The sequence below is a fragment of the Cynocephalus volans genome, chromosome 3 (assembly GCF_027409185.1).
Source record: "Cynocephalus volans isolate mCynVol1 chromosome 3, mCynVol1.pri, whole genome shotgun sequence".
Taxonomy (NCBI): Eukaryota; Metazoa; Chordata; class Mammalia; order Dermoptera; family Cynocephalidae; genus Cynocephalus; species Cynocephalus volans.
The window spans coordinates 4238337-4310425 of NC_084462.1; the positions used below are offsets into that span (position 1 = coordinate 4238337).

Consider the following 72089-nt stretch of genomic DNA (forward strand, 5'->3'; position numbering starts at 1 on the left):
TTAAGACCGCTTTCTCACAATCTGAGCAATCATATGGTTTCTCCCGTGTGTTTTCTGATGTACAATGAGATGCGCTCTGACCATGAAGGCTTTATCACATACTCTGCACTTGAAGCCTGTCTCCTGAATGAAATCTCTGATGTAGAATGAGTTTTGACTTCCAGGGGAAAACTTTCCCACATTTATTGCATGCATATACTTTCCCTTCTCTATGATGAGTTTTCTGATGATAGACAAGCCTTGACTTTGTAAGAGAGACTTTTTTGACATTGATTGCACACATGTGGTCCCACTCCTATGTTAGTTTGCTGTTGAGTAATGAGCTATAACTCACTAGGAAAGGTTCTGCTACAATCATAGCATTTATAGGATTTTTTCCACAGTGAGTTCTCTGAGGTAGAGTCATGAGTGGCTTACAAGCATTTATTGCAAATCCACTGCATCCATATGATTTCTTTCCTAAAAGAGCTGGGTCATAATTAGTGAGCTTTGAATTCTGGATGAAAGCCATTGTATCCACAACAGTATAAGGTAGATAATGGTAAGTGGTCTAGAAAAAAATTTTTTCATTAATACAAAAACCATTAGTGAGGCAATCAGTTAAATTTGAGTATGTTCTGTAGACTGAATACTATTACTGTACCACTGTCAATATTCTGATATTCTTAACTGTTTTCTGGTTACACAAAAGAATGCCCTTGTTTCTAGGAAACACATGTAATTACTTACAGGTAAATAGTTCAGAAAAATCATATGTATCTCTGTGTGGTATATGTGTATGTAGACAGAAAAATAGAATATAATGGAGTAAATGTGTTAACATATTATGTTTAGAAAAATTTGGAAAAAGAATACAAGAAGTTTGTGTACCATTTTGGAACCTCTCACTAAATCTAAACTATTTGGAAATAAGCATTCCAAAAGGAGAAAAAGAAAAAATAAAGGCAGATGTTCATAAAAACATATGTAGGAACACCATTCATAATGGCCTGAATGTAGAACAGATAAATCAATTGTGCTATATCCACACAATGCCATCCTGCACATTACTTTGACTCTGGATCTAGGTGCTGGCAGCAATGTGCTGACTATAAAAACTCACCAAGCTATACACTTATATCTGTATACTTTCCTATATGTATATCAAAACATTTTCCACAAATAAGTAACCAAAAATACTTAGGCAGGCGTTAGGAAATGCTGTACTGTAGAAGGCTACTGGAAATAATTTGGATCTTGTGCTAACAGGATTCTATTCACATGACAATGAAGAGGAGAATGGCATGTCCTGATTTCCAATTTAAACACCCACTCTGTGTGTACATATATCAGTTATCCAACTCAGTGTCTTAAACACTGTGATATGGAATATTATTTTTAGGCTGTGGACAGTGTATGTGGAAATAATAAAGATCTGTGTGTCATATAGCATTTTTCTTAATTCGTAATTTAGATCTTTCTCTCCATCTTCCAACTCAGAAGACTGATCTTTCTCTATGATGCTTAACACTTTTTGAAACATTTTTTTTAAAAAAAACAGATGTTTCTACTGTTTATGTTTAGAAATTTTGGTGGCAAGGGGCTAGAAACACTGACTCTCATAATTTACTTTTTATAAATAAAAATAGTAAATTTTTTTAAAAAATCCTTCTGGCTATTATGTGGAGAGCATCAGCAAAAGTAACAAAGTGAGAGAATATTAGAGAAAATTGTCACAATTTTCAGGAGATAATAAACGTTGAGGCTTGAGTAAAAACAAGTTACAGAAAGCAGAGAACCTAAGAATATGATGAGACAGTAAAGACTAGAACTTGTGGGGCTGGCTGGTTAGCTCAGTTGGTTAGAATGTGGTACTGGTAACACCAAGGTCAAGGGTTCAGATGCCCCCACCGCCCAGCCAAGAAAAAAAGACTAGAAATTGCAAATGGACTCTATCTGTGGGATGAGTGAAAAAGAAAAGCCAAGGGAGCCTTGAATTTTGAGTTGGCTATTAGATCTCCAAGTGCAGAAATAAAATATCCAGACTAATGTATAGTAAGACCATGAAACTGATTAAGACCACACTGGGAACAAATGCAAAACAGCAAAACAAACCTTTTTGCTCTCTGCCTCTGAAGACTTTAGGAGAAGGAGATGCCCAGAGAATGAGGAAAGTCCACCCATCAGACACAAACAATGACTACCAAGGAAAGATGCCAACTTAATCTTAGAAACAAGTATCTGGGGACACAGGTTATAATGAAGGATCCTCAGCTGCTTGTTGGGTGAAAGTAATTGCAGTTATCCTGCCTTACTGATTCTTTTTTTAATCCTGCATGAAACAGACAATGGACTTTCCCAAAGCTTTCTAATACCATATTTACAGGAATAGCACTGTGGTCAATATTCCCATCTTCTAGCTTGCTTTGATACATTCTCACATGGTCCACTGAGGTCCACCTGGAGTATAAAAACAAGGCAGCAGGCCAAATATACCCCTACTCCAGGATAAAAGGTACTGCTGTGTTGATTGAAAGAGCTGTGAAATTTTAGATCAGGGTGAAAGGGGTAAAGAGATGTGGAGAAAACAGGAAGTGAGATTGCCAGAGAGATAGAAGAAAAAGAGGAAGTCAGGGAAATGATGCAAAGAAAACAACATTATTCTGAATATTGAATCAATCTGGGAGAGAGGAAAAAAGGCACATCTTCCTTGAAACACCAAGCAAAAAAGACTCATCGATGATTTAGGTATGTGCAGTCACATTCAAAATTTGGAAAGGGTCAACACTCATGGCCATCTACTTTTCAGTCTCCACCTTGCTGGTTCTCAGTTTCTCACTCACCTGAAAAGCATGGATCTTGCATTTCATCCACTACTCACCAAAGCTCTTCTCCAGATTTGAAATTATGGATCCTATCTGGTTTGGTAGCATGATAGCCCGTTCATGGGAAACGACAAACACTTGGACACTTATAACTGGATTTAATGAGGAATGTCTATATGGAGCACAGAATGCTTCAGGAACTGATACACTTTCCCCTTGGCAGATTAAAGATCTATCAATTTCTTCAAAGGTGACAGCATGTTAAGTTCTATTTGGAAACAGAAGAGGGACTAAAAATCTATTGCCTATAAACTCAAAGTCACTATCTTGAAGCTCTTTGGAAGACATGGCAACTGAGAAAGAACAGGTAATTTGCTATTCTCACTCTAAATGACACAGGGCAACCACTGTTACCTGGTTTCAGAAGATTGATATGATTATCCAACATCACATACTGGTAGAGGTTCTTCTGGGCAGGACCAGCATTAACTCATGTAATAACACATTCCTCTTCAATTCAAAGTGATCATTACTAATGTAAAAAAGACATAAAGGTATACGTTCTGGCTGTTTTTACCATAAGTTACAAAAGCTATATAACTTTGTAACAGTTTTCACTATTCATTATGAAAAGAACTAAAATGTCATTAAATACATTTTTTCACTGTACACTGATCAATGAATTAGAAGTTTTTGAAAAATGTACTCATTAAATCCTATAAGTAAAATATCTCTAAAATTGAAACCTCTCAAAAACATTTTTAACATTTAAAAGGTAGAGAACGAAGTGCTAATATATAAGTATAGCACATTATCTGTCCTAGGGAGCTTTTAACTTGATTATGCTTCAACAGAAAGAACAAACAATATAATCAGACAGGAAATAGCTATACACGCAATACTAAATGAAGACAATGTATTGAGAAACAATATACAAAAAAGGAAATATGAAAATGACCAGATACATGAGCCAGCAGAAAATTCAAAAATAAAATAGTTGATCCTCATCATTCAGAATTCTTAGTTGTGAATTCACCTACTTGCTAAAATTTATAATCTCCAAGTCAATAACAGCACTCTTGTGATCATTTGCAGACATATGCAGAATGTTGAAAAATTTGAGTTGCCCAACGTACGTACTCCCAGCTGAGTACAAACAACACAGTTCTCTGCCTTCTTGTTTCAGCTCTCATAGTGCTGGAGACTATGAGTTCACTGTTGATGAATCAATGATACACACTAAATAAGGTGCCCTTAAACAGAAAAACAGATAAAACAAAATTACGCATGGAAGGTTATGCAAGGGATTCAAAGGAACTTAACCCGGTATTTTGCCTAGGAACAATGGTTCAGTATTTGCTAATTCGGTGTTTGTGGTGAATTTATAAAATGAGACTACTGTGAATAACAAGAACCAACTGTATATAGTAACCTAAATTAGAGACCCAACTGACAAATCAACAGCCAAATAGACACAGCTGAAGAATTAGTATAAGGGACTAGAGATCTAAAAAAAAAAAAACCCAAAGAATGCAACAAAGAAACAAAGAGATGGACTGTAAGAAAATTTGTTTAGCTGTCCTTTCTACCTAAATAGATTTAATGCAATTACTATCAAAGTTACAGAAAGCATTGTTAAAAGACATAAGCTTATTCTCACATGTATATGGATAAGCAAAGGATGTAGAAAAGCCAAAAAGGTTGGAGGACTCAATTATCTGATTTCAGGACTTACTTTAAAGCTATAAGAATCAAGGCAAGTGTAGTATTACTGTAAAGACAGAAATACAGGTAAATGGAAGAGATAAGAGTGTCCAGAACTAGGCCTATACTAATACACTCAACTGGTTTTAAGATCAGTGTAAGTGAGCCCACTGGCTAAAATATGCTTAACCAGTGTTGCTGGAGCAACTGGATCCATATAGGAAAACAGAAACTTCAAATCCTACCTCACTTCATGTACTTACGTTCCACAAAATAACAACTTCCTCTAAGGAACTAATTTAATTTCTCTTTATGAACAACACATATGTAACTTCCAGTGTTTCTCACCTTGTCATTTTTGTTAAGCAGAAGTCTGAAAATGTCCCCTCAAGATTCCTGTCCTTTAGTTGTTCAAGCAATCACTTAGGTACTGCTGTGAAAGGAGATTGGAGATGTCATTAAGGTTACTAGCTGACCTTAAGATAGTAGACTATCCTGAACTATTTGGCTAGGCTCAATGTAATCACATAAGCTATTTAGGAAAAGAAGAAGGCAGAAGAGTCATTCAGAGAGGTCAAACAAAAAAGGAACTTGAAGAGATCTGAAGCATGAGAGAAACTCAATCCACTATTTGAAGAGAACCACATGGAAAGCATCAGAAGGAACACGGGCAGCCTCTAGGAGCCTCTACGATCGACCTCCCAGCTGAAAGCCAGCAAAGAAACAAGGATCTTGGTTTTATAGTCTGCAAACAAGCTGAATAAACTTGGAAGTGGATCCTTCCCAGACTGTTCCAATAAGAGCCCAGTTGGCACACACCTTGACTTTGGTCTTATAAAACCCAAAGCAGAGAAACCAGCCTAGCCAAGCTAAACCAGACTTCTGACCTAAGAACTGTTAGATAATAAATCTGCATTGTTTTAAGTTGCTAAATGTTGGTAAGAATTTGGCACCAACAGAAAATTGATATATTATTGACAACAGAAACATTAGAAACAGATTATAATTCAACTTTACACCATACATTCTTACCTACTTATTTGCCTGTATTCAAATTTAAGGCACTTTGTATAAAACCTATGGCCTACATTTCTCTATTCTACCTTTGTCTGAATCTTGATTTTATCGTCCATGTTTCTTTTTTCTCAAATTTTGAATTTAGGAATGTGTATATTTCCACTTAATAGTTATTTTTATTAAACCTCTGCAAATGCATCAAGAAGAAAGGCAAAATAGAAAAAAAACAAAAACAAAAAAAAAAGCACCAGAACCTTGGTTATCTTCTTAGGAAAATGCCAGCATGTCTAAAGAATGGTCTACGCTGCTGTCTTTTGATTCCGAACATCTGACAAGAAATCTCTGACCAAGGGTAGAAGAGACATTTCAGAGACAGGTTAAGCTTTTAAAACTGTGACACTCATTTCCCCCACTCTTGATGAACAAGGCTAAGGTTGAAAAAAGAAGCCCTGAGAGATGAGACTTATCGGCACATATATTTGCCAGGAATTTCTAGTCCTCTACCCCCACAACTAAACATAGATGCAGAGAAAGTCAATGGGGACCTGGAGTATTTTCCCCCCTGTACAGGATGAGAGAGCCAGGCAATTTCTGGTGGGATGGCTAACACTGGACTTCTCTGAAGTCTGGCAGGTTCTAGAATCTAGAGATCCAAGTTCTAGATAAGAAACCAAGACAATGTGAGTGGAATCTATAAATCTCAGCACCAGTGGTTATAGGTTCTAAAGTATGTATATCAAATTTCTTTATGCTTAAATCATCTTTTCATTTGTAACAATAGTACTGTTTACAATTTGCTCACTTAGTTCTCAAGGCATTGCACGGCAGATATTGTCCTGGAAGTCTTCTGTTTATGGAGAGGCAGTTGGTAAGAAGAGGCCAGTCCAGACACCCCATAGGACAGACACCGAAAGAAGTTTCTTCTAGGGCCATGGAGGAGAGGCTCAGCAGAGCCAGGTTCAGTAAGACCCACACCCAAAATCCCCTCACAAACCCCTAACACAGGATTCATCTAACCTGGTAAAGCAGGAGGAACCAGGGAAAACATGTCCTGTGTGCCAACAGGATTCTGTGGAGCTGCTTCTCAACCTAGTCACACAGCAGGACAAACCCACAAAGAACCAATTGGGCCCACTTGCCAGAGTCTTCCCTGGCAATGCAAACCACCAGAAGAGCTTGGAACTTCACCCAATTAAGGCCAGTTCCCTCACACGCTGCTTACAGAAGCTCCAGAGGCCACTGGTTGGGGTTCTAGCTGGCACCCTCTTCAACAGTCACAAACACCCAGGGAGAATCCACTCCCATGATGAAAAATGCCCAAAAGCAGATGAACTTTGTCTTCCAGAAACCCTTGCAGGGACTAAACAGTCAAGACACACCAGCTCCCAAAAAGAAAGACAGTGGTTAGGCCTCCAGACTGCACTACCCCAAAACATTAGCAGCCCAGCACAGGTGTCTCAGGCGCTGCCCCGGACCAAACTACACTTCCCAAAAACCTCACCAGCCCCTGCACAGGAGCCTCAGATCCCAGAAAAGGTGAAGTGGAACTAGACACAAGGCAGCCTACACTCCCCCAATTTAGCTGAGCTCAGTTATCTTCTCCTCAGGATACCTGGTCCCCAATTCCTGGCAATTGCCTCCTTTGGGCCCCTTCCTGGGAGGCTGAACATCTGGGGACATGGGCGCCAGTGCCTAGAATGAGAGCCTCATCTGCCTCTTGTTCAGGTAGAAGAAATGCCACAGCAAAACATAACTTTTATAATCCACTTGATACAATCTTCTTGAAATATATGAAATATTTATAACAGCTGTTTTTAACATCTTTTCCTGCTAATTCTATCACCAATTCCACTTCTGGGTCTCTTTCTATTGACTTTTCTTCATGTTATGGTTTGTATTTTCCTGCTTCTTTGCATACATGAATAATTTTTTTTTTTTTTTTTGTGAGTGGCCGGTAAGGGGGTCCAAACCTTTGACCTTGGTGTTATAACACCGCACTCTAACCAACTGAGCTAACCAGCCAGCCCCTCTGAGTAAGTTCTGACTATATGCCAGACATTGTGAACTTTGCACTATTGGCTGATGGATTTGCTTAACAGAAAGCAACCGATCTTTAATAAAGCAACGGATCTTTAATTATTGAGCTCTCTTCTGGGAAGCTGTTACATTACTTAGAAAGTCTGGTCCTTTCATTGTATGCAAATGCTTTTGAAGGAGGGTTCAAAACAGCCTTTAGTCTAGAGTTAATTTGAGTCACCCACTGAGGCAATACTCTTCTGAAAATCCACTACAATTCTCCAAACGTTAGGAGGTGTTTCCATTTCAGCTGTTGGAAATACAAATTATTCCCAACCTCGTGTCTGTTCCAAAGATTGTTCTGCTTATTCATATGTAGTGGTTCTTTCTCAGGCCAGGGGAGTTTCCTCACATACATGTGCTGATTATGACTTAAAAGCCTGTGGGGGAACTCTCTAGAGAACTCTGGAACTCTCTGAATACAGATCTCTCTTCTCCAGTAATCTAACCCATGAACTTGAGCCACCTTGAATTCCCTGCACTCTAAACTCGGTCTCAATTCAGAGAGACAGCTGGGATCTGTTTGGGTTCCTCCTTTCAATGTTACACTGGAATTCCCCAGTCAGTAAGGTGGGGAAACCATAAGGCTCACTCCATTTGCTTCCTTTCTCTTTGAGAAAGTGATCCTGAGCTCGCTATTCCCCACTGTCATTCATTCATATATTTTGTCTATGTTTTTAGTAATTTAAGATGCGAAGGTATATATATTTAGACATTTACTGGTTTAAAAAAAAGAGGTTGTTGGAAATGGCTATAAAAATATTGGTCAGTACTCAAGTGCATTAATGGCATATGCATTCCATACTCAGAATAGGATATGTTTATTAACACAATTTCAGAAAAGATATAAATTTGTTTGGCAACATTTCAAGCAGCATAAATCTCATGTTATTTTAGGACCTTTAAGAGTTCTTTTCCAGTGCAGATAATTTTACTTACACATCTCAAAAGAATTCCATGATGTTTGTATCTAACAATCACAATGTAAGATTATCTGATTATAAAAAACAAAATCATTATTCTTGGACCATAATTACTATAAATAATTAATTCTCTGGGAACATGCTTTTCCAAATTTATTTAATGGCTAGATGGGAATTTACTGCAGTGTGGATTCTCTGAAATCTAATGATGTAGTAGGCAGAATAATGGCAGCCCAAAGATGTCTACATCCTGATCCCCAGAACACGTAAATATGTTACATTGTGTGACAAGGGAGAATTAAGGTAACAGACAGTTAAGATTATTAATCGGATAATTTTAAGAGAGGGAGATGATCCTGGTTTATCTAGGTGTAACTAATGTAATTCACAAAGATCCTTAAACATGGAAGGAGGAGGCAGAAGAATCTGTTAAAGTGATGAAAGAGCTGACTGGCTATTGCTGGCTTTCAAGATGGAAGGGGTCCACAAGACACAGAATCTGAGCAGCTCCTAGAAGCTGGAAGTGCAAGAAAACATTCACCCCTAAAGCCTCAAGGAAAAAAAAAAAAAAGAGCAGCCCTGCCAACAGCTCAATTTTAGCACAGTGAGACACATCCTGGACTTTGAGCCTCCAGAACTATAAGATAATAAATTTGAGTTGTTTTAAGCCACAAAATTTGTGGCAGATTGGTACTGCAGCCATAAGAAACTAATACAGTTGTACTTCCACATTAATTAAATTAGGTTTTCATTACATAACACAATTCCTGGTATTCAAGATTTCATTTATTAGAGAAGTATTTGCAAGACTCCCAAGGTATGAAAGTGTGGCACATGAGTAAGTTTGGTGAATTTCCACCTTTTCTTGCTTTCAGGGTTTTCTCTTTTCTGTAAGTTCTACCACATTTTACTAAAAATGTTTTCCACATTCAGTGACTCTACAATTGTCCACGTTTCTTTGACACATGATGACATACAATTCATCACTAAAAACACCATCCCAATCTTTTCTGAAGATTTCTGTGAAGATTCTTTGATACCAATTAGATATCACTTCCAGGCAAAAGCTTCCCCATAATAGCTGCATTTCTACCCAATATGATCTCACTAATATTTAGTAAGTCTAACTTCCCATAGAAGTGTCCTCCCCAACCACTGCATCCTTATTGTTTCTGCCCTAAATGAGCTCTCTGACATGTAATGGTTGTAGGATTCTTGCTAAAGGCTTTTCCACATGTCTACAATCAAAGAATTTTTTCCTACACAATATCTGTAACATATACGACATAATTTATTCCTGAAGGTGTTGTCACATTCACTGCATTTGCAAGGCTTATTCCCTGTGCAAATACCCAACTACCTACTGGGGCTTGACTTCTTGGAAAAGGCTGTTCCACAATCATGACATTTCTACTCTCTAGGAGCTCTCTGATGTTTAATAAGGACCGGGTTCCTGAGGAAGGCATTTCAACAGACACTGTATTGATAGGATTTTGTTCCTGTATGAGTTTACTCACATATAAAGAGGTAAGACTCACTGAGGAAGGTTTCTCCATCTTCAAAGAATTTACAGCTTTCTCTCTTGTATGAATTTTCTTATGTTTAATGAGGACTGACATGTGGGCAAAGGCTTTGCCACATTCACTGCATGCATATGGTCTCTCTCCAGTATGAGTTCGCTGATGTTGAATGAGCTTTGATTTGCTTCTAAAGGCTTTTTCACACTCACTACATTCATAAGGTTTCTCTCCTGTATGAATTCTCTGATGTTTCGTCAGGTCTGACTTAAAAAAGAAGGTTCTTCCACATTCACTGCATTCATAAGGCTTCTCTCCTGTGTGAAGTCTCTGGTGTGCAATGAGGTATGCCTTCTGGGAAAATGACTTCCCACATACACTGCATCCATAGAGTTTCTCTCCAGTATGAGATCGCTGATGTCTACTGAGCCGGCACTTCCGGCTGAAGGCTTTTCCACATTCACTGCATCCATAAGGTTTCTCTCCCGTATGAGTCCTCTGATGTACCATGAGCTGTGACTTTCTGGAGAAGGCTTTTCCACATTCGTTACATTCATGGGGTTTCTCTCCTGTGTGAATTCGCTGATGTTCAGTGAGCTGAATCTTCCTCATAAATGTTTTCCCACATTCATTGCATCCATAAGGTTTCTCTCCTCTTTCAATTCTCTGATGTCTAATGAACTGTGCTTTCTTGGAAAAGGCTTTCCCACACTCACTGCATTCATATGGTTTCTTTCCTGTGTAAGTTTTTTGATGCTCACTGAGCTGTAATTTAGTGTTGCTACTGAGCAGTGATTTAGTGTTGGTACTATGTTTAACATACTCATGGAATTTAACTCCAGTAAGAGTTTTATCATGCTTGATGTGGAGACATGATTTTCCATATCCACCAAACTCATCAGAATCCTTTCCTGCATATCTTCTATTCTGGATAACAAAACCTAAATGAGATTTCAGACGTTTACAATGTGAGACAAACTTACTGTGTCTTAAAGGAACAAGACCTTTGCACAAATCAAAATTACTTCCAAGAACATAACTTTGCTGACATCTTTCCAAACTTTTAAGCTTGTTTTGGTTTTCTGGGTGCCACTGCATGTGGTCAATCTCCCATATTTCTTCTAGGAAAAAGAACAATAAAAATATCCATAATAATTTTGGGGAGAACAACAGATAAAAAAATGCCATAGTTTTGGTAAGCCTTTATAAGATCCCAAACTAAGAGGAATGTACCTCATGCTCTGTGAAAAAGGACAACATTATAAAACAGAAAAGGAAATACAGCCACTTTAGCAACAATGATGGATAGTCCATAATGAATAAATATAATCTGGGCTGTTTTCCAAATAGGACCCTGAAAAATGGGGACAGAAGTAGAAATAGAAACACAACGCAACTGTAATAGAACAAAAGAAAATAAAGCAGAAGAATCCATTCGTTCAACAAACATTGAACTGGTTGGTATTTGGAACACTAACGTGACTAATAATATAACTCTGTCTCCATGAAGCTGTCATTCTGAGAGAGAATCAACAGGTAAGCAAAGAAATAAGAAAATTATAGAATGTGAAAAATGGTATAAAGGAGGTGATAGTCAATCTTTAGATAAAGTAGGCATCAACAAGAAAAGTTGAGCTAACATCCTAGGATAAGGAATGAGCTCCATTATGCAGAGAAATAAACGAAGATCATTCCAAGAATAGGAAAACCTGTGAGAAAACCCAGAGGCAGAAAAAACTTAGGCAAGACCAAGAAACATAAGAGAGGCTGGTGTACCTAGAATATCCTGAGCTTGAGTAAGGTAGAAATAGATAAGTTTGGAAAGGCTGGCAGAATTGAAAACATATAGATCTTATATAGAAAGATTGTTAGAAATTGAGTTTTATGAATATTTTTTGGCAAGAAAACAGCCTGTTTTACATTGATAGTTCCAAAAAGTAATATGACTTTTCTAGGGAGAAAGAATTGGACAGATGAAATTGTAGAAGAGAATAAGCAGGAGGCTGTGGTAGAGTTCAGGGAGTTTGAGCATGGATGACTACCGTGGAGATGGAGAAATGGGCAAAATCAAAGGGCATACAGGTTGAGCATCCCTAATCTAAAAATTGAAACTTTTTGAGCACCGACATGACACCACAAGTGTACAGTAACCTTATACTCAAAGCACAGCATAGATGGTGGAGACTGAAAGACTGCTGTTGTTTCTTGTTGTTTAACAGCTGATACAGGCCATTCTGGTAATATCACGGTTGTTTATTAACCCCGAACACGTTCTTTCTTCACTGTATTATCAGTATGTCATATCTTCCACTGTTAAGTACTTACGTGTGAATAAGTCTAAGAAAATGATTGCTTGCGGGTAGCATATAAATTCAAAGTCAGGAACAAACGACAAACAGCCCCAGACTGTCCATATGGTGACTAATGACAACTTTGCTTTCTGAAAGTTCAATTTACACAAACCTTGTTCTGTGCAAAAAATTATAAAAAATATTGAACTAAATTACCTTCAGGATATGTGTATAAAGTGCATATGAAACGTAAATGACTTTCGTGTTCAGACTGGGGTCCCATTCCCAAGATGTCTCCTTATGTATGAGGGCACTTCAAAAAGTTCATGGAAAAATGTAATTAGAAGATAATACACCAGAAAGAGAAATATCACATGTTCTCACTTATTTGTGGGAACTAAAAATAAATAAATAAATACACACCAAAAAGGGGGGGAGGGAAGAATACACAACAATTACAATTCCTTGAAGTTGATACAAGAAGCAAACAGAAAGGACATTGTTGGGAGGGAGGGGGAGATGGAGGAGTGAGGGGGATTTCGGTAACTGGCCACAATAACCAACTACATTGTATATTGACAAAATAAAATAAAATCTGGAAGAAAAAAAAAAAAAAGACACCCCACCAAAAAAAAAAAGGATAATATAAATCTTTCCATAAACTTTTTGAAGACTCCTCATATATGCAAGTATTCCAAAATCTGAAGAAATCTGAAATCCAAAACACTTCTGGACCCAAGGATACTCAACCTGTAGTATGGAAGACAAAACACATGTATGGAGGAAGAAAAGATAAGACATACTGTTTTAACAAATGTTGAAGGTAGAAAAGAAAAAAATCAAGGACAGCTCCTTGATATGTGGCTTAAGCATCTATGTAGGTGCTGATGCCTTTAATAAAATTAAAAAGATTAGGGGCACAGATTTTGCATTTGGGGGTAATTAAGTGCTCCATTTAGAGGCACACCAAGTTTGAGATGATTAACACATATCCAAGAGAAAATATCAAGTACCGAGTTAGATCTACAAATGTGAAGACAGTTCTAGACTAAAGATAACACTTTTAAGTCATACATATATAAACATTATTCAAGTATTTGGAAACACATGGGACTAGATGAGACTTAGGAAGAAGGAATAGAGAAAGAGGACAAGAGCTTTAAACTCGGGCTGAGCCCGTGGCGCACTCGGTAGCGTGCTGCGCTAGCAGCGCGGCAACGCTCCTGCCGCGGGTTCGGATCCTATATAGGAATGACCCATGCAGTCCCTGGCTGAGCGCCGGTCACGGAAAAAAAAAAAAAAAAGTAAATAAAAATAAAAAATAAAAATAAAAAAAAGAGCTTTAAACTCTCCAAGTTTTAGAGTTCTGGGAGAGGCATATGCAGAGAGAAATTGAAAAGCCCATCCACAGACATCAAACCACACCTCTGCCAATCAGTAAACAAGCAGCATCAGTTTAAGTAACAAAGGTTTGGAATCAGACAATCAGAATGTAGGAACCACAGCATCTCATTCCAAAATTACTATGGTAAAATATTAAATTATCACCCTGTTACTATATCTTTCACCTCTTGTTCCAACTGCATACCAAAACTAAACTTTCCTAAAACACCAATTTAGAGAAATACTGTAGTCAATACTACAACTTTCTATGTAGATGTTGTGAAAAACTGCGATATAATAAAAGGGTTTGGGCCATAATCCTGAAAGATACAATCCCAAATGTTAAAATCCTGAAAGATCAAAAAAAAAAAAAAAAAAAAAAATCCTGAAAGATCAAAATCCCTAAAGTCTAAAATCCCAAAAATCACAATCCTGACGGATCAAAATCCTGAAAATACAATTCTGAAAAAAATAATTTTAAGAATTCTTTAAAGGCTTATTTACATTTTTATAAGGGGATTTACTTGAGAAATATAAAAATATGACAGAACACCTCACAGGCCACTTTACACAATAAAACAGGCAATAACTTAAAAGGGGTCTTCAAAAAGTTTGTGAAAAGATTGGTATTTTTTAATTTTACTTTTCCACGAACTTTTTGAAGTATCCTCGTACATATTTTTGCAAGCATAAACAGTTACACTCATACTAACGATAGTCGCATGGGTATAACAGTTATGAAGAGATAAACCGTATTCATAAGCAGGTCAAAAAGCAAAATGTATAAATACATATCACTATGGTTAGTAATTGTGTGCACACAGCTTTATAACTGCAGTCATCTGAAATGCTGCAATGAACCACTGAAGTCTTTTGATCAAAACCCACGATGGATCACCACTGCATATGCAGTAGCCCAAAGAGCCAAGATCTCAAGAAATTTTATCTTCCACAAACACAGATGTACAAAAAGGACATCTCTTCATCCACTTAGGAAGTTTCAACATTTTCACATCCAAGCACAATGCTTAAAGTCAATGTTGTAATAACGCACTTTCGTGTTTGCAAAAAATACGTAGAACAAATTAGAACTCCCTAAAAGCCTTTACAAAATTTATACCTCTAGTATTGGAAATTATGCAAAGATGAGATACATAGCATAGTCCATTGTAAAACATAATGCTGACAATTTAAAATAGTGGGAAAAAAACAAAAAAAAAAAAAGAAAACAAAAAAACGTATAAGTTTATTACAGGGATAGATTAGGGGCAACTGCACAATGTAGTCCATAAGAGCTGGCCAAAGTTCATGATCGTTAACTATGTTTTGAAGTCTTGCCTCCTAATGAATAGCTGCTTTTTCTCTTATTTACTTATAAATTATTCATTATGCATATTCATGGAGTACAAAGCTTACCGTCACCAATTGTGCCCAAGGTGTGATGGCCAGGTCTGTACTATCAGAATGTCCATTACCACAAATCACGATTATTCATTCCCCGTGTCCACCACCCAATTAATCACCGATCTCCCTCTCCCTCCCATCCACCTCCCACCCCACTCTGCAACCCTAGGTATGCTCTCTGCTGCTTTTTCTCTTTCAGGGCAGTTCTCCTCAGAAAATATGTTCACATCCATTTTCTACCTGGTGCTGTGCCTTTTGAAATTCTTCCATGATTCAATAAACACTGTCATGAGCATTCCCTATTAATTTTCCAATCTCCTGTGCCATTCTTCTATGTTGTTTTGTGTACTGTAATATTGTGAAATACATATTTGGTCTTTCTCTTTCCCTTGGCATACAACTCCTAAAATTCTTGGAATTTCTAAAATGGTGTCTTTTTGTATGCTAATGAGTTGACTGATGGCTGGCAGCCCCTAGCAGTTTCAGGATAGGCACTGGTCACCTGGTCACCAGAAAGACCAGGGTAGTCACACCCCCCAACCTCTGGGAAGTGGAGAGAAGCTGAAGGTTAAGTTGATTGCCAATGGCCAATGATTTAACCAATCGTGCCTATGTAATGAAGTTTCCATAAAAACCCAGAGGAACAGGGTTTGGAGAGCTTCTGGAGAGCTGAGCACATGGAGGTTCCCAGAGGATGGTTTGCCCAGGGAGGGCATGGAAACTCTGTGCCTCCTTTTCCCATACCTCACCTTATATATCTCTTTATCTGTGTCCTTTGTAATATTGTTTATAATGAGTGGGTCAACATAAGTGTTTCCCTGAGTTCCATGAGCTGCTCAGCAAATTAATCCAACCCAAGGAAGGGGCTGTGGGAACCCCAATTTACAGCCAGCCAGTCTTAAGCAAAGTTAAAACAACCTGTAGCTTGCAACTGGCATCAGAAGTTGGTGTGGGGGGGCCATTTGGGGATGTGACCCTCTCTCCAGATAGTGTCGGAATTAAATTGGAGGACACCCAGCTAGTGTTCGCTGCAGAATTGGTTACTTGCTTGCTGGTGGGGAGAAATCCTCACACATTTCATCATAGAAGTCTGTCATCTGTGTCAATTGTTGCTGAGTGAGAATATAGGAAAAGGTGTTTTTCCTCACATCGGTACACAAAAATCTGTTCCACATGCACTCATATAGAGACCATGAATCTGGCAGAAACAATACTATTTATCGAACAGCAACACCGTTGAGTGTCTTCTTATCCTACCATGCATGTAATTATTTGCGAACCAGTAAGTAACACTGCTGGCTTCTTCAGGCAAATGCAACTTTAATTCATTAAAAGCTCCTGGAATATAATCAGCTGAAAGGAATACCAATGCAGACAAATAACACATTCTTAAACTGAAGTTTTCGTCATCGCTGTATCACATGGCCAATCCACTCATCTGAATTTTCCACCAAATGCATTGCGCTGACTGAAGAAAACAAACTTTATCTGTAACACCTTGAAACTTACTTTTATAAGCCTTGATAGCACCTAATTTCAAATCTGTCATTATGATTTGGGAATGCAACTGAAATCCATCTTCTTTTGCAATGCCCATCAAATCTTCAAATAAGCATTTATAAAGTGCTTTACTTTTTCCAGTTACTAACACATAAACAAATGGGTAAGTTCTAGAATTTTCAAATCCAATAAGTGCATGAATAGTTGATAACAAAAACTGGGGTCAGTTTTGAAAGTGTCGTCCATTAGCCAAAGTGAAGCATATGCTAGTTTTTCTCTTAGACTTAGTGGTAAATATTAGAAGTTTATCTTTTTTGACAGTCAAATTCCTAACCAAGAATAGGTCTCCATTTAATGTGTTTTGTAACATGGAGGAACCTATATAGCAGTGAGTGTCTTTGGTTCGGAAGGTTGCTGAGCTTGTCGAATTTTTTGTTCTCTGAGGAAGACTTTTGACGGCAAGCGTGGCACTATGTGTGAAGGAGCATGAATGTCACACGTGATTGAAAAATTTGGCAGGGGAGATATCTTGAATTTTTCATTGCATTTTCAATTCTATGATTTTTGAAACACTTGCTACACTTGTATTTGGACAATGGCTGTCGTCTACAAATTTTGTAAGTATATACTGTCCATTGAGAAATCTGACTATTGCTCAGCCACTGCAATTAAACGATTTTCTGCTTTCACATCACCAGTAATAATTAGCTTTTAAACTTTTATCTTCCACCATTAAGTAGCCTTGTAAACTTATCACAGCTTTTTTGCAAGGGAATAATTTCATAATCTTTTCCACTGTGTTGTGTAAAATACATCAACAAGGAATGATATTCAGCTTCCCCAAATTGACACCTAAAATTAAGTCCACCCATTGTTAACGTGGCACCCTTATGCATCTCCTTAAACCATACTTAAACCATACATTTCCAGATAAAGACAGTAACAGGTAATAGTTCTACCTAACATGATGCAAATAACCTGATGCCACTACCCTGCATACAACCGAAAATGCACAAATCCTTTCCCCAGAATTTGCCTTTCAGGATTTCAAAATTTGAAATTTTAATCTTTCAGGATTTTAGACTTCGGGGATTTGGTCTTTTGGGATTTCAACATTCAGGATTATAGCATTCACAACTGTGCCTCTCAGGATTATGATTGGCAATGGGCTCTTGGACAGCTTCAGGATGGGGGCTGGTCAGCATCCTCCAGGAAGGGGAGAAGGGCTGGAGATTATACTAATAAACATGTCTATGTGATGAAACCTCCATAAAAAACCCTGAAAGAAGGGGTTCAGAGAACTGCCAGGTTGGTGAACACGTCTACATGCTGGGAGGGTAGTGGCCCCCAACTCTACATCCAGTGCTCAAGACCCTCCACATTTTGCTCTATGTACTTCTTCACCTGGCTATTCATCTGTATCCTTTATCATAAACAAGTAAATGTGTTTCTCCGAATTCTGTAAGCTGTCATAGCAAATTATCAAACCTGAGGAGGGGGTCAAGTGTACCCCTGATTTGTACCCTAATCAGAAGTGTGGGTAACCTGGGGACCTACTACTTATGAACAGCATCTGAAGTGAGGAGGGTGGTCTTGTGAGACTGAGACCTTAACCTGTGGGGTCTGTACTAACTCCAGGTAGTTAATGTCACAATTGAATTGAAGGACACGTAATTGGTGTCCAGAGAGTTGAAGAACTGGTTGGTGTGGGAAAAACCCACACATACTTGGTGTCAAAGTGTTCTGTGAGAGTAGAGAGAAGCAGAGTTTGTTTTTCCTTTACAGGCATGATACAACCTCACAAGGTTCAATATATCCAGATACATGTACATCCATCTGGAATTTAAAGGTCCGAGGATCACCTGCCCTTGTCCCAGAAAAGTTATAATTGTATTGACTGGTGGAAATATCAGCTTCTCCAATAAATTCAGTAATATTGTAACTGTGTCTAACACAGATCAACAGAACTTTCTGCTCAGATGGAAGTGGTCTGTATCTGTGTTTAGCCACTAGCCATGTGTGGCTATTGAGCATTTGAATGTGACTAGGGTAACTACAGAACTGAATTTTTTATTTCATTTTACTTAAATTTAAATAGCTACATGTGGCCAGTGCCCAACGCACTGGCCAGCACTGATATAGACCATCATATCCTATATTTGACATTATAATCTCCTTGATACAGTCATCCCCAAGTTTTCTTTCAATTAATACCACATTCTTCCTCGAGCTCTGTTCCTACATCATCTCTGGCACCCATCGATTAAGAGGTGCTGAGGAATCATTCCCCATCCAGGAACAAAACATTTCTCTGCCTTATCTTCCATTTATCCTAGAACCCCGAGCTATACCTTCCTATTATCACAATGTTATATTACCCAGCTATCAAACAAGACCGTCTAGAACTAGCAAAAAAAAAAAAAAAAAAAAAAAGACATAACAAAACCAAATTCACACTAAGCCAGTTGCTAACATAAAATCCAATCGTCTCCTTCCTCATAGTCTCCTACTCACCAATCTAATAAGCATCTCCCACATCACCTTCCTTATTTCCTACTCCAATCTTCTTTTTATATTATTACCGACCCACATCAAGGCCTTTCATCATCATTTTTATTCAAAACCCAGCTATTCTTGTAGAAATTATTTTCTCATGCTTACAAAAGCAGCACTTTATTCTCTCTGTAACACTTTATTACATAGTCCCTGTCTGTTTGACAATTTGCTTTGCACAGCCTTGCATTACACAAAAATGCCTCAGTCACATGATCAAAATTTTTAAATTTTATGCACCTATGTCCTTCATTACATTGGAATTTCTCCTGGAGCATATTAGAGTGCTGAATTTTTAACTATAGGCATCAAAGCAGAATCACCTGCCAAAGCATTTCAAACTTTACATGCTCAGGTCACTTCCTTTATCTAGCAAATCAGAAACAGAATCCCAACAGATATAACCCATAGTTTGAAAACTCACACTCCCACATGGTCTACACACATCCATGATTAAAATACAAAACTAAAACAAAATGAAACAAAACAAAACCTGCATCAAGGAAGATGTGATGAATGCATGCAAGTCATGCTGTTAGTGAATCACTAAGTAGTCCACACTAAGGAAGGAAGAATAAGACACAAACCCTTTTCTCTATATGAAAAAAGAGGTCTCATACCAACCACTGAAACATCACACATACAAAACAATACATGACCATTACTGAGTTAGTACAATACAGACACAAAGCAGACACAAGTCAGGAAAAAGGGAGTTTCAAGTGTGCTTGGTGCATTCGAAAACTACCTCATACATTTCAAGTAATAAGGGAAAAAAGAGAAAGAAAAAAAAAAAACCTGCTTCAAGAAGGTAAAAAGAGAGCTCACAGTGAAAGGGAGTACCTGGAAGTAAAAATGCAACGTGACCAAACACGTAGATACCAGTCCTCATATTGTTTGACACTGTCTGCAGCATTCAACAAAATATATCACTCACTCCTCCTTGGACTAATTTTGTCACTTGTTTTTGGAATATCTTCTCGCTCTCCTCCTATCACAGCCCTGATACTTATTCTACCTGGCTGGGTTCTTCTGTTCTCAATCCCTAAATATATGTGGACCTCTTGCTTTTCTACCAACACTGCTCATGTTTTCTTATCAAGTTCCACTTCTTAAATGTCCCCTACCCACAGAGGAATGCAGCCACAACATCAAAAGGAACAGAAAAACTGAAGTCAGTGAATGTATGTAGCAACTGGGACAATGCCAGCCTAAATTATCATGAACTACTTTGAGATGGGAATTGAGAGTGGAATTTTCAAACAGCTTTTTCAAATCAATAAAAATTAAAATTAAAAAAATTAATAGGAACAGCCAAGACTTTCAGAAATAAAAGAACACAGTAAATATGGAAGTCTCAAGGCAATTCAAAGGAGACCAGGCACCAGAGTGTAAAGAGTATAGCAGAAACAAAACAAAACGCACAAGTGACAGGATTTGCTGGGAGAAAAAATGATTCCAGTTTCTGACACTGAAGCTGAGAGAAGAAGGATTTCACAGGATGCCTATCCTCACTGCAGATAAAACAGAGAATTAAGAGGGCAGGTTAGACTGCAAAAAGGAAGACGTCAACTTGAGAATACCTATCAGAATAAGAGCTCAAATCTTTAGTATATGTGAATATATTCTATGATGATGAAAATACTACCTGGGAGAAAGGATGATTCTGGTTTCACACACAGGAAGAAATCATTGAATAGCTGTCCTGTGGCTAGCAACATACAGGGGATTAGAGTGCAGATTAGAAATTAGTAGCAAAGATATCAATTTGGGAGTCTCCAGCAGAGAACAGAGAGCTTAGACCTTGAGAATGAATTAAACTTTTAATATGAGAATCAAGAAGAAGATAAAAAAAAACAAACAGAAGCTGGGAAGCAGGGGATGAATAAGTAGACAGAATTGCCATGAGAGATGAGGTGGGGGGGCCTTCAATGAAGTAAGGTAAGGTATCAGAAAAGGAAATCAGCCATTTCAGAAGGGACAGGAATGTGCCTACATAGACAGCCATGCTAAGTACAAAGCAATCCGATGGGTAATGAGGGGAATTTCAAAGCAAATAGGATAGAGAAGAGGAAGTGAGACCACCACTGAAAAGAAATGGAGAAGACATGAGCAGGCTGAATGAAACCAGATAAGAAATCAAGATCCTAGATGAGATGGATTAAATTTAGAAAATAGAAAAAAAGGAAGACATCATCCTTTAATACCAGGCAAAGAAGAACAACTCTTTGGTAATGAACAAAGTTGCAGAAAGGTGTTGATTAAATGTCTGGGTCACCAACTGCTCATTTCAAAAGCATCAACCCTTCACCAATCAACTGGGGTTTTCATGTCATTTCTCCCCATTTTCTTAGTTTTTACTCATTTACCTGGACAGGTTTGACTATGGGCTGCTCCCTCTGCTACCCACGGTGGTTCTCCTTGCTCCAACTTGAAGAGTGAATCTGGTTTGGTACCTTGATATCCTGTAAATGGGAAATCAATGAACACCTGGCACCAAGTATCTATGCTTGGGGAATCTAAGAAAAATGAAGTTATATTTCAGGAACCATATCATTTATACTTTGATAAAGCAAAAACCTTTTATTCAGGAAGGGAGTACATATACTGTGAGACTAAAGAGAAGAATAAAAGTCTATGACACACCTCATAACCATTAGGATGGCTACTATCAAAAAAAAAGGAAGGAAAAACAGAAAATAAGTATTGGCGAAGATGTGGAGAAACTGAAACCCTTGTGTACTGTTAGTGGGAATGTAAAACAATATAGCTGCTGTAGAAAACAAAAAGGCAGTTCCTCAAAAAATTTAAAACAGAATTACCATATGATCCAGCAATTCTACTTCTGGTTATATACCTAAAAGAATGGAAAGCAGGGTCTTGAAGAGATATCTGTACACCTACGTTCACAGCAGCATTATTCACAACAGCTAACATGTGGAAGCAACCCAAGTGTCCACAGACAGATGAAAAAATAAGCAAAATGTAGTATATATATACAATAGAATATTATTTGGCCGTAAAAAGGAAGGAAATTCTGACGTATGCTACAACATGGATGAACCTTGAGCACACTACGCTAAGTGAAATAAGCCAGTCACAAAAAGACAAATTCTGTATAATTACACTTATATTAAGTACTTAGAGTATTCCAAATCATAGAGATAGAAAGCAGAATGATGACTACTAGGGGCTAGAGGGAAGTGAGGGAAGAACAGGAAGTTCTTGTTTCACGGGTACAGAGTAGAGATAAACAGTGGTGTTGGTTGCACAACACTGTGAGTATACTTAATACCACTAAACTACAGACAAAAAAGTGGCAAAGAAGGTAAATTTTATGTATATTTTACAACAATAAAAAAAGTCTATGACATACAGTGCTTTAGTGGACTGAATTATGTACCCCCAAAACTCACTGAAGCTTGAATTGTGTCCCCAAGTTTTATGTACTAGAAACTTGGTCCCCACCGTGACTGTTAAGAGGGTGGGAAATCCTCTTACGGTAACTGAAAGGTGGAGCCTTGAAGAAGTGATTAGACCATGCCATAGTGAATGGATTAACAATGGTGGTAAGAGACGTGGTTCTGAGGGCTTTAAAAGAGGAGAGAAGAGAGTCTGTCTCTCTCTCTCTCTGCTCCACCATTTTTGCAATGTGATACTCTGCTGTCACTGTTACCACCACCAACACCCTCACCAGAAGTGGTCCCTGGACTGTGGACTTCCCAGCCTCAGAAAACTTAGAAATAAATTTCATTTTCTTACAAAATGCCCAGTTCCAGATATTTTGTTATAAGCAACAGAAATGGGCTCATATAAATGCTTTAGTCCAAACCATTAAATAATTAAGGGACCGTACAAATTTCACTGAACACGAAAGAAAAGGCAACAGACTGTGATGCTGTCCTTACCTACTGACACTAGGTTACTGTAGTTCTCCAACATTACTTCCTTATACAGGTCCTTTTGAGATGGGTCCAAAAACCACCACTCCTCTCTGGTGAAGTCCACAGCCACATCCTCAAATGATAACGATCCCTGTAATAAACCATTCCAATGCAATCTAAGGTGGATATCAATAAATGATGTGGAAAAAAAGAGACAGGGATACGTTCTGATCATTTTCCCCATAATAAATTATGCACACCATGACTATTTCACATACCATAGAACTATGGAATTCCACTAACTTTTCCTACCACAAGAAAGTACTAACATAGGCTGGCCAGTTAGCTCAGTGGGTTAGAGCGTGGTGTTGCAACACTGAGGTCAAGGGTTCAGATCCCTACACTGGCCAGCTGCCAAAAAAAAAAAAAAAAAAACTAAAATAACATTTGCATAGATATAAAACAATGTGTACTAAGAATGTTCTTTATTTCTTTGTTTTTAATAGTGAACAACTTTCCATAATCTAAATATCCATCCACAGCAGACAGGGTTAAATTACAGCATCTCCACGTTACAATGTACTATACAAACATTAAAATCCCAGCCAGTCACAAAAATTAATTAATAATAAATTTTAAAAACTCAGAAAAAAAAAATCAATGAGGTAGATTTACACATACAAATATCAATGATCTTCTAGGCATTCTCTTAAATAAAAAAAAAAGTCAAGGTCCCAAATAGTATATATAATATGATCCAAGACATTTAAAATTTGTTAATAATATATACAATTGCATAAGTACACATGTATGTAGACAGAAATGTATATAAATACAGATATATTCCACCATATGTCAGTCATATGAAGGGACCGGATGGAGACCCAAACTATGAATATTTGTTACCCTTTAGGTTGGGGTTTGGGCAGGAAAAGGGTGAAAGGGGATATTGTCTTTTGATACAAATATTTCTGTTTGCTTGAATCTCTTGCATGCAAATGTAGCCATGCATCATTTGGGCAATTAAAAATACAAAGACCAAAACAAGAATTGGCACTGATTTCTTTTTTTGAACCTGGGATAAGGAAGGTATGAAAGGAGCCCTGTCAATATCTATACTTTAAGTTGTTACCAAAGGATGGAACTTTCAGCTTCTCCTGCCAAACCAAGAACAGTAATCTGGGTGAGAGAATTCTTCATGGAAGACCACTCAAAGGTCAAGCAGTCCATTCATTCTATTGGATAGATAATCCAAGCTTTATTCCAGGGTAAAGTCAGACTACCAGAAGGCTCTGTTTTCAAGGCACACTGTTTTTCAAGAATTTTGTCCAACTGAGTCCTGTTATGGCATTACCCACTTAGCCAACTCCAAGGAACAAAACAAGAAAAAGCCAAAGGAAGCATCCTATGCTTTTGTTACAATGCTGATACTGGGAACACTGTCTACCAAAAAACCACTCTGAAGAAAAGAAATTTCTTAAGATCCAAGAGCAATGAAATGTTTACTTCCCCCTGAAAAACAACTGCCTTGCCTTCTCCTCATAAACATTGCAAATCATTTAACGTTTCATATTTTTCTTGTTATTACAGCTGCCGAGGGGTCACGGTTCAAAGCTAAGGCAACTGTTTCATTTAATTGTATTGCCTTTTATAAGCTTCCACAGATCCGTTGGGAAACAAAAAATAAAATAGGTAAAACAAACCTCACCTGGGCCTTGGCCATTTTTTCCTGTTCTTAAGAAAAGGCTAGGGACTATGGTGTGCTCTGTCTTCTGTCTGTTCTGGACCTGCCAGGAAGTTACTGGGTCAAGTTACTATCAGAAACGATGATTTCCCAACCCTGGAACCTCCTTCTTCTTCTGTTAATGAAACATCTTGTTCCTGTAGATTAGAACCTGTGGATTCAAGACCAAATTAAATTCAAATTCAATTACAAGAAGACATACACCTGGGACCACACTTTCTAAATGCCATTTGGACTCACGCTGACATAAGGTCCTACTATTTCATCTGTCTCCTTAACACCCTGGAAACTTTTACATCATGGGGCAGTTCTCCATAGGAAGATGAGGAATGCCTCTTTATGGTAAAGTCGGAATAGAGGAGACGTGAAAGAGGAAATGGTAAACAAAAACTGCCTCGTGGTCTTGTTCACAGCTAAGTTCTCACATAGATCAATTTTAGGAAAGACAACATAAAGAAGTGGCTCTGGAAACTAACTTAAAAACCACCTGTGCCCACATGCTCCTAAATTATTTGTTTTCTGCACTGGGGCAATTGCCCTAGTTTGAAGACCAAGGTACTAAACAAATCATAAGCATTATCTTATTTAATCCTCATTAGTATTCTAAGTACTCCTACTTTAAATATTTCATTATAAATATAAAGTATTTCCATTTTAAACATGAGTAAACTGAGGCTCAGTGAGGTTAATGTGTTGTGCAGGTTAACATCCTTAATTGTAGTGTGGAAGTTTAAATTTCCACCTGCCTCTCTCCATTGTGACATTTCCTTCTTGCAACAATCTCACAATATGAATTTGTTCTCTTTCCTACTCACTTTTAGAATTTCGCTTTCTGGTGCCTCACACTGTGGGGTGGCCATACAGTCACAGTTGCAAAAACAGAGCCCTTGCAGTCCCCTTATGTAATATTCACTGTGCACTCTCAGCCAGCTCTTTCCATACAGGCAGGAATGCAATGGTACCCCTATCCATGCCCCAAAAGCAGCAGATCAGAGACCAATCTCCCCAAGAGCCAAGCTCTGGAGTCACAGTAGAAACTCACAATCTGAGGACACCAACACTGTGAGATCAACTTGAATTTTGCTTTCACTCCAGGAAGTTATTCTCAAAGACTCTCTGGCTCTTCTGAGAGCTCATCTCCAACGCATTCCCTGACCCACTGGTAAACACACAAGTGAACACGTGTGCCATCCCCATCATCAATCCTAAGACTGCTTTGTCCCAGGCTCAGCCCTTCAATCTAGTCTCCCTGCAGTACCAGTCCAAAAAGAATGATACAAAACCCACATGCAGAACTCCATATGGGGGGCTGAGAGATAGAAGAGGCAGTTATGCATAAATGGGTTGGAGCTGAGATCTCTAGGACTGAAGGATCCAGGACCCAACCATTTCCCAGAAGCTTATGGCAGACTTTCCCTAACACCCACTAGATCAGAGTTGCACCAAATGCTCATGCCTGGAATACAGCAATGAAACTGAGAGTGGCAATAAAACCACCCTGATTGGTAAGACTAATCTAGATTTCCTACAGTACTGAGGTGAAGGTCAAAATCCCAAATGGATGGCTATCTAAATAAAATAGGAACTTTCCTAACAAACAAAGGGAGAATGGACATCAGGTTGGAAGCCAACAGTATCCAATAAAATAAAATAGGGCAAAGGAGAAAAGCCATATGATCATCTAAATAGATACTAAGAAAAAATTTCATAAAATTCGGTATTGCTTTTGCTACAAATCCACAATAGACTAAGAATAAAGTGGTTACTTCCTTAGACTGATTTAAAAAGCAAACAAACACACAAAATCCATTATATATCTCTTGTAAAAGGACCATTCACATAAACTTTTAAACACACACATATTACATGTTGTTTGCAGATGCACACACACTTAAACATCCAAAAATGTGTATAATGTAAAATTTGAAGTTAGTGATTGCTTTTGGGGAGGAAGAGGAAGGAATTAAGTTGAGACCTGAAGTTGGGATCTGTATTAGTCCATTTTTGTTGCTTATAACAAAATACCTAAAACTGGGTGATTTATAAAGAAAAACGACATTTACTGCTTACAGTTTCTGAGGCTGAGAAGTCCAAAGTCCATCTGGTGGTGGTGACAGTGACTCAGGGGTCTCACATGGCATGACAGTGTGAGCAGAGAGAGCAGAGAGAGCAAGACAGACTCTCCTCTTCTTTTAAAGCCCTCAGAACCACACCCCTGAGGACCATGTTTAATCCATTCACTACTGCATGGTCCTACAATCCAATCACCTCTTCAAGGCTCCACCTTTCAATTACCATAATAGGATTTTCCACCCTCTTAACAGTCACAGTGGGGGCTAAGTTTCTAATACATAAGACATGGGGGATACAATTCAAGCTTCAATGAGTTTTGGGGGGACATAATTCAATCCACTACAGGACCTTACTTGTACGTGCAACACTTTATTGCCTTCCAAAAGAAAAGAAAAAAGGAAAAAGATCTAAACAAACAAAATAAAACAGCCCCAAAACTAAACACTACATGAAAGCCAGTGACACATCATAAACATTTCTACAAAGTATGGAAAGAGTGCACGCAATCACCGTTTTCATTCATTGCTGGTCTAACCATGCTTCCCGATATAATTAGAACAAACAATCAAATAGCAATGTTATCAATATTAAACAAAAGGAGGCAAATTATTAGTTTGCCCAATATTCGTGTAGACTCAGAAAATCCAAGCAATTAAAATGGAGAATAAAAAAAGAGTTTTGTCAGTGGTTAAAAGTGACATATATTAAAAATGGCAACATTCCCTTAACATAAACTCTGTGTCAATATTACATGGCAGAACTTTACTGGAAAATACTTTCACAGTATAAAAACAGCTGAAGGTCCCCTCCACCCCTAAAAAAGAAAGAAAATATTTTCAGTTTATATCCCAATGTTCTGTTGGGAATTTGTGCAGAGGAAATAGTGGCAAAGTGAACATGAATATACGTAAAGGAACTGCTTAGGTCTGCTGATATAGAATTAAACAAATAATTTTAATCCACCTAAGGGAATCTATGTAATTACTTAACATGCTAATACGTACTTACTGAAATAAACAGATGTCCATAACATATAGCTCAATGAAAAAAGCATCTTGACTGCTTCTTATGTATAATATGATCCTGTAATTCTGCAAAAGTAAAGCAAAATATCTACATCTGCATAGGTATGTATGCGAGTGCGTGTGTGTATACGCACCCTCACAGAACGTTATTATGACTTGTCCAATAGATGGGAAAGTGAATTTTAGTACAGGATATTTTTTAAATTAAAAATATTAAAATAAAAAAAATTTAATAAAAAAACTGAAATGAAAAAAGACTTCCACTTGAAATAAAAGAATGTTGCCAAATTATTACAAATCCATAGCCTTCCATGTTTTTAAAAGGAATGAAGGGAAGAAGGAAGAGAACAGGTAATTTGTCCCATAGGATGTCCTACCTTCTGGATTTGGCTGATTGCTTTATCACGGTATAGTTTAACTTGTTCTTCCCTATCTATTCAACTCCCAATTTTTCCTTTTAATTAAGTGGGTGGTTGCACTTAGAGGTTTGATGAGTTGCATGTTCAATTTTTTTAGGTAAGAATCTTCATAGATGGTGCTATGTACTTCTTATTGCAACCTATTAAGAGGCATGAGGACCAAAAAAAAAAAAAATGGAAGGGGATTGTTATAGAATAAGAGATTAAGAACTATAATTGGCAAATACAATGTACGCACATTATTTGGATCACGATCCAAACAATTCAAGGTAAAAGACAACTTTGAGACAATTAGAAAAAAACTGAACATGAACTAGGTATTCAATGAAATAAGGAATTATTATTAACTTTGATGCATTTGAAAATGGCCTAGAGTTATAAATTTTTTAACTGACCCTACCAGTTAGATTCATATTGGACTATTTACAAATTTAAAGACATGCTCGGATTTTTGGAGAAATTCTCCAGAGAAAAGCAAAAGTGGAAGAGGCATAGATGAATATGATTGGCTATGAGTTGATAATTGTCAAAACTGGGTGACAGGCACATATTATACTATTCTCTCTATTCTCCATTTCCATGGAAAAAAGTTAAAGAGGAAAAAGTCATCAGGACCTGATGAGTTCTATCTAATCTCTGCAGTACAGATGATTCCAATATCATGTAAACTCTCGCAGACCACAGAAAATGAAGAAAAGTTGCTCTACAAATTATATAAAGCCATTATTTCCAAATACTAATCAACAGAACAGAAAAAAGAATTAGAGACAGATGTTTATTCACTGACTTTCATCCTTTCTTCCTTTCTAATATGTGCATTTAAGGCTATAAATTAACTCCACTAACTGTTTTAGCAGAATTCAACAAGAGTTTCCATGTAGGATTATTATTAAAATGTAATTCAAAGTATTTCCACTGTGATTGTTTTGGGCAGCTGCATGGATTATTTAGAAGTGTATGGCATTACTGCTTTTTATTTTGATAGTGATTTATAGCTTAAGTCCACTGTACCTAAAGAAAATATTCTGTATGATTTTAATTCTTTGAAATTTACTCAGACTTGCTTTATGGTCGACTGTAATATCATGACACACACACACACACACACACACACACACATATATATATATAGGTTTTCGTTCAAGGTTCCTGGCTCATAACTCCAATAATCCTTGTTCTTTCATTATAATGTTGAGGTACTTTAGGCCTCAGGAGCAGGCCTCAGAAAACTGAGCCCTTCTCTCTGACCTTCTCCTGCCCTCCTTTCACCTGCTCTTTTGTCTGCCTGCAGCAAGCCACAGAAATTGGAATCCCCCATCCCCAAGGCAAGTCACAGAAATCAGCACCAAAGCCAGCCATAAAGCCCTAAATTTTCTGTCTTGGAGTTGGCCCTAGGGAAATTCTCTGACCCATGTTGTCTGATTATAGGTCATAAGACCCCCATTCCAGAAGGGATTCTGCCTCTTGCCTGGGAAGAAAGAATGCTGCACAGAGAGGTCAAGAAGAACCTGAACAAATAGGCCTTGCTAGGTTCCCCACACAGTCTGTTAGCATTAGATCACACCCTTTTTGTCCAATCACATTTGTACATGGTTGTCCATGCTTCAATCATGTCTGTCCAATGAAGTCTCCATAAAAGACCCAAGAAGATGAGGTATGGAGAGCGTCTAGAGAGCTAAACTCATCCACATGCTGAAAGGGTGGCGCACCCCAACTTCACGGGAACAGAAGCCCCTGCACTCAGGACCCTTCCAGACTTTGACCTATGTATCTCTTCATCTGGCTGTTTCTCTGTATTCTCTAAAATATCCTTTGTAATACAAGGGTAAACATTAAGTACATAGTTCCCTGAGTTCTAGAAGCTGCTCTAGCAAACTAACGGAACCCAAGGTTCAGTTGTGGGAAGCCCAATTTACAGCTGGTCGGTCAGAAGTTCCAGAGGCCTGAGCTTGCAACTGGCATCCGGGGCAAGGTGAGGGGGGGCAGTCTTGGGGACTGAGCCCTCAACCTGTGGGATCTGACACTATCTCCAGGTAGACAGTGTCAGAATTGAATTGGAGGACACCCAGCTGGTATCCACTAGAGAACTGGTTACTTGCTTGCTGGTGGGGAGAAAATTCCCACATTTGGACATAGAAGTCAGTCTTCTGTGATTGTGACTGTTGCTGAGTAAGAGGATAGGGGAAAGCAACTTGGTGTGTGTTTTTTTCCTCATTCACCAACCAAATGGTGACTTTTTATAAATGTCCTATGTGGGGCCGAGCCCGTGGCGCACTCGGGAGAGTGCGGCGCTGGGAGCGCGGCGACGCTCCCGCCGCGGGTTCAGATCCTATATGGGAATGGCCGGTGCACTCACTGGCTGAGTGCCGGTCACAAAAAAAGACAAATAAAATAAAATAAAATAAATGTCCTATGTGCATTTGAGAAAGATTGCTGGCTGAAGTGTTTTAGATCAGTCAAGTCTGTTCATCATGTTATGCTAATCTTTCAGGAGTTAGCACTATGGTGGACTGGCAATCTGTTTTCGTAAATAATGTTTTATTAGAGCACAGCCATGCTCGTTTGTTTATGTACTGTATTCTTTAAGTTACTTTTACTCTACAGTAGCAGAAATGAGTAGCTGCAGACACCGACCATCTGGTCTGCAGAGACTAAAATGTTTATCTGTGCCTTTACAGAAAGTCTGCTGACCCCTGTTAGTCTATAGTCTTTTAGCTTTTTGTCTATATGTTCCCAGTTACTGACAGAGGTATGTTAAGAATCTCCCGTTATGACTGGGCATCTGTCATTTCTCCTTCTCTCTAGCATACCAAGCACCTCAGGAATTCTACTAAGTATATACCCAACAGAACTTTTATCCACCAAAAGGCACACACAAAAATGTTCATATCATATCAGCAATTCTCATAATAGCCACAAACCAGTAACAACTGAAATGTCTACTAATAGCAAAATTAATAAATAAATTGGGGTATAACTATACAGCAGAATACTATACAGAATGAAAAGAAATGAACAACTGCTATATGCAACAAATTAGATGAATTTCACAAAAAAAATATTTAGCAAAAAAATTCAGACAAAAGAACATGTGACTTATGATTTCACTTATATAAAGTTTACAACTGGGCAAATCTACTATAATGATTTTAAAATAATAATTACCTGTGAAGAGGAGAGAGGAGATGAAGGTGAGATGAGGGCATGTGGGGCACTGTAATATTCTACTTTTTGAACTTGGCATTATACTTGAAAAAGAATTTTAAGAAAACTCCACACCAATTTCACCTATAAATGTAGAAGCAAAAAGATTTTTTAATTTTCTATTATGAAAAATTTTAAGCAAAGGAAGAAAGAACTGTATATTCAAATTCCACATATCTATTACGTGACTTCAACAATTATCATCTCACAACTAATTTTGTTTTACATACACCGCCATTCACTCCCCCTCCACCAATGGGTTATTTTGAAGCAAATCCAAGACATCTTTTCATTTCTAGACGCAAAAATATTACATAAAACATTAGCAAATAAAATCCAAGTAACAAATCATTATGGACAAGTATGGTTTTTCCCAGGATGTAACATATTGGAAAATCTAGCAGCATAAATCAAAGAAAATTTTAAAGAGAGAAAAATTATATATGAAAATAACTTTAAAGTTAAAAAAACAAAAACCCTTGAGAAAGAGAAATAAAAACTTGATAAATCACATTTATTCACATCATACTATGTGTCAGGCACTACGTTTTGTACTTAAAGAACATTTTCTCACTTAATCTTCATAACAACTACATGAAGTAGGAATTATTACAGCTTTTTCCACAGCTGAAGAAACTGATTCAGAGATTAACCTACCCAAGTCAGAGGCAGAAGCAGTTTCTTCTTATTCCACAGCCTATACATTTGCCACCTTGAAAAATTATATGCCGATGACAAAAATGATCAACTAGAAAACACAAAGGAGTCCATTTATAAGCTATTTATAATTACATGAATAGAACAAAGTGACAAAATTTTCTCTTAGCTCTTGCTCTTGTACATTACATAAAAATTAGAAGAAACAGACGAAAAGGGAGTGGAGTCATATACAAAAAAAGACATTACTTACAATTACAACAAAAGTATAAACTATGCAGGAATAAGCATAACCGGAAATGTCCAAGGTAAGTATGGGAAAAGACCACAGCTAGAAACAGAAACTAAAAACTTGGTTTAACAGAAATCCATCATTTCTGAAGTGTTATACCTAGATCTACATCAATTTTACCCAAATTAAAGCACCCACTCGATGGAACGATGGAACGTTACTGCAGCGGTTGGGGGGGGGTTGGGGGGGCTTTCAAAGACTTTGTAATACAGAAAAGATTAGATTAAATATGTGTATAAAATTAACCAATACTTAAACACACCCGATCCTAACACTAAACGTAAAATACACTAAATTTTAACAAGAGTTCTTCTCTGGAATATTTAGGAAGATGAAAATGTCATTACTTGGGTCAGAATGAACCTTGAATGCAAATTTTCAACAGGAACACACATTAAACTAGAAGAGGACCGTTTTTATTCTGTAAATTTTTAAAATTTTTTTTAAAGATGACCGGTAAGGGAATCTTAACCCTTGACTTGGTGTTGTCATCACCACGCTCTCCCAAGTGAGCGAACCGGCCATCCCTATACAGGGATCCGAACCCATGGCCTTGGTGTCATCAGCACCAAACTCTCCCAAGTGGGCCACGGACCAGCCCCAGAGGACCATTTTTAAAAGCAAGCACGTGACAAGCAAAGATCATGAACTGCCCAGAGCTGTTCCCAACAGCAACACGACTCACTTCCCCCAACCACAACCACCCCAACACTGCTCTACAACAAAGGCCCCCAAAATGCTAGTTCCAACGCGGAGCCCACGGGCTCCCCCTCCACGGGAAACCACCAAAAAAAAACCACCAGCGAGGACTCTCACTGGGTTCCTGCAACGCGGACCCCTCCGTGCTACCGGAACACGAACAAACCCATCGCACCCTCCTTGGCCCAGAAACACTCCCAGCACCCAATACCAATCTGACTGATGACCTCTGTTTCCTCACTGAACCCATTTTTCTAAACACTTGCCTCTGCGCCAGCCGCCCCACGACCCACTCACAGGGTAGACGGGTCTCTCGGACGCTCAGGGGATGGCAGCCCACGAGGGTCAGAAAGCATCTTCCCACAGTTGCGAAATCTGGCGCCCAAACGTCCCTTTATGATGCAATATATCGGCGCCCAAATCAAGGGTACTGCTGGGAGTAGCAATTTCTCAACTACTGCCTTACGTCGGGCGAAGTGCCTCTTTCCCACCTAACAGGAAGGCACAGGATGATGAGAAGCTATTTAAAATGACCCATTTAAAGCTATTTTTTAAAAGCTATTTAAAAAAACCCCATTTCCAGGCCAGTCGAACCAGTGGGCTATGACTTTGCGACACTCGCCAGTGGCGCTGCACAAACTGCTTAGCTTTCCAGAGGCTCAAGCCTGCCCCATCTCTCTACCAGCTGGGCAGAGACGGTCGCGGACATTAGGCACTTTGAGCCTAAGAAGTATAGATGGAAGCCGAAGTGGGCGCGGCAATCTTAGAGGAATTCAAGAAGGAGGAACCCTGAGTAACTATCGGAGGGGGACCAATTGATATCCTAAGAATGCTTCTGGCTGGATGTGGCTTTTTAAAGGAAGCAGCATTTGAGAACAGCCTAAGGTTTAGAGAAGCCTCCGAGAAAGGAGTCAGTCACAGAGCGGGTAGAACGACGGCACGATAAAGCTTTTCTTATGACTGGAGTGGAGGGGAATGGGGAACATGGTTATCACGGCCCGACAAAAGGCGGAGGCAGCGAAGAAGCGTGGCTCTCCCTTGCACCCACGAGAAACCAAAAGGTAGAACAAGCCTTTATATCGATAAAAGTGGGAAATACCTGAAATCAAAAGCTCTGAGAAGGGGATGTGTTTCTGTTCATATCAAGGCCAGCTGGTTCATTAAGCCTACGAGTTCATAGCACCAAACCTGCTCATAATTATGCAATCCTTTAGTGCCTTTACACTAAAGGGATTGATCGTTCACTTGTTCACGCAAAGATTGTTCGTAAAATGCCTACTAAGGTCTAAACAGAGTTCTGCGTACTGGGGGTACAAAAGCTATAAACACAGCCAAAAAAAAATTTTTTTTTCCCCAGCGGCTGGCCAGGTCGGGTATCCGAACCCCTGACCTTGGGGTTACAAGGCTGCACTCTAAGCAACGGAGACAACCGACCAGTCAAAAAAAGAAAAATCTTATTTTCATAGGGATTTACATTATATTGAAAACTTCATGTGAAATTGTTGATTTCCTCATTAAATCAAGTGTATTCCCATTAACAAAGTGACAACAGAAGTCAAAACAGTAGGTTACTTTAATATCCTTCAGGAGTTAACTCCTACTCTCTCCTCAAAACCGACTCATACAATGGCTCACTCAATAAAAGGTCCAACCTAGAAATCAGAGAAATGTAAAATATTAACCAAATAAAATACCATTTTGGGCAATACTATCAGATTAAAAATAGTTACAATCCCCAGGGTTGCCATAGTTGTGGGGAAATGTTCATTTTTGTACACTTCTGGTGGGAGTATAAGCTATTGTTTTAAAATGTACCTAAGATTTGTTTTAATCATTTATGGTAAGTCACACAAACACAGAAATGACTATCATAAAGGAAGAAGTTTGTATTCACACATCCCTAGCAGGAGTCAGGGCAGGCCATGCAGAGAGGCCACATGGGGAAGTACCAGGGTTGGTATGAGGCAGAGGGAGCAGGAGGTACCGTGTTTATTTGGTAACCGAGGGAAAAATATGGGCGAGGCAAGGTAAGCAGGCTTAGAGTTGGCTACTCTGAGTAATTTCAGTAGGCTTTGGGGATAGACTCTGCTCCTTTTTGTCTGATATCTGGCCCCGGGGTGACTAGGGCAGGTGGATAGTGGCCCCAAGTGTGAAAACCAGATAAAGGAGGTATACAGTAGGTATGCACTCTGTACTTGTTGTTTTGCATATGAAAGGAAAATTTACAGCCAGTGGTTATCTCTAGGAATTACATTGCCCTAAGAGAGGCAGTCTGTACAGGGTCAGCAAGGCAGATGTCCAAGCATCAGCATTTAAAAAAAAAAAATCTTTATCATTAACAGGGATATATAATCTGTCAAGAAGAAAATACATGTTAAAATGCAGTGTGAGAAAACACTAACTCATAAATTCCACTACAAGAAATATACTGTATCTTAAAGAAATGAGACCAGTGTGCAAAGCCATAAATAAGGGTAGCCCCGATGTCTTACAAATAAAGGAGTATTTAAGTCACTGAGGGTAACTTAAGATTAAGCTCTAAAAAACTGACATACCCCACATCTACTTCAATGGCAAACCCAATCAGCCTTCTTTTATGTATCTACCCAGAAATGTCAAATATTCCCCCTCAAGCCTGACTGAAATAACCATTAACCAGGTCTCCCATCTGGCTTTCCTCACCTGCCCTGTTCCAGCTTATTTTCTACCCAGAGCTAAAGTGATGCTTCTAAAAAATTATATCATGTTATTGCTGTACTCTAAACTTTTTAATGTTTTCTCATCTCATTAGGAGTAAGACCAAGTCCTTAGAATGAATTACAAGGTCCTCCACGACCAACCTATTGCCAACCCCCAGCTATTACCCCATTAATCTACTCTCCAGTCATTTTCCCTCTTGCTCACTCTACTCGATCCACATGGGCTTCTTGCCCCTTCCTTGATGTTCCTCAAATACACTCCTGTCTCAGGTTTGAACTTCCCATCTCTCTAGTTTTCACCCAGGAAAGCTACTCATGTCACTCATCTCTCTGCTCAAAGACACCCTATTATAGAGGCATTCCTCTCCCTAAAAGAGCAGCTAGCTCCCAGCCTTACCACACACTGTTCCAATGTGCTGATGGATTCCTGTTCACAGCCCTTTTCACCACCAGACATAGTATCTACGTACTTATTTTCATTACATATATGCCTGTTTTGGTCCATTCCTGCTGCTATGATGAAATGCTTTGGACTAGGTAATTTACAAACAATAGTAATTTATTTTCTCATAGTTCTGGAGGCTAGAAAGTCCAAGATCAAGGCACCAGCAGTTTCAGTGTCTGGTGAGGGCCTGTTCCTCATATAATGGGAACCTCACATGGCAGAAGGGCAAAAATCACATCCACGAAGGGAGATGGCCTAATCACCTTCTAGAGGCACCACCTCTTAATACTGTTGCACTGGGGATTAGGTTTCAACATGAATTTTGGAGAGAACACAAACATTCAAACCATAGCAATGCCATCTCATCTTAGAGAGTGAGGACTTTGACAGAAGAGAAATTTCTATGTCATGGAGTTAGAGTTAACTGAGAGTTAGTGTCATCAGACTATGAAGAGGGAAAGAAAAGCTTTAGGAAAAAGAACCCAGTAAAAGTCTAAGTTGAACTAAAAGAAAGATTAGAATTAACAAATATATGAAGAAATTATAGTAAAACAGGTATGGATCCTTCCTAAGCAAACAAAGAACAGGAACAGCAGAGACCTTAAATACAGGACCCCAGAGGGTAGAGAATATTCAAGGTAGCACCAAGAGGTCCAGGATTTAAGATGTAGAGAAGTATGAGAATTTCAATTTAAAAAAGGATGATGGAGGCCGGCCCGTGGCTCACTCGGTAGAGTGCGGTGCTGATAACACCAAGGCCACGGGTTCAGATCCTATATAGAGATGGCCGGTTTGCTCACTGGCTGAGCGTGGTGCTGACAACACCAAGCCAAGGGTTGAGATCCCCTTACCGGTCATCTTTTTAAAAATAAATAAATAAATAAATAAAATAAAATAAAAAAGGATGATGGAAAGGAGTTTCCCTGGAGGGAAGATGATTCTAGTTCCTCATACAAAAAGTATAAACTCATAGGGGAGTTGCCATGGAGACAACTCCATGGTAAAATATATGGTACTAGCATGTAGATAAGACAATGCTATGGGAAATGTCAACTTGGAGTCCCCACAGAGAACAAGAACTTAACATATATGAATGAGTAAGGTTTTAAGGCCTATGAGACAGAGTATAGAATGGAAACAGAACATCTGGAGCAGCTCAGAGTGGGGGAAAAAGAAAAGCTAAGGAAGCAGATAAATGCACATTAAGAGGCCAGGTTATGAAGAGGGTAAAACATCCAAGGTGGGGTTGACTGTTATAAAGAAAATAAGCATTTCCCAATGGGGGAGGGAAAGTATATCAGTCAAGAGACAATGATAAATTCTAAGTTTTCTCTTAAAAGTCACGGAAGGAGAAATTTCATAAAAAGAGGGGTAAAAAGAACATTGTGATATTGTGATATAAGAAGAAATATATATTTGGTCTCTCCCTCAGTCCTGACATAAGAGCTCCCAAAACCCTTGGAATTTCCTGGAGTATCTTTTGTTCTGAGGAGGTTACTTTTAGGCTCCTGGGTAGTGTCAGGATGCGGGCTGGTTGCCAGGGGAACCAACCATGTGATTAGAGGATTAGAATGTTCAGCCCCACCCTGGCCTCAGGGTAGAGGGGAAGGGCTGAAGGTTGAGTTGATCACCAATGGCCAATGATGTCATCAATCATGCCTACTTAATGAAGCCTCCTTAAACACCCCAAAAGATAGGGTTCGGAGAGCTTCTGTGTTGCTAGACACGTGGAGGTACCTGGAAGTGGCTCGCCTGAGAGAGCATGGAAGCTCTGTGCCCCGTCCCCCATACCTTGCCCTATTCATCTTACCATCTGGCTATTCATCTGTATCCTTTGCAATGAGTAGGTAAATGAAAGTAGAGTGTTTCCCTAAGTTCCCTGAACTGCTTGAGCAAATTATTTGAACCTGAGGAGAGCATTAATGAGAACCCCTACTTTATAGTGGGTGCATCAGAAGTATAGGTCACCACCTGGAACTTGCAACTGGCATCTAAAGTGGGGCTGTCTTGTGGGACTGGTGTCCACAGCAGAATTGCTTGGTGTGTAATGAAACAAGCCCCACACATCTGGTGTCAGAAGTTGTGTTGTATGACGATATGAGAGCAGAGAGAAAAAGCAGTCTGTTGTTTTTCCCTCAGAAACATAAAACCATACTCTGATAAGTGACGAAGAAGGGGAGATCTGAAAATTATGCAAGAAGAAACCTATAGGAAAAAACTCAACATCTAAGAAATCAGTAGGGATCAGTTCCAAGAAGAGATAGAGGCGTATATTTTCCTTTAAACTCCTACAAAAAAAAGAGGTTCCAAATGGGGAGAGGGATATGTGGAAGCTGTTTCTGTATCCTTAGATACTCTCACAACTGAGACTTTCTCTAAACGATTAGAATGTGATTTCCACTGCCTTCCCCTCTTGGTTCTCTCTCACTTACCTGGATGGGTTTGACTGTGGATTTCATCTTCTAATGTCCAGAGTGGTTCTCCTTGTTCCAGTTTGGAGAGTACATGAGTTTTGCTGACTTGATACCCTGTTTGTGTGAAATGAGAGAAGACTTAGGATCACTGAACTGCACTATGCATTTCTGACGATATGAAAATGGTACGTTTTATGGACTGCACAATTTGCATGTTTGTAAAATTAAATGCTTTTTTTCTAAGAGGGGAGATTATACCTCCTTCTCTGGGGGCTAAGAATCTACCACTTGAGAGCAAGATAGACATACTAAAGCTTTCAGAAGCTGAGAAAGGAAAGGCCACTGACTGGGCACCCTGAGTCACACAAGGCAGCTGTCCTCACCCAGTGACACCAGGCTGCTGTAGTTCTCCAACATCACATCCTGGTATAGGCCCTCCTGAGCGGGGCCCAGGAGCTGCCACTCCTCCCAGGTGAACTCCACAGCCACATGCTCCGGTGTCAACAATTGCTGTAATAACACAGTCCTCCTTAATTCATTGAAATAGAAGGAATGTAAAAGAAGTTGACCTGCTCATTTTCATCATGCAGGCTGCATCTATATTACTATTTTTTCAACATACTGTGAAAGCTGCAAAGTCACATATTCTGTAACTGTACAGTCATCCATTCATTCAACAAATCATAAGTTTCTGTAATATGCAGCCATTAAATCCTCCTGCTAACCTAAGAATATCTGAAATATATATATTTCAGCACCTATTTGCCAGCCACTGAACTATATGCTAGTCAGTGACACATAATGTATGCAGAATGATACAGTATGGTTTCATACATGTAAACAATGCCACAGTATTGAGCAAAACAAAGTATTCATTGGCCCTAAAAAAGCTGCTATACATGTAAGCATTTCTGTACATAAATGTACGTACATGTATACAAACACGTGCATGTTCACACACATAAATACATATATAGACATAGATATCCGTGTAGGCAAATGTCTAGAACACAAGAGCAAGCATTTGTTGATGTTCTAGAAAATTAAGGAAAAAATGTACATGGGGGAACTTTGTTTTATCACTATGTGTACTATATAATTTGAGTCTTTTACATTGAAAATGTATCCATGAATCTGTACTTCTTTCTGACACCAAATACACATTGTCTTTTTCAATACCAATTTTCCAACTCTTTGATTTGCTGACACCAACTGGGTGTCCTACAGCTCAGTTCTTTTCTAACACTAACTATCCAGAGTTATCATCAGACTCCACAGGTTTAAGGGCTCAGTCCCCAAGACAGCCCTCACATTAGGTGCCAGTTGCAAGCACTAGGTCCCCAGGTTACCTGTCGGACTTGGCTAAATTCAGGGGTTGCCACAACCTCCTCCCTCAGGTTCCATAATTTGCTAAAATGACTTAAAGAACTCAGGAAAATGTTATACTTACTATTACAGTTTATTACAAAGAATACAATAAACAGCCAGATGAAGAAGTATATAGGGCAAAGTCCTAAGGGTCCCAAGCACAGTGTTCTCTGTTCCCATGGAGTTGGACTGCATCCCCTCTTCCACATGCGGATGTGTTTGTTTAGAAGCCCTCCAAACCTCATGGGAGGTCTCATTATGTATGCATAATTGATTACATCATCAACCACTGGTGACAGAACCTGGAGGTAGAGGGTGGGGATGAAAGTTCTAACCCTCTAATCAAGGCTTGGTCCTTCTGGTGACCAGTCCCCATATCCTGAAGCTATGTAGGAGACCAACCTGAGTCACCTCACTATCATAAATTCAGGTATAGTTGAAAGGGGCTCCTTATGAATAACAAAAGACACTCATCACTCAGGAAATTCCAAGGGTTTTAAGTACTCTGTGCCAGGAACTAAAGAAAAAGACCAAATGTATAAATTTTTCATCATACCACAACCAGTCATTTATGTAACTATGAAAAGTAAAGGCAATAAAAAAAGAGGTGAGAGGTTAATAACTACATTTGAGCACAAAGAAGGCTCTATATTTTCTAAAGATAAAGTCAAGTTCTAAAGCAAACCCTGTGGATCTCAATAACCCAAGCCATTACCAAACAGAACTTTCAATGCCCCATGGTCAAATGTGTACTTGAACACCAGTTTGGCCACCTGTTCATGGAAGACCTTTGAAAGCCAAGCAAACCTTCCGTTTTCCAACAATTGGGTTTTATTCATAGATAAACGCAGAGTACAAAGCTAGATAATATAGGCCACCAGGCTATGGTCTCCTGAAAAACTGTTTCCACTAAATTCTACTTGGTCTAGTCCCATACGGGACTCAGAATAACCATATAAGAAAGAGCCATACAAAACCTGGTTGTATATCTTTTAAAAGAATGCTGTTAAGGATAGTCTACCATGTCACCTCTAAGAAAAACCATCAAAGAAATTTCCCAAGACTTAAGTACCATGAAATACTGACATCCCCTAAGAAACTGACCTGCTTTCTCTTCAGTCAGTGCATGTCATGTAACTTACCATGATTCTCTGGCTGTGATGGCTGTCAGAAGTATTAGACCAAAGTTGACAGTTAATGTAACCAACAGGGTCCGGCAGAGTCACACATTATATTCCAACATTGGTCACATACTATAAACTCTGTGAACAATAGGAGGGTACTTCAAAATATGGGTGCAAAAACAGAATTAAAAGATAATATGAATCTTTCCATGAACTTTTTGAAGTACCCTCCTCATATACTCCTAATCCCACTTTGTTCTCATTTTTAAAATACAGCCTAAGTTTATTTCTCCCCAGAGCCCATTTTCCCTAATTTATACTTTTCATTTAAATAAACCGATTTCTTTAAGCCTCTATAAATCCAATAGGAAATCAAACTAAGAATAAAAGAAACCAAAAATCACCTGGGCCTTTGTCATTTTCTTCTGTTTCGGAAAATACCCTGTAACTGCTATGCCTTGTCTTTAGTCTCTTCGGGATCTCCCTTAAATTTTTGTTCAGAAATCTGAGTCAAGGGTGTGTTGTAAGAAATGATGAATACAAGTCAAGGAACCTCCTCCTCCTCCTTCACTTGAACTCTCTTGCTCCTGGGGAGCTGCAACCTGTGGGTTGAAGAGCAAATTCATTTGAGTGACACATTCCCTCTGGGCCCAGAAGCTGTCACTGCTGCTGTGAACTCATCTTAAGTCAAGGTCAATATTTCTAACCATTCCTTTATTTGGTGCCTCAAAGCCTTTACATCGTGGGGCAACAAAATATAGTAATCTGAATGTGGGGGAGGTATGCCTTTCTTCAGTGAAGTGGCAATGGCATGAGTGAGAGAGAAGGTGGGAAAGAATTAGCACAACCCAAAGCCTCAATGGCAAGGACTTCTCATACAGATCAACTTGGGGACCCCACAGAAAAGGATCAGACCTTTTTTTCTTAAAATCATGTGCCCACATACCCTTCTATATTGGTATAATGTGAGTTGAATGGTGGCCACCAAAAAGATATGTCCACGTCCTAACCCCCATGAACCTCTGAATGTGACCTTATTTGAAAAAAGGGTCTTTGCAGATGTAATTAAGGATCTCAAGATTACATCATCCTAGATTATCTAGGTGGGCCCTATGCCCATTGACAAATGTCCTTAGAAGATATGCACAGAGGAGAAACATGCAGGTAAAAGAGAAGATCATGTGAAGACAAAGGCAGAGATTGGTGTGATGGTGCCATGAGCCAAGGAACACCTGGAGAATCTCTCACAAAGGGAGAGAAAAGTGAATGATGGTTGGGCAGGCGTGTCGGGGGCCTTTAAGACCACTTCCAAGTGCAACAATCCACTAGGTGGACTCAGAAGATTCAGCATATATTTGAATTCATGGCTATGATTTATTACCATAAAAGAATACAAAGTACAACCAGCAAAGGAATAAGGCACATATGGCAAAGTCTGGAGGAAATCAGACACATGTCCCATGAGTTAATTCCCCCCCCCCAACAAGTTGTGGCAACACACAAGAAATACTGCAGACCCAGGACGCTTATTAGAGACTCAGTGCCCATGGCTTTTATTAGGAGCTGATCATACAGGTACTCATCCCTAGGACACCCCAAAATTCCAGAATCCCAGAGGAAAGCAAGGGTTCAGGATAAATTATATTGTTGGAAAAAACACTTCAGGCACTATGAGCCACTCTTATCAGGGAATGGTAGGAATACCTCCAAAAATCTAGGTTCCCAAATGTCAGCTGCCATAGTTTGAATGTTTATATCTCTCCAAAATTTATGTTGAAACTTAATCTCCAAAGCAATAATATCAATAGGTGGGCCTTAGGTGGTAATTAGGTCATAAAGGCTCCTCCCTCACAAATGAGATTAAGGCCATTATAAAAGAGGTTTCACACAGGGTTCAACACTTTTTGCCACTCTGCCTTCTGCCATGTGAACACATCTGTGGGTCAAATAAGATAATTTAATCAGGCTCCCTAGCTCAGGCCTGGTTGGGGTGTCCAGCAGCACATTTCTTTGCAAACAAGTTGTGTGTGGGTGGAGTTAGTGTGCATGTGCACCAATGTATCTTTTTAGCTTGCTGCTATTGTGTGTTCTTGAGTTTGTGAAGCAGGCTGGCTGACAGAGAGCTCGTGTCTAAAAATAGAACATGTTTACTATGCCCACAGCTGCTCAGTTTCAGTTTTTCTTTGGCCTTTGCCTGTAGCAGTTGAGTTCCTGAGTTTCTCTGTGGACTATTTAGCTCATAGTGTTGTGTGTGCTGAATAAAGACTATTCTTTCTTCAACCAAGACTCCAAGGACCTTTTTGCCAGTTACCTAGCTCATAGACCTGCATGTGAAGAGTTTGTGAACAGACTTGAGGGGTCTGTGAGTTCCAGACCCAGCTCTAGCTTGACAACACCGCACAAAGATGCCCTCAGCAAACATCAAATCTGATGGTACTGTCATCTTGGACTCTCCAGCATCCAGAAATGTGAGAAATAAATCTCTACTGTTCATAAATTACCCAGTCTAAAGTATTTTGTTATAGCAGCAGAAATGGACTAAGACACCAGCCAAGTGACAACTTTGTAAGACTTCCCAAGGACAGCAGTCTCAGGCCTGCTACATTAACTATTTTCTGCACAGCAGGTAACCAACAGTACTACAATATTTAAGAATTTTTTTTAGAATATTAGAAGAGAAAAGCCACATGATTACGAAAACTGATGCTGTGAAAAACACTTCATAAAAATCCAGCATTTATTTCAAATTTGAACCCTTAGTGAGTTAAAAATTCATTACTTCCTTAGCATGAAAAACAAAACACAACTACCTATTAAAAAAAAAAAAACTACATACAATATACTAATATTTGAGATATAAGAAAAACTGAAGTGTTTTCCCTCCTCTCACATACTCAACACTTCTAATGCCAGATGTGAAGGGTGTTATTCCACACACCAAGCAATTCTCCGGTGGATAACTGGGTGAGTGCTAGGGAATGAATGTCCCCCATAATTCATGTGTTGAAACTTAATCACCAATGTGATAGTATTAATATGTGGGACTTTTAGGAGGTGATTAAGTAATGAGGGCAGAGCCCTCACGAATGGGATTAATGACCTTATGAAAAGACAGGAGGGAACCTTTTCTGTGCTTCTGCCCTTCTGCCATGTAGGGCCACAGCATTCATCACCTCCAGAGGAACAGCAACAAAGTGCCATCTTGGAAGCAGGGATTAAGCCCTTACCAGACACCAAACCTGCTGAAATCTTGATCTTAGACTTCCCAGCCTCCACGACTGTGAGAAATAAATTTTTGTTGTTTATAAATGACTCAGTCTCAGCTATTTTGCTATAGTAGCACTAACAGAATAAGCACTAACAGACTAAGACAGTGTCCTACAATCTAACTCAATTCTGACACAATCAGACATGTCCACTATCTGAATATAATGTCAGATCCCACAGGTTAAGGGCTCAGTCCAAGACAGCCCCCCACTTCCAATGCCAACTGCAAGTAGTAGGTTGTCACCTTATCTCTGATGGACCAGCTGTAAGTCAAGGGTCCTACTTACCCCTCCTCGAGTTCAATTAATTTCCTAAGATGGCTCACAGAATTCAGGAAAACATGTGCATTTATGGGTGTATTATTAAGGATATTACAAAGTATACAGACAAACAGCCAGGTGGAAGAGATGCATAGGGCAAGGTTTGCAGGAAGGGGTGTGAAGCGTCCAAGACCTTTATGGGTATGCCACCGACCTCCCCCCAGGCACTTCTACCCGTTCAGCAATCTGGAAGTTTCCCAAACCCAGTCCTTTTGAGTTTTTATGGAGGCTTCATTACTTAGGCGTAATTGATTACATCATTAGCCATTGGTGATCAACTCAACCTTCAGCCCTCTGCCCTCCTTGTTGGGGGGTGGGGCTGAAATTTCCAACCCTCAAATCACATGGTTGGTTCCCCTGGTGACCATCCTGAGGCTATCCCAGAGTCCCTTGTAACCAGTCATCTCATTAGCATGCATAAAAGACATGTATCACTGTTGTGATCCCAAGGGTTTCAGGAACTGTGTGCCAGCAAACAGGATGAAGACCAAATACACATATTTTATAAATTACAAAATCACAACTACCATTCCCATCTATTTCTAAAACACACAAAACAAGAGTATACATTGTTTATGAGTACATACACATCTAGTATAATTATAAAAATATGAATGATATAAAACAACTTCAAGATAGCAGTTTTCTCTGGGGAAGGGCAGGGATAGGGAATAAAATGACTTAAGTTGGACTTGTATTAATTAAATCTTCCAAAAAGAAAATATGCCAAAATAGAAAACAAAATCAAATAAATCCTACATATATCTAGCTGAAAGTCAGTAACAAAAATACTCTTATTAAGCAAAGAGCAAGGTGGGGTGGCAGTGGTGCAATATTTTTACCACCATTCTGGAAATGCTACCCGATGTTGTTTGATAAAATAATCAAATAAGAACTATCAGCATTAGAGAGGAGGAGGCAATTTATCAGTATTTGTCCAATATGACTACATAATGGAAGGCCCAAGAGGTTCCCCCGAAAAAACACCAAAAGCAAGACTTATTGGTTAGCTGACCAGTTCCACAATCTATAAGTACAAATGGATAGCACTGCAGCTAGCAACATCTTTCACTGATGGGACTATACCTCCTCAGGAGCATCAAAATACCTGGCAAAAACAGAATCAATCTTTTCAGAACTCAGAAACTGACAGTCAGTGGTTTACCACAACAGAGTGAGAGCTTAACCAGGAGAAAGGCCACGGCGACAGATTAGGAGAGTCTTCTGGCATCCTACCTCGGCCATGCCTAGCAACCCTTCCTGCCAGGATGGCAGCCTTGAAGACAGCCTCACGTGTTTCTGGTGTGGACCTGGTCCTGGAGCCAGGACAATGTTCCCAAGCAATTACGTGTCTGTTTCCTGTTTGTGGGTTCCCTGAAGGACTGATACAATGGCCTGCATACAACAGATACACTAAAAGCAGGGGAGGCAAAACTGAGAGTGAGACTCTTTGGAGAATAAGGGCTTTGAAAAGCTCACATGCCCAGGGCAGGAGGCATGCTTAGAAAAGATCTGAGAGGAACATAAGTTTTCACCTCCATCTGATACTTAGACTTAACACAAGCAGGAAGTGATGCCTAAGGCAGTGTTATACATGGCCTGACTACATTTAAAGGAGTGCCCCCAAACAGAGCCAATATGCAAAAACCTAAAAAGCACTTTCTTTTCTTTTTGAAACTCAAAAAGTTCAAACTATCAAAAGGCAAAGATAAAAGTAGTGTCATGTGCAATGGATACTAAATAAGGTTAACAATTGACTTCTCAGGGGCCGGCCCACGGCTTACTTGGGAGAGTGTGGTACTAATAACACCAAGGCCATAGGTTCAGATCCCTATATAGGGATGGCCAGTTAGCTCACTTGGGAGAGCGTGGTGCTGACAACACCAGGTCAAGGGTTAAGATCCCCTTGCTGGTCATCTTTAAAAAAAAAAAAAAAAATTGACTTCCCCCTGTACCAGCCAGCTGCCAAAAAATATATAAAAAATAAAAAATAAAACTGAGTTCTCATCAGAAAATGTGGAGGTCAAAAGTATTAAAGAAAAAATTATTCAGTGATAATTGCTGTTATTTTCTTTTTTTGGCAATTGGACTGTATGGGGATCTGAACCCTTGACTGTGGGTTATCAGCACCACACTTCAACCAAATGAGCTACTTGGCCAGCCTGTCAATGACAACTGTAAAAGCACAGTAAGGAAGATTTTATTCAGGACCATCTTGATAGGTATATGGACCACTGCAACAAGGTCATGCAGTGGGGGAGAGAGATTGGGCACAACTCTGAATACAGCATGGGCAAGGAGGAATTTATAACTAATGAGCAGGGTGGGAGTCAGTGGATAGGAACTTCCTAAGAGAAAACATCAGGCTTAAGGAGAATTCTGGCTAAACTGACCTAACAGGATTCTTGATGAAGACAGCCCAGGGTGATCAGACATCACCTGGGGGATGAGGAACCCGATCAGATATCAAGGATGGGGGCTTCTTGCTAAACTGACTTAGCAGGGTTCTTTGCTAAAACTGGATTTTACAAGTCAGTGCACAGTCAGGCCCAGCAGAAGATTCAGAAACGTGACTAAAGTTTAGCCAAGGAAAGAATCTTTGTCAGAAAGCAATGGTTTTTTCCTTCTAAGTGCTGAAAGAAAAAAAAAAGAGCTAAAATAGAAAACTCTACAGGAATAATGAAAAAAAGAAAAGAAAAAGAAAAGAACAAATGTTGGCAAAAATGTGGAAAAACTGGAACCTCACACATTGCTGGTAGCGACATAAAATGGTAAATGCAGCCCCTGTGGAAAACAGGTATTCAAACAAAAACTCATACACAAATATTCACAGCAGCTCTATTCACAATAATCAAAAAGTAAAAGCAAACAGGATGTCCATCAACAGATAAATGGGTAAACAAAATGTGGCACACCCACACAATGGAATATTACTCAGCCATAAAAAAGAATAAAGTACTGAAACAAAGTACATACCACAGCAGGATGAACCTTGAAAACATTTCGCAAACTGAAAAAAAGCTGTATGTTTAGAATAGGCAAATCCACAGAGACAAAAAGGCAGTTAGTGGTTGCCAGTGGCTGGGGGGAGAAGGAAAAGAGAAGTGACTTAATGGGTGAATGGTTTCCACCTGGGGTGATGAAAGGCTTCTGCAACTAGATAGTGGTGATGGTTGCAAAATACTGTGAATGTACCTAACTATACACTTTAAACAATTAAAATAGTAAATCTTATATTAAGTATATTTTACCAATAAAAAATTGACAAAATTATTTTAAAATTATATTAAAAAATTAATGTCTGTGTTACATGGCAGAACATTTTATTTTTAAGTTATAAATTTTACAAGTATAAAAGTACAAATACAGGAAAAAATGGTAGCTGTTATTCCTTTAGTTTTACTATGTGTGTGCCACTATTTATGAGTTTTATATATTTTAATTCTCTTAATTCACAACAACCTTGAAACAGGAACCTAACTTCTATTTGCACAGATGAAGAAACAAGACTCGGGTTTAGTAACTCACCCACGTCATCTAGAAAGAGCAAGAATCCAGATTGGAAAGCCAGATTCATTTTATCCCAAAATCCATGCACTTGCCACTGGGCTAGTATTACCTGGAAATGCTCAGACTGTTTAAAGGAGTCAATTTAAAAGCTATTAATAGAACTTTAGTTAGTGATAGGAATGCTGAAGTATCTAAGGGAATGTATTCTGATGTCTGCAACCTACTTAGAAATCCACCAAGTATTTTAAAAAGAAAAAAAAAGACGAATTAATGAATGAATACAAAAAGGAATGAATACAGAGATGGATAGATAACTGATGGAGCAAGTACAGAAAAATGTTAATGGTACAATCTAGGTGGTGGGTATATGCTGTGGATTGAATGTTTTCCTCAAACTTGTTGAAGCTTAAATTGTGTCCTCCAAAATTCCAGGTATTGGAAACTTAGCTCCGACCATAACTGCTGAGGGTGGGAAGTCCTATTATGGTAATTAAAAGGTAGGCCTTGAAAAGGTGACAGTTAATGGATTAATAATGGTGGTCAGGGGCGTGGTTCTGAGGGCTTTAAAAAGAGATCACATGACAGTCTCTCTCTCTCTCTCTCTCTCTCTCTCTCTCTCTCTCTCTCTCTTTCTCTCTCTCACATGACAGTCTCTCTCTCTCTCTCTCTCTCTCTCTCTCTCTCTCTCTCTCTCTCTCTCACATGACAGTCTCTCTCTCTCTCTCTCTCTCTCTCTCTCTCTCTCTCTCTCTCTCTCTCTCTCTCTCTCTCTCTCTCTCTCTCTCTCTCTCTCTCTCTCTCTCTCCTCTGCCATTTTCTGCCATGTGAGACCCCTGCATTGCTGTAAAGCCACCACCAAAGAAGACCCTCAGTAGATGTGTTCCCTGGACTTCCCAGCCTCTGAAACTGTAAGCAGTAAATTTCACTTTCTTATTAATTACCCAGTTCTAGGTATTTTGTTGTTAGCAACAGAAACAGTTTAATACACCATATGTTCATTATAAAATTTATTCAACTTTGCTATATGCTTGGAATTTTTCATAATAAAACATTGAGTTGGAAAAAGCAATTGGTAATAACAAAAGTTTGGTGAGGTGACTAAAACCAAAATAAATATTTAATAACATTTTTAAATTGCTTTATTATGTTATATAAAATGAGATAAAAGGTTACAAAAAAATGGCCCTACATACAATTTCAATAAAAGTAAAAAAAAAAAAAAATAAAGAGATGAGAGTCAGGGAAGAACACCCTTGCGTAAATTCTGAATCCTGAAATGATCCTAAAAGTAATAACTAAATTTTTAAATATTCCAATGCAATCCAAACATATATGCATCTATTTAATCAGACTCCAGTCACAACATTACCGGTTCTCTCTCCTGTTGATATATTTCTGTGACCATTTTAAAAATCTGTTAATAAGAGAATTTGTATTATGGAAACGTTCAGAATATGAAATTAACTAAAAAAGTAAACTACACCAGTTTCCACAGTTTATCTGAATTATGAAAATTAAGTAGAGAAAAATAAAAGACAAAAGTTGAACTATACTAACAGTTCAATAAGGGCTGTCTTCGGGAAATATAATCTGTGGGCTAGAACCTGAAAAGAGATATACAAATCAGTTTGCAGCAAGAAGAAAAGAAGCTCGACTTTTACCACTTTAAATTTACTTAATCCTTCATCTCCCTAAACTATCTGTGGGGACGCAAAGAGGGGGTGATGCAGGGGCTTCAGGAGATTTGCAAACTAGTCCTTGAAGAAGGAACTGGACTGGAAGACTCTGGGGAAACGTAACGTTCATGAGGTTCGTCCCACGAATCAAGGTTTGAGCCTCAACCCAGCCACCAGCCAGGGGCCCGTGACCTACAAGCTTCAGGTTTTACAAGCCTCTGAACCCGATTCCCCTGTACCTTCCCCCAAACACTTAACATACACCCCATATTAACCCCGAATCCTAGACCAGACACCCTCATACGCTGACCATCAGCCCGGCTTCATCACCGAGCCCCGTATTAAGTCCAAACACCGCTTTTACTGACAAATACCCCTGCCGTTCTCAGTCACTGGGCCCTACTTACACAGTGACCAGCAAAACCCCCAAACTCTGACCTCGGGACTCACTGTCGTTGAACGCGACAGACCTTTTATTTATTTTATTTTATTTATTGCCTGATCGCAAAGGCACCCCCACTTCATACCCACCGTCCTGGACCCCGAGCTCTTCCCAAGGAGCCCTACACCAATGCCCACAGATCCTCACTGCCCCCCAACCTATTCCACGGAGAGACCCACGAACTCACCTGACTTCCCTCTAACTCCACTGCGGTCACCTGGCGGCTACACCTAACTGCCGTGAACTCTTCGGTTTCTAGCCCCTAAGCCCAGTAAAGGCACGGCCTAAGGCAGCCGATGATCTTCCGGGACAGTTGGACTTGGGCTTCTCTTTAGGAGGCAACATGTCCGCGCCCTCTGCGCGGCGGCTCCCTGGGGGCGGCCATCTTGGAACATCAGCCGTACAAAAGGGAAGAGGCTGATTTTGTGACGTTAACCTGGGAGGGCTCCTGTTTAAAAAAAAAAAAAAAAAAACCTGAGGCGCAATAAAATTTTCAAGAGTTTATTTGAGCTAACAACAGTTCGTGAATTGGGAAACATCAAACCAAAAGAAGTTCAGTATTCCTCTGCTTAAAGCATTAGAGACAAGTATTGTTAGGGTGAATAAGAAAGTAAATCAAATTATTTGATTGGTTAGTTGTAAAATTGACTGTTTCGGTTTGCCTTATTGGAAAGTACCTGATGACATAATTATAAATTAGCTGGCTACTTTTGATTGGCTCAGGTTTTGTATTGTCTTTCTCTCACATAAGCATTTACCAGAAATGACTCGTAAAGTTCTGCATATATTTGCAGTTTAGGCAAGGTTAAGGCTGTTTTTAAGGCCCAATGGTTTTATTTGCTCAGGAATTTTGAAAGCCTGGTTTCCATTTTATTTTTGCTTTAACACTGGAGATGGCGAAAAGGCGCTGAACTGTTCCTTCTCCTGACACTCCCAGCCCTGCGCAGCAAGGTTGGAAGGCTCGCCACAATGCTGAACAAACTGCCCAGATTTCCAGAGGCTCAAGTTTATCCAACGCAAACACGGCGGGGGCTTCGTCCACCTCAACGGGCCTGGCAGAGAGGACTGCACCTTTTATGACTTACTGCTAGGAACAATGAGCGCGAGAGGACATCACAGAGAAGTTTAGGTGTCCGTACAGCAGAGAACATGCCCCCTAGAACGGGACAAATGAATGAGCCACCAAGCTTGGGTAATAAAGGCTCATGGCAAGTCCCTGCAGCTCAGCCAGTGAGATTAGACTTAGAAGGTGTGAGTGAAAAAAAAATTGAAAATTAAAGTTAAAAAAAAAAAAAGACGAAAGGTGTGAATGAGGCTCAAATAAGTATTCATATCCAAGGTCTCTTTTTGCTTCACGACTGTTTGAAAAACAGCAAGTGTAGCAATTTGAAAATACAGTCTACGAAATAATTGCTTACAAAAGCCACCATGATTCTCTCGTAGTATAAGCAATACGGTGCAAATGGTTTTTGAAGAAATCACACGCAGCCATTCTTTCCAGTACTATATCATCCAGATTGCAGTGCCTTCGCTTGCAACTGAGATTATTGAGAGGGGGCTCTGAAGTACCTATGTGCTGTATTTGTCACTTCCTTTTGTCTACCCCTCTCTGATCCGGTCTTACCCGCTCCCTGTTCCTCCGTCCAAGCTCCCTCCAGCTGTAGCATCAGAGAGCCATGGCAGAGACCAATCAAACATTCCTTAAATACTGTTAATACAATATAAACTAGTTAACCGTAACTTTACGGAAGTGTTCAAAAGCTGTGAAAACGATCCCATACAGCTCGGCCTGCCGTGTGCCCCGGCCGACTGGCTCCCGACGCAAAGCTGTGCTGCTGCGGGAGGTGGGAGGTGTTTGTATAAAGCAAGACGAAAGGAGAAGGGCGGGGTCTGTTGAAGGCCCCAGGAGACAAGTCCACGCAGGAAGCGGGTTGGGGGCCCACTCTTCCCCCAGAGCCCCAGCCCGCTGCCAGCTGGGCCCCGTGCATGCAGCGCGGCCGAATCAGTGTGAGGTGGGTGGTTCTTCCCTTTCCTCGGCCTCCCCTCCCCCACTGCAGACGCGGACCCGGGTCCTGTCGTTTCCACGGCTAGTGACAGAAACCAGCTCCTCTTTCCTCCTTCCCACACCCCCACCTCTCCCTCCTGCCTCTCTCCTGCCGACTCCTGCTTCCTGCTTCGTGATGGCTGGTAAAATGAGCCAGCCTCCCCTGTCCCTTGACCTCCGCCCCCTACCTCCTGCTTCCGCCTCCTGCCCAACACCTTGAAGTTCTCCAAGAGCAAAGGAAACAGAAAATCCGACCGCTTCAAACTGGTGATCCAAGATCATCACCATGTAATTATAGAGAAAAATATAACTTTAACATGTGCAATTTGCTTCTGTACTAATGCTTGCTAAAAATGGGAAAACATAAGTAATGCCATTTTTTTTTTTTAATTTTATTTTGTCGATATACATTGTAGCTGATTAATGCTCCCCATCACCAAAACCTCCCTCCCTTCTCCCTCCCCACCCTCCCCCCCAACAATGTCCTTTCTGTTTACTTGTTGTATCAACTTCAAGTAATTGTGGTTGTTATATCTTCTTCCCTCCCCCCCCCGATTTGTGTGTGTGTGTGTGTATGTGTGTGTGTGAATTTATATATTAATGTTTAGCTCCCTCCAATACTGTTCTCCAATAAGTGAGAACATGTGGTATTTCTCTTTCTGTGCCTGACTTGTTTCACTTAATATAATTCTCTCAAGGTCCATCCATGTTGTTGCAAATGGCAGTATTTCATTCGTTTTTATAGCTGAGTAGTATTCCATTGTGTAGATGTACCACATTTTCCGTATCCACTCATCTGATGATGGGCATTTGGGCTGGTTCCAACTCTTGGCTATTGTAAAGAGTGCTGCGATGAACATTGGGGAACAGGTATACCTTCGACTTGATGATTTCCATTCCTCTGGGTATATTCCCAGCAGTGGGATGGCTGGGTCGTATGGTAGATCTATTTGCAATTGTTTAAGGAACCTCCATACCATTTTCCATAGAGGCTGCACCATTTTGCAGTCCCACCAACAATGTATGAGAGTTCCTTTTTCTCCGCAGCCTCGCCAGCATTTATCGTTCATAGTCTTTTGGATTTTAGCCATCCTAACTGGGGTTAGATGGTATTTCAATGTGGTTTTGATTTGCATTTCCCGGATGCTGAGTGATGTTGAGCATTTTTTCATATGTCTGTTGGCCATTTGGATATCTTCCTTAGAGAAATGCCTACTTAGCTCTTTTGCCCATTTTTTAATTGGGTTGCTTGTTTTCTTCTTGTAAAGTTGTTTGAGTTCCTTATATATTCTGGATATTAATCCTTTGTCAGATGTATATTTTGCAAATATTTTCTCCCACTCTGTTGGTTGTCTTTTAACTCTTTTAATTGTTTCTTTTGCTGTGCAGAAGCTTTTTAGTTTGATATAATCCCATTTGTTTATTTTTCCTTTGCTTGCCCGTGCTTTTGGGGTCGTATTCATGAAGTCTGTGCCCAGTCCTATTTCCTGAAGTGTTTCCCCTATGTTTTCTTTAAGAAGTTTTATTGTCTCAGGGTGTATATTTAAATCCTTAATCCATTTTGAGTTGATTTTAGTATACGGTGAGAGGTATGGATCTAGTTTCATTCTCCTGCATATCGATATCCAGTTATCCCAACACCACTTCCTGAAGAGGCAGTCCCTTCCCCAGTGAATAGGCTTGGTGCCTTTGTCAAAGATCAGATGGCAGTAAGTGTGTGGGTTGATTTCTGGATTCTCTATTCTATTCCATTGGTCAGTGTGTCTGTTTTTATGCCAGTACCATACTGTTTTGGTTATTATAGCTTTGTAGTATAGCTTAAAGTCAGGTAGTGTTATGCCTCCAGCTTTATTTTTTTTGCTGAGCATTGCTTTGGCTATGCGTGGTCTTTTATTGTTCCATATAAATGTCTGGATAGTTTTTTCCATTTCTGAGAAAAATGTCTTTGGAATTTTGATGGGGATTGCATTGAATTTGTATATCACTTTGGGTAGTATGGACATTTTCACTATGTTGATTCTTCCAATCCAAGAGCATGGAATATCTTTCCATCTTCTTGTATCCTCTCTAATTTCTCTCAGCAGTGGTTTGTAGTTCTCATTATAGAGATTTTTCACCTCCTTGGTTAACTCAATTCCTAAGTATTTTATTTTTTTGGTGGCTATTGTAAATGGGCAGGCTTTCTTGATTTCTCCTTCTGCATGTTCACTATTGGAGAAAAGAAATGCTACTGATTTTTGTGTGTTGATTTTGTATCCTGCTACTGTGCTGAAATCATTTATCAATTCCAACAGTTTTTTTGTAGAGGTTTTAGGCTGTTCGATATATAGGATCATGTCATCTGCAAACAGGGACAGTTTGACTTCATCTTTTCCAATCTGGATGCCCTTTATTTCCTTCTCTTCTCTGATTGCTCTGGCTAGTACTTCCAACACTATGTTGAATAGGAGTGGTGAGAGTGGGCATCCTTGTCTAGTGCCTGTTCTTAAAGGAAAAGCTTTCAGCTTTTCCCCATTCAGGATGATATTGGCAGTGGGTTTGTCATATATGGCTTTAATTATGTTGAGATACTTTCCCTCTATACCTAACTTATAGAGGGTCTTTGTCATGAATGAGTGCTGAACTTTATCAAATGCTTTTTCAGCATCTATAGAGATGATCATATGGTCCTTGTGTTTGAGTTTATTAATATGGTGTATCACACTTATTGATTTGCGTATGTTGAACCAACCTTGCATCCCTGGGATGAATCCCACTTGATCGTGATGAATAATTTTTCGTATGTGTTGCTGTATTCTGTTTGCTAGTATTTTAGTGAGGATTTTTGCATCTATATTCATCAAGGATATCGGCCTGTAGTTTTCTTTTTTGGTTATATCTTTACCTGGTTTTGGTATCAGGATGATGTTTGCTTCATAGAATGAGTTTGGGAGATTTGCGTCCGTTTCAATCTTTTGGAATAGTTTGTAAAGAATCGGTGTCAATTCCTCTTTGAATGTTTGGTAAAATTCTGCTGTGAATCCATCTGGTCCTGGGCTTTTCTTTGTTGGGAGCCTTCTGATAACAGCTTCAATCTCCTTTATTGTTATTGGTCTGTTCAAATTTTCTACGTCTTCACGGTTCAGTTTTGGGAGCTTGTGTGTGTCCAGAAATTTATCCATTTCCTCCAGATTTTCAAATTTGTTGGCGTATAGTTGTTTATAGTAGTCTCGAATGATTCCTTGTATTTCAGATGAATCAGTTGTAATATCGCCTTTTTCATTTCTAATTTTTGTTATTTGAGTCTTCTCTCTTCTTTTTTTTGTTAGCCATGCTAATGGTTTGTCAATTTTATTTATCTTTTCAAAAAACCAACTTTTTGATTCGTTGATCTTTTGAATTGTTTTTTGGTTTTCAATTTCATTCAGTTCTGCTCTGATCTTAATGATTTCTTTCCGTCTGCTAACTTTAGGATTGGATTGTTCTTGTTTTTCTAGTTCTTTAAGGTGAAGTGTTAGGTTGTTCACTTGCCATCTTTCCATTCTTCTGAAGTGAGCATTTAATGCAATAAATTTTCCCCTCAATACTGCTTTTGCAGTATCCCACAGGTTTTGGTATGATGTATCATTGTTTTCATTAGTTTCAATAAACTTTTTGATTTCCTGCTTGATTTCTTCTTGGACCCATATGTCATTAAGTAGAATGCTGTTTAATTTCCATGTGTTTGCATAGTTTCCAGAGTTTTGTTTGTTATTAATTTCTAGTTTTAATCCATTGTGGTCTGAGAAGATACATGGGATAATTCCAATTTTTTTGAATTTATTGAGACTTGATTTGTGACCTAATATGTGATCTATCCTGGAGAATGATCCATGTGCTGATGAGAAGAATGAATATTCTGAGGTTGTTGGGTGGAATGTTCTGTAGATATCTGCCAAGTCCAATTGGTCTAGAGTCTTGTTTAGATCTTGTGTTTCTCTACTGATTCTTTGCCTAGATGATCTGTCTAATATTGACAGTGGAGTGTTCAGGTCCCCTGCTATTATGGTATTAGTGTCTATTTCCTTCTTTAGGTCTAATAGAGTTTGTTTTATAAATCTGGCTGCTCCAACATTGGGTGCGTACATATTTATGATTGTTATGTCTTCTTGATGGATCAGTCCTTTTATCATTAAGTAGTGTCCCTCATTGTCTCTTTTTATGGTTTTTAGTTTAAAGTCTATTTTGTCAGATATAAGAATAGCCACTCCTGCTCGTTTTTCTTTTCTGTTTGCATGGTAAATCTTTTTCCATCCTTTCAGTCTTAGTCTGTGTGAATCTTTATGGGTGAGGTGGGTCTCTTGTAGGCAGCATATAGTTGGGTCCTGCTTTTTGATCCAGTCAGCCAGTCTGTGTCTTTTAATTGGGGAATTTAAGCCTTTAACATTAAGAGTTGTTATTGAAAGGTGTTGATTTATTCCTAGCATTTTATTGGTTGTTTGGTTGTCTTAGGTGTCTTTTGTTCCTTGCTTTCTGATTTACTGTTTGGTTTCTTTGTTTGTTGGTTCCTTAGGTTGTAGATAGTGTTTTTGTTAGCTTGTTTTCTCTTCATGAATGCCATTTTTATTGTACTAGCGGGTTTAGATTTTTCTTAGGTTTTTATGGCAGTGGTAGTTATTTTTCGGGAACCAAACCCAGTACTCCCTTGAGGATTTCTTGTAAGGGTGGTCTTCTGGTAGTGAACTCCCGCAGTTTTTGTTTGTCTGAGAAATATACTATTTGCCCCTCATTTCGGAAGGATAGCCTTGCAGGGTAGAGTATTCTTGGCTGGCAATCTTTGTCTTTTAGTATTTTGAAAATATCATCCCATTCCTTTCTAGCTTTTAGGGTTTGTGATGAGAAGTCTGATGTTAACCTGATTGGGGCTCCCTTATAGGTGATTTGACGCTTCTCTCTTGCAGCTTTTAAGATTCTCTCTTTGTCTCTGAGTTTTGCCAATTTGACTATGACATGTCTTGGAGAAGGCCTTTTTGGGTTGAATACGTTTGGAGATCGTTGAGCTTCCTGGATCTGAAGATTTGTGATTTTTCCTATACCTGGGAAGTTTTCTGCCACTATTTTGTTGAATATGTTTTCAATGGAATCTCCATTTTCCTCCCCTTCTGGAATACCCATGACTCGGATATTTGAGCGCTTGAGGTTGTCTGATATCTCTCTCAGATTTTCTTCCATGTCCTTGATTCTTTTTTCTTTCTTTTTGTCTGCTTGTGTTATTTCAAACAGCCCATCTTCAAGTTCAGAGGTTCTCTCTTCAACTTCGACAAGCCTGCTGGTTAAACTCTCCGTTGTGTTTTTTATTTCGCTGAATAATTTCTTCAGTTCAGCAAATTCTGCTACATTTTTTTTCAGGACATTGATTTCCTTGTATATTTCCTCTTTCAGATCCTGTATACTTTTCCTCATTTCATCATGATGTCTAGCTGAGTTTTCTTGTATCTCATTCAGTTTCCTTAGAATTATCACTCGAAATTCCTTGTCAGTTATTTCAAGGGCTTCTTGTTCTATAGGATCTAGAGTATGAGATTTATTAACTTTTGGTGGTGTACTTTCTTGATTTTTTGTATTTCTGGTGTCTTTTTTTTGGTGTTTATTCATTGTGGCAGGGGGTTTCACAGTCCACCGGTTTGAGACTAATGACTAACTAGGATGTTGCTGTGGTTGCTAATTTGATATGGCTCCCGCCGTGACTGCTCAGTTGGCCTCTAGTGTCTTGTGTGTGTGGTTGCCTCGGGTCTTGGGCTTCTCCGGGGATCCACCTTTCTGGTCAGCTTGTACTCTGCTGGGCTGGTGGATCACGTACCACAGGGTGTGTGATCTCTGTTGAGCTTTCACTTTCTGTACAGGACTTCTCCCCGTTCCGTGTGCTCTGGCCCAGGCTGTTAGATCGTGCAGTGGCGACCCCACCGGGTGTGTGGTTTCTGTCGAGTCTCCCCCCTCTGTGCACACTGTGCTGGGCTGGGGCGTGTCTTCTGCACCCCTCGTCTATCAGCTGGGCCTTCAAGACCCTGCTCAGCACCGCCTCGCCCAGGAAGTCTATCAGGTTTCTGCTAGGCACAGACAACCGGTCTCTCTGGGTGCCTTTGTAGCACTGTGTAGATCTTTCTCGGGTCTTGTTCACCTTTGTATCCCCCCGGTATAAACCGAGTCTAGTGCCTGCCTGCAGCCTGCTCTCCGGCAGGTTCAAGCGGACCTGGGAACTCTCCTACCACACTATTCCCAACCAGAAATTCGTTAGGCTTTTTTCCAAACTGGTGGTCGCAGAGATGTTATCTGTCTCCCAGTAACAGGAAGTTTACCGGGGCCGGAGTCCAGGGTGTGGTGGAGTGACAGTCGGCCCGCCCGTACTTTCTAGCCCTCCCAACACTGGTCGGGACGCCCCACACCCCCAGCCCCGCCAGAGAACCGCGGAGGGAGTGGGAGAGGAGGCCAGCCCGCAGGGTCCGGAAAGCCCCGCGCCAGGCCAAGCAAATGGGCTCAGTGATGGCCGAGCAGGGCGGAGCTGCCCGCACCTGGGAAAATGGAGGCAGCACCGGGGCAGTGAGTGGCCTGGTGGTGCAGGCGGGAGCCGCGTGGGCCAGGGATCACTCACAGTGCTGTGCCAGGTCGGGCGCTCGTTCTGTCTCTGGTTTGTTGCCTTCCGTGTTCTCGGCGCTGCCGCCTCGGGCTGTTCAGTCGCGGCGCCACTCGGGCGCTCCCAGGAATCTTCTTTAATGCCGGCCTGAAACCTCGAATCCTGAATGGGGCAGCTGGCCGCCTTCAGTGCGGCCCCAGCCTCCGGGATCCTGGCTGCATCCACAGCAGCCCTGGCGCCGTGTTCCCTGTTTCAAGACTCGCTTTTGCCGCTAAGAATCAGTTCTTTTCCTGCTCCACACTTCAAAGCTGTTGCCTGTAAATGAGGCAGCCTCTCCTGCCGGGGGCAAAGTGGCGTTGAGCCCCCACGACCGGCCAGCAGCAGCAGTCCTCCCTTAAGAGATGGCCAGAGGAAGGTCCACAAGTTTCCCGGCTGCCTGAGGCCCAGTGGCCACCTTTTCCACCTCAGCTACTCCGCGCCAGCCGCCGCAGCCGCCGCCATCTTGAAAAGTAATGCCATTTTAAGTACATCAGCCATCCTAAGTAAAGCAGCTTCTAAAGGGTCATGTAGAGGCCAAGCATAGTCAAGGCGGTCCCAGGCACGCTAGATAAGCTAGATTCCAGGAAGGGAGTAACCACCGAAAATACACCCAGTTCCAGGAAAAACTGACCAGTCTCTTATCTAGAGGCCACCTGGTCTGACCACAAGGAAGATAAATGATTAGGCAATACATTATTCCTTGTCAGTGTGCTAGCCCGCTAAAAGCCACCAGTAAATTTAAAGGTCGCCTCAGATGACCAATAAGCAATATACAACTCATTCTGTTGCCAAAGTCTGTCTAAAAAATAGTATAAAAAGTGCCTGTGTTAAGGGCTCGGGGCTGCTTCTGTCCTGAAGACGGAGCGACCCCAGCATGCTGGAATAAAAAAACCTCTTGCTTAATTGCAGCGATCTCTGTCTCCTGGTCTTTACGAGATGAGCCTTCCCAACAAGTAAGATTCGCGCTTTTGGGCCAGTCTTACATAATCACCAGAAGATCTCAGAGTTCATCAACGATATTAATGAATGGTGGCCACACAACCTTTTTTTTTTTTTTTTTAGGAGATGAGAGCATGGAAATGAAAAACAAATCACAAGAATGAGAAGATTACTGAAGGACAGCAGTGGAGAACATATCAGCGTGCTGGCAAAGAAGGAGCATAATAGATGTGCAACATCACCAGCGCCACCCTAGACAAGCCCAAGTACAAAATGGCACCGGCCACTTCCTCCCCGCCCCCCCTCCCTTTAGGAGAAGCCTCCTGACTTAGAAACAACTTTCCGGCTTCTGCATCGTGCAGTTCTCCACCCAGTTACATCAACCTAATGGTCCCTCCCCCCTGTACATTTCGTGCCCCAAAGCTAATATAAACTCTGGCAAGCCCGTGGTTGGGGCTGCCCCCCATTTTCAGGGCAGCCATGGGCCCTGTGCCACTCTGAGCACAGCCCAGGAGATTTTCTTTCTTTAATAAAGCTTGGATGATACCCGGCATCTCGGCTCACTTTCTTTCACGGAAAAAGCAGAAGAAGATCCTCAGTTATGACACCAAGGTCAAGGGTTCGGATCCCCTTACCAGACAACTGCAAAGAGGAGGGGGGGGGGAAGATGACCAAGATTTTGCTTGTATCTGGCCTAAGCATTTGAATTCCTCTGCTGAGGCCCATCTGAGCCTCCACCCTTCACATCATGGTGCCTGAAATGTTATCCCAACAACCCCCCCACACACACACACACGCACACAGTGGGTAGTTCTCAGAGCACTATAGCACCCGCTTTGGAACGTTCCAGAATCAGCCATGCACCACGCCCGAGCTCCAACATAGAATTTCAAGTGGTGAATTTGTCAGTTGTATCAAACTGCACTATTTGTAACATTGCAGGCCATTCTCCAAGAACTCAAGACCATGAGGAAATTAATGCAAATTCAAGCAGTTGGAACTCAAACCAGACAACCTCCAATTTCCCTTGTGTTAAAAATTAAGAAGACATCAGGAGCATCTGAACAGTCTGGTCTCCAAGCAGCCAAGCACACCTCCAATGAAGAGAGGCACATTCTAGGATTTGGCATTGTTCTTGAACCACCTTCCTCAGATCCAGAAGTGCAGCTTGCTCAAGGCATTGATGTGTTTATGCCTAAAGCTCCAACTACACTCACCCAGGGAGCCTTCTGTTTGGAAAATTACTGTGTACCTTTTTTGATGACAAGACTTTGGCTAACTCCTTACCGAATGGAAAGAAGAAAGGAGAACTCAGTGACAACTGGAATGAACTAGACCAAAATATTATGGGTGCAATAAAAGGTTGGTCTACATCATCATATTTTGTAAGAGCCCACCACAGCAAATAATCATAGACAATTAGCCTTAGAAAAGCCATTTTGAGGAACACAGCTTTAAGCAGAATACTAACCATAAAGAAGTCTTTTTGTAATCTTGGCTCACAGAATAGCACGAGAAAATGCTGGAGAACTTAGTGCTAAGGAAAAGCAAAATAATAAGAGCTAATTAGTAACTTGCAGAACTAACTATTCTTTTTTCGGAGTCACAGCTGTCTGGGAACAAGATGACATCCAGCTTGAGGGAGCCAGATAATGCCAACATCTGAAGAATGAGTTGAGGGGTTATAAGTCTGATCATGAGATAACAAAAGACCAAAGTCTGCAAGACTGCACACAGCATCACCCCAACAGGAATAACATCCCCCTTTGTTTCCCACATTTTTTTCCATTTTATTTTTTTATTACCATGTTGTTACAAGTCATACATATTCTTTATGCCTCTTACCCAATCTCTCCCTTTCCCTTCCCTCTCTCTCTTTCCCCTCCCCTACCCTTCCACTCTCCCCCCCATAACCATAGATTTATTCTCTCCCTCTAATAGATTAATTGTTCCTCTGTTGGTTTGTTGCCTAGATGATCTGTCCAGTTCTGAGACAGCTGTGATCACGTCCTCCCCTATTATTGCAAAGCAGATGCTTCTTCTATTACTCTGGAGTGTGCTTTGTGGAGAGAGAGGACCTTTTCTTTTCTTTTTCTTTTTTTTTTTGTCTTTGCAGGTGCCTCTCCTTCTGTCAATCATGTTGAGAGCCTGGTGTGCCATCTGCACAGTGGCTGTGACTGCTGCTATAGAGACTAGCCACCTTTGCAGCAGCCGTGACAATTGCCTTGGCTATGGTGGGCTACCTGCATGAAAATGGTGTTTTTGGTGTTCTCCTAACCTGGTTGCAGCTGGGTTCAGCTCCCCCTCACACACACCCAACTCCACGCCTCAGGACCCCAGCAGGGTTCCAAGGTGGTGGCGGCAGCTTGCCTAGTTGCAACTGAGTTTGTCTTCCCCCGGGTCCATGCCTCATTCTAAGATGTTGTTGAGGAGCAGTTGTGGCGGGGGGAGGGTAGGGGAAATAGGGTGGGAAGGGAGGACGAAGGGGGAGCATGTTCGAGGACAGGTCAGCTGTCCCTTCTGTGCCCCAATGTTCCCCCAGTGGGCCTGTCTCCCTGTTTTAGTCCATTTTGTGTTGCTATAACAGAAATACCTGAGACTGGGTAATTTATAAGTAAAAGAGGTTTATTTGGCTTATGATTCTGGGACAGCTGCATCTGGCATGGACCTCAGGCTGCTTCTACTCATGGCAGAAAGTGGCAGGCAGCTGGTGGGTACAAGCAGATCACAATGCAAGAGGAAGCAAGGGAGAGAGAGAAGGTGCCAGGGTCTTTTTAAGCAACGAGCTCTCGTGGGAACTGATAGAGCGAGAACTCATGAATGAATGAATCCATTCATGAGGGATCCGCCCCATGACTCAGTCAGTTTCCAACACTGCCACACTGGAGATCAGATTTCCACATGAGTTTTGGAGGGGACAACACATCCAAACTCCGTCACTCCCCCACCACGTGCACTTCAAATACTTCCCATAGGACTTGCCATGTGTCTGTTGCAATGACTCACTGGCCTCTGAGTGGTTCCTTCTTTCTATTATCTGTGGCTCTTCACTCCTGTGTGGGTCCAAGGGAACCCTGTTAGTGGTCTTGCCGGCCTGGGGGCCACCAAGGCCGTCTTTTCCCCTTCCATTTAGAAGCAAGTTCATACGAAGGGCACGGCTGCAGCTTTTGCCAGCTCTTGCTCTGTGTGCACACCACCTCTAACCTTAAAGCAGCCAGGGCTTGAAATGGTGGAAGTGATCCTTTCTTTCTCTCATTGTGGCTTCTCCTGCCTTCATGAACTCTGTAGGTCTCTCCTCCTCTTCGCCAGAGCTCCAGCGGCCCCAGCTTGGCTGTCATTGCTTTTTAATAGTTGTAAATTGGTTGATTTTGGGGAGAGAGTAACACTAGGAAACATCTTTTCTGCCATCTTGACCAGAAACCTCCCACATTTTTCCCATTAAAAACCCTTCCTGAGGCTCCTGAGCCTCTGAGAAAGTTTACAGTTTAACTGTCTCCCAGGTTGCACCTCCTGATAATAAAGCTTCCATACCTTGCATCAATCTCAGACTCTTGAGTCTTTCGTTCTAGCAAAGAGAGTAGCCATACCCGGGTGCTCATTACAATTTTATGAGTACTCTGTTGAGCTTTGCCTTCATTTTGTAAAAGTGAAGCTGAAATTAGAGTAAACCAAGTAGAGGGTAATTTCATCTGCTGTTGGCAATTTAGCCATGCAAAAATGCATGGCTTTTCACTTTGCCCCCGGCAGGAGAGGCTGCCTCACTTACAGGCAACAGCTTTGAAGTGTGGAGCAGGAAAAGAACTGTTTCTTAGCTGCAAAAGCGAGTCTCGAAACAGGGAACACGGCGCAAGGGCTGCTGTGGATGCAGACAGGATCCCGGAGGCCGGGGCCGCGCTGAAGGCGGCCAGCTGCCCTATTCAGGATTCGAGGTTTCAGGCCGGCATTAAAGAAGATTCCTGGGAGCGCCCGAGCCGCGCCGCGACTGAACAGCCCGAGGCGGCAGCGACCGAGAACAGGGAAGGCGGCAAACCAGAGACAGAGAGTGAGCACCCGACCTGGCACAACCCTGTGAGTGACCCCTGAACCAGTCCTGTGGGCGGCAGACGCCCACCCGGCTCCCGCCTGCACCACCAGGCCACTCACCGCCCTGGGGATGCCTCCATTTTCCCAGGTCCGGGCAGCTCTGCCCAGCTCGGCCATCACTGAGCCCTCCCACTTGCTTGGCCTGGCACGGGGCTTTCCAGAGCCTGTGGGCAGGCCTCCCATCCCACTCCCTCCGCGGTTCTCTGGCGGGGCTGGTGGCGGGGGGCGTCCCCGGCCAGTGTCGGGAGGGCAAGGAAGTACGGGCGGGCTGACTGTCACTCCACCACACCCTGGACTCCGGCCCCCAGTAAACTTCCTGTTACTGGGAGGCAGATACCATCTCTGCAGCCACCAGTTCGGAAAAAAGCCTAACGAATTTCTGGTTGGGAATAGTGTGGTAGGAGAGTTCCGAGGTCCACTTGAACCTGCCGGAGAGCTGGCTGCAGGTGGGCGCTAGATTCGGTCTACACCAGGGGGATACAAAGGTGAACAAGTCCCGAGAAAGATCTACACAGTTCTACAAAGGCACCCAGAGAGACCAGTCGTCTGTACCTAGCAGAAACCTGGTAGACTTCCTGGGCAAGGCAGTGCCGAGCAGGGTCTTGAAGGCCCAGCTGATAGACAGGGTTGCAGAAGACACGCCCCAGCCCAGCACAGTGCGCACAGAGTGCGGAGACGTGCGGCCAGGGAGGCGGAGATTCGACAGAAACCACACACCCAGTGGGGTTGCCACTGCAGGATCTAACAGCCTGGGCCAGAGCACACGGGGTGGGGAGAAGTCCTGCACAGGAAGTGAAAGCTCAACAGAGATCACACACCCTGTGGTACATGATCCACCAGCCCAGCAGAGTCCAAGCTGACCAGAAAGGTGGCTCCCCAGAGAAGCCCAAGACCCGAGGCAACCACAAACACAAGGCACTAGAGGCCAACTAAGCAGTCACGGAGGGAGCCATACGAAATTGGCAACCACAGCAACATCCAAGTTAGTCATTAGTCTCAAACCGGTGGACTGTAAAACCCCCTGCCACAATGAATAAACACCAAAAAAAAGATACCAGAAATACAAAAAATCAAGAAAGTACACCACCAAAAGTCAATAAATCTCAAACTCTAGATCCTATAGAACAAGAAGCCCTTGAAATGACTGACAAGGAATTTCGAGTGATAATTCTAAGGAAACTGAATGAGATACAAGAAAACTCAGCTAGACATCATGATGAAATGAGGAAAAGTATACAGGATCTGAAAGAGGAAATGTACAAGGAAATCAATGTCCTGAAAAAAAATGTAGCAGAACTTGCTGAACTGAAGAAGTTATTCAGTGAAATAAAAAACACAACGGAGAGTTTAAACAGCAGGCTTGTCGAAGTTGAAGAGAGAACCTCTAAACTTGAAGATGGGCTGTTTCAAATAACACAAGCAGACAAAAAGAAAGAAAAAAGAATCAAGGACATTGAAGAAAATCTGAGAGAGATATCAGACAACCTTAAGCGATCAAATATCCGAGTCATGGGTATTCCAGAAGGGGAGGAAAATGGAGATTCCATTGAAAACATATTCAACAAAATAGTGGCAGAAAACTTCCCAGGTACAGGAAAAATCACAGATCTTCAGATCCAGGAAGCTCAATGATCTCCAAATGTATTCAACCCAAAAAGACTTTCTCCAAGACATGTCATAGTCAAACTGGCAAAACTCAGAGACAAAGAGAGAATCTTAAAAGCTGCAAGAGAGAAGCGTCATATCACCTATAAGGGAGCCCCAATAAGGTTAACATCAGACTTTTCATCACAAACCCTAAAAGCTAGAAAGGAATGGGATGATATATTCAAAATACTAAAAGACAAAGATTGCCAGCCTAGAATACTCTACCCTGCAAGGCTATCCTTCCGAAATGAGGGGCAAATAGTATATGTCTCAGAAAAACAAAAACTGCGGGAGTTCACTACCACACGACCACCCTAACGAGAAATCCTCAAGGGAGTACTGGGTTTGGTTCCTGAAAAATAACTACCACTACCATAAAAACCCAAGAAAAATCTAGTATAATAAAAATGGCAGTCATGAAGAGAAAACAAGCTAACAAAAACACTATCTACAACCTAAGGAACCAACAAACACAGAAACCAAACAGTAAATCAGAAAGCAAGGAACAAAAGACACCTAAGACAACCAAACAACCAATAAAATGCTAGGAATAAATCAACACCTTTCAATAACAACTCTTAATGTAAAAGGCTTAAATTCCCCAATTAAAAGACACAGACTGGCTGACTGGATCAAAAAGCAGGACCCAACTATATGCTGCCTACAAGAGACCCACCTCACCCATAAAGATTCACACAGACTAAGAGTGAAAGGATGGAAAAAGATTTACCATGCAAACAGAAAAGAAAAACTAGCTGGAGTAGCTATTCTTATATCTGACAAAATAGACTTTAAACTAAAAAACCATCAAAAGAGACAATGAGGGACACTACTTAATGATAAAAGGACTGATCCATCAAGAAGACATAACAATCATAAATATCTACGCACCCAATGTTGGAGCAGCCAGATTGATAAAACAAACTCTATTAGACCTAAAGAAGGAAATAGACACTAATACCATAATAGCAGGGGACCTGAACACCCCACTGTCAATATTAGACAGATCATCTAGGCAAAGAATCAGCAGAGAAACACAAGATCTAAACAAGACGCTAGACCAATTGGAATTGGCAGATATCTACAGAACATTCCACCCAACAACCTCAGAATATTCATTCTTCTCATCAGCACATGGATCATTCTCCAGGATAGATCACATATTAGGTCACAAATCAAGTCTCAATAAATTCAAAAAAATTGGACTTATCCCATGTATCTTCTCAGACCACAATGGATTAAAACTAGAAATTAATAACAAACAAAACTCTGGAAACTATACAAACACATGGAAATTAAACAACATTCTACTTAATGACATATGGGTCCAAGAAGAAATCAAGCAGGAAATCAAAAAATTTATTGAAACGAATGAAAATAATGATACATCATACCAAAACCTGTGGGATACTGCAAAAGCAGTATTGAGGGGAAAATTTATTGCATTAAACGCTCACTTCAAAAGAATGGAAAGATGGCAAGTGAACAACCTAACACTTCACCTTAAAGATCTAGAAAAACAAGAACAATCCAAACCTAAAGTTAACAGATGGAAAGAAATCATTAAGATCAGAGCAGAACTGAATGAAATTGAAAACCAAAAAACAATTCAAAAGATCAATGAATCAAAAAGTTGGTTTTTTGAAAAGATAAATAAAATTGACAAACCATTAGCATGGCTAACAAAAAAAAAGAAGAAAGAAGACTCAAATAACAAAAATTAGAAATGAAAAAGGCGATATTACAACTGATTCATCTGAAATACAAGGAATCATTCGAGACTACTATAAACAACTATACGCCAACAAATTTGAAAATCTGGAGGAAATGGATAAATTTCTGGACATACACAAGCTCCCAAAACTGAACCGTGAAGATGTAGAAAATTTGAACAGACCAATAACAATAAAGGAGATTGAAGCTGTTATCAGTAGGCTCCCAACAAAGAAAAGCCCAGGACCAGATGGATTCACAGCAGAATTTTACCAAACATTCAAAGAGGAATTGACACCGATTCTTTACAAACTATTCCAAAAGATTGAAACAGACGCAAATCTCCCAAACTCATTCTATGAAGCAAACATCATCCTGATACCAAAACCGGGTAAAGATATAACCAAAAAAGAAAACTACAGACCAATATCCTTGATGAATATAGATGCAAAAATCCTCACTAAAATACTAGCAAACAGAATACAGCAACACATACGTAAAATTATTCATCATGATCAAGTGGGATTCATCCCAGGGATGCAAGGTTGGTTCAACATACGCAATTCAATAAATGTGATACACCATATTAATAAACTCAAACACAAGGACCATATGATCATATCTATAGATGCTGAAAAAGCATTTGATAAAGTTCAGCACTCATTCATGACAAAGACCCTCTATAAGTTAGGTATAGAGGGAAAGTATCTCAACATAATTAAAGCCATATATGCCAAACCCACTGCCAATATCATCCTGAATGGGAAAAGCTGAAAGCTTTTCCTTTACGAACAGGAACTAGACAAGGATGCCCACTCTCACCACTCCTATTCAACATAGTGTTGGAAGTACTAGCCAGAGCAATCAGAGAAGAGAAGGAAATAAAGGGCATCCAGATTAGAAAAGATGAAGTCAAACTGTCCCTGTTTGCAGATGACATGATCCTATATATCGAACAGCCTAAAACCTCTACAAAAAACTGTTGGAATTGATAAATGATTTCAGCACAGTAGCAGGATACAAAATCAACACACAAAAATCAGTAGTATTTCTTTTCTCCAATAGTGAACATGCAGAATGAGAAATCAAGAAAGCCTCCCCATTTACAATAGCCACCAAAAAAATTAAATACTTAGGAATTGAGTTAACCAAGGAGGTGAAAAATCTCTATAATGAGAACTACAAACCACTGCTGAGAGAAATTAGAGAGGATACGAGAAGATGGAAAGATATCCCATGCTCTTGGATTGGAAGAATCAACATAGTGAAAATGTCCATACTACCCAAAGTGATATACAAATTCAATGCAATCCCCATCAAAATTCCAAAGACATTTTTCTCAGAAATGGAAAAAACTATTCAGACATTTATATGGAACAATAAAAGACCACGCATAGCCAAAGCAATGCTGAGCAAAAAAAATAAAGCGGGAGGCATAACACTACCTGACTTTAAGCTATACTACAAAGCTATAATAACCAAAACAGTATGGTACTGGCATTAAAAACAGACACACTGACCAATGGAATAGAATAGAGAATCCAGAAGTCAACCCACACACTTACTGTCAGCTGATCTTTGACAAAGGCACCAAGCCTATTCACTGGCGAAGGGACTGCCTCTTCAGCAAATGGTGCTGGGATAACTGGATATCGATATGCAGGAGAATGAAAGTAGATCCATACCTCTCACCGTATACTAAAATCAACTCAAAATGGATTAAGGATTTAAATATACACCCTGAAACAATAAAACTTCTTAAAGAAAACATAGGAGAAACACTTCAGGAAATAGGACTGGGCACAGACTTCATGAATACAACCCCAAAAGCACGGGCAAGCAAAGGAAAAATAAACAAATGGGATTATATCAAACTAAAAAGGTTCTGCACAGCAAAAGAAACAATTAAAAGAGTTAAAAGACAACCAACAGAGTGGGAGAAAATATTTGCAAAATATACATCTGACAAAGGATTAATATCCAGAATATATAAGGAACTCAAACAACTTTACAAGAAGACAACAAGCAACCCAATTAAAAAATGGGCAAAAGAGCTAAGTAGGCATTTCTCTAAGGAAGATATACAAATGGCCAACAGACATATGAAAAAATGCTCAACATCACTCAGCATCTGGGAAATGCAAATCAAAACCACATTGAGATACCATCTAACCCCAGTTAGGCTGGCTAAAATCCAAAAGACTATGAACGATAAATGCTGGAGAGGTTGCGGAGAAAAAGGAACTCTCATACATTGTTGGTGGGACTGCAAAATGGTGCAGCCTCTATGGAAAATGGTATGGAGGTTCCTCAAACAATTGCAGATAGATCTACCATACGACCCAGCTATCCCACTGTTGGGAATATACCCAGAGGAATGGAAATTATCAAGTCGAAGGTATACCTGTTCCCCAATGTTTATCGCAGTACTCTTTACAATAGCCAAGAGTTGGAACCAGCCCAAATGCCCATCATCAGATGAGTGGATACGGAAAATGTGGTACATCTACACAATGGAATACTACTCAGCTATAAAAACGAATGAAATACTGCCATTTGCAACAACATGGATGGACCTTGAGAGAATTATATTAAGTGAAACAAGTCAGGCACAGAAAGAGAAATACCACATGTTCTCACTTATTGGTGGGAGCTAAAAATTAATATATAAATTCAAACACATACACACACACACACACACACACACACACACAAAAACCGGGGGGGGGGAGAGAAGATATAACAATCACAAGTATTTGAAGTTGATACGACAAGCAAACAGAAAGGACATTGTTGGGGGGGGAGGAGGGAGGGAGGTTTTGGTGATGGGGAGCAATAATCAGCCATAATGTATATCAACAAAATAAAAAAATTAAAAAAAATATTTTTTTAAAAAAATGCATGGCTATTGTGTACGAGCTCTATAACTCAGCACCCTGTATTCCACTAGAATTTGGTATTTCGAGGAGATGTTCTTTTGTTAACATCATAATTTAAGAGCCTGTATGATCTGCTGCAGAACCAAGAAGAGTTTTTTTCTTATTTGACTTTTATTATTTGTTTATTTATTTTTGGAGGCTGGCTAGTACACCAAGATAAAGGGTTCTGGCCTCCCTACAGGCCAGCCACAAACACACAAACAAAAACCCCAAAAAACAAAACAAAACAAAAAAATCATAAAGACATTCTCTTGTATTTTCTTCTAAAATGTGAATTCTGTTCACGTTTAGAGTTTCAGGGGCTAGAAAACTGCAGCTCATGGGCCAAAACCAGCCTACAGCTTATTTTGGCTTTGCCTTTGAGCCAGGACTGTTTTTTACATTTTAAAGGGTTAATTAAATAGAATATACAAGAGAGATTGTAAGTAGTCTGCAAAGTCTAAAATGCAGTTTACTATCTGGCCCTGAACCAAAAAGTTTTGCTGAATTTTAGAGTCTAATACACAGAGTATTGATTTCTGTAGGGTATAAAGTGAACACCTAATTTTATTTGGTTTTTCCATAAGATAATTAATTATCCTAGCACACTTTTTAAAATAACTGTGCAATAAAGAATTTGGCTGGTCTTTGTTCCTGGTTCCTAAGAGGTAACTTCAAAACCCTTGGAATTTCCTGAGTGATAGGAGTGTCTTTGCTACTCATGGGGGGCCCTCAAGCCACAGCTGATAGATACTGCTAAGGAAAAGACTCAGGATGGCAGTGGGCAATACCAGAAAGGTGGATCATGTGATTACAGGGTTAGCACCTTGAGCCATGTGATATCAGCCAAATCTCTAGGGAGTGGAAGGGAGTTGTGTTCAACCCAATCAATCATGACTATGTAATAAAATCCCAATAAAATATCTGGAAGGGAAACTCAAGTGAACTCCCCTGGCTGGCCACACTCTTCTGGGTATTGACATACCTCAATGCTGGGAGGGTAACACATCCCTGAGAATGACAGAAGATTCATGTTTGGAATACTCCCACACTTCTCCCTGAGTCTCTTCTCTTGGTTGGTTCAAATTTCTATCCTTCTGAAATAATAAAACTGTAATCATAAGTATAATGCTTTCAGTGACTTCTGAGTCTCTCTCACCTGGAGAAGTGATCTATCAAACCTGAGGGTTGTGACAGCCTTCAAATTTGAAGTCAGCTGGCCCTCATGACCCCTAAGCTTGCAGCAATGGCTGAATTGAGAACTACACACTTAACTTGAAGATTGCTAGCTCCATGTAATCACCCCCTTTTTGCACTGACTTGTAATGCCATCTCAGTTATGTATCCAATTTCTATATGAATGGATCATTTCTGAGCACTCAGTTACAATTTGGAATATGTATCTATCTGTGTACCAACACCACACTATCTTAATTACTACAGATTTATAGTAAATCTTGACTGTTATCAAGTAGAGCAAAATCTCTATCATATTTCTTTGTTAGAATTATTTAAAATATTCTTGGCCATTTTTCGTCTATGAGAATTTTAGGATTGGCCTGTCTTGGATTATAAAAAGCCCTATTGAGATATTTTTTGGGTTACATAGTCATAGAAAATAAATGCAAGGTCTTTGCATGCCATGCTAAGAAGATGGGATCTTTTGTTTTAAAGGCCATAGAG

General features: G+C 40.2%; 1 protein-coding gene across 2 annotated transcripts; it reads right to left on the reverse strand.

Moving 5' to 3' along the window:
* Positions 1-471: 471 nt before the first annotated feature.
* Positions 472-50704, reverse strand: LOC134372914 (zinc finger protein 577-like). Of its 2 annotated transcripts, XM_063090236.1 has the most exons (9): positions 50622-50704; positions 41624-41821; positions 38746-38841; positions 32179-32269; positions 31483-31605; positions 24765-24951; positions 23081-23207; positions 21542-21637; positions 9784-10982 (listed from the first exon to the last, which is right to left on the reverse strand). In XM_063090236.1, exons 6-9 carry the CDS (start codon positions 24777-24779, stop codon positions 9784-9786), a joined length of 1437 nt encoding a protein of 478 aa, XP_062946306.1. In that variant the 5' UTR covers positions 24780-24951; positions 31483-31605; positions 32179-32269; positions 38746-38841; positions 41624-41821; positions 50622-50704. The 2 variants fall into 2 exon arrangements, 1 of the variants encoding a protein (XP_062946306.1); XR_010022912.1 differs by lacking the exons at positions 9784-10982; positions 21542-21637; positions 23081-23207; ... (1 more) ...; positions 31483-31605; positions 32179-32269 and adding an exon at positions 472-550.
* Positions 50705-72089: the final 21385 nt, after the last annotated feature.

Bases quoted from the DNA above. Each gene is read 5' to 3' on its own strand.
- LOC134372914 (XM_063090236.1), bottom strand. The intron at 21,638-23,080 runs GTAAGGACAGCA...TCCCATTTACAG, and splicing joins CAGTAACCTAGTGTCAGTAG to GATATCAAGGTACCAAACCA. The intron at 10,983-21,541 runs GTAAATGAGTAA...AATCTCATTTAG, and splicing joins CCATAGTCAAACCTGTCCAG to GTTTTGTTATCCAGAATAGA.